The sequence below is a fragment of the Papaver somniferum genome, chromosome 5 (genome assembly GCF_003573695.1).
Source record: "Papaver somniferum cultivar HN1 chromosome 5, ASM357369v1, whole genome shotgun sequence".
Classification (NCBI taxonomy): domain Eukaryota; kingdom Viridiplantae; phylum Streptophyta; class Magnoliopsida; order Ranunculales; family Papaveraceae; genus Papaver; species Papaver somniferum.
Genome location: NC_039362.1, coordinates 86,109,499 through 86,181,587, shown reverse-complemented (window position 1 = coordinate 86,181,587; position 72,089 = coordinate 86,109,499). Strand labels below are relative to the sequence as shown.

The following is a 72,089-nucleotide window of genomic DNA, read 5'->3' as shown; positions in this document are numbered from 1 at the left end:
ATCTACGACACTTATAAAACAATCAAGAAAGATAAAATTACATTTATAACTCTTCAAATACGTAGAAGTATTGACAATGGTCACCTGATAGATTTAAGTTATAACACTCGACTTAAGTTTAAAATACAAATTTCGAATCTCAAAACAAATTTAGGGCAATGAGATAAACATTTTACTGATAAGAAAAGAAAAATAGTCATTAAGAAAGTTTGGACCTAATAATCCAACAGCAATTCTAGATGAATCGCCGGAAAAACAATGGAAATAGACGCCCTTTCACAAAATTTCCAAAACTTGTGATCCCCAGTGGGTCCTTCCCCTCGAGTGTTCAGCAGGGGCCCACATGTATCGAGTCTGGGCCCTAATTAGCAATTCGGGGTACGGGAAACGTTCGGAACGGAATACAGACGAGTATTTTACGGATTTATAAAATTCAAATTCGGTCAAAAATCCGGTCAATGGTTCGTGATTCGGCAGTAATACAGAACGGCATATGTACGTGTATAATTCGTTTTAGACATATGAATTCGGCGTACAAAATTCGGCATATATTAACCTGTTAAAAAGTCATTTTTAATATAATCCCTCCTTAGATACAGTAATTTAATAGTGACATGAACTATATATATGATAGATGAATTACAATCAGCAAATAATATGTATGTTGGTGGTATTGGAATCATATTCGTGTATGTAAAATTTTAAAAGTCAAAAATATAATAAAGAATGATAATTTAGTGATGATGTGGCAAAGTATTATACAGGCTGTATGATTCGGTAATTCGTAAATACGCGTATAATTCATTTTGAGCTAGAAATTCGCGAATCTAAGTCGAGTTCCAGTTATATGGCTGATACGTACGGATTCGATCGATACGGACGGATTCGCGAATTATACGCGTGTAATTCGCGAACTTACTAACTACGGTCTTGGCTGTTTTTTTTTCATTTTTTACTCCGTCTGTTCGGACTTTTTGATAATACAGGAGACACTAAATAGATGCTAGTTAAATTCTGGTAACAGATCGCACCATGAGTCCCTGAAAATGAATGACTAAATTGTTAGCTAGACTTAGATTAGTTTATTAATACACCTAATCATCTTCGTCACTCAATTAGACAAATCATGTGCTAATCCCACTTTTTAGTCAACATAAGACAACCGGAGAAATTCATTAGAACTACTAAACATATATCCAACGGCACACAATTGATCGAATCCCTTCTAGCCTATAAACAATGGGAGTCTCGTAAGGTCCACAATAAGAAACATGAAGCGTTAGTGCATGATGAAGGGGTAGTGAGTGCCTAGTGCGTGAACCAGTTAGCTAGGGTCGGATTAGATATGCCCTGGAAAGTAGATATGATGTATCTGATGTTCAATGTTTGGCTCCATAGATTCCAACATGCAGGACCCACCATAATGTATGATTATAATTTATTTTTTGGATTAGCAAAACTGTTCCTTGGATGCGCTAAACTGAGATGTCCTGTTTAGACTAAGATCAATGAATTTGCAGAGGGATCTTCAAATCTTAGCTGCTGTTATGGAATAGTTGTTGTTGTTGTTGGTTTGTCGAGTAATAGCAGGTTTAGTATAAACATGACAGTGTTCTTTTGTTCGGTAAGACGGTAACAAAAGACAAGGTGAAAGGACTTTAGAAGAAACCTGTTTTGAGGCATACTGAATTTTTTGAGACATACTTATTTATTATCCCATCTAGGATGGTTTTATAAGGGGTGTCTAAAGATAATGTAATTACCTATAAATCCTTAAACAATCTAATTACTGGAGTGCCCTTATCCTCAAAAATCAAAAATCAAAATAACCTTTAAACTTAAACATCTTGGACTCCAATTCAATCAAGTAATCAATCAATCAAAGGAAACACGAATCGAAGTGAGCGATGTTGGAGTGCGAAATCCAAATCTCAATTGCTCTTAGATGTATTTTAGAATGCATTTGTAACAAACTCATCTTGTTTTTGATTGATTTTATTTTGTTTGATCGATAAAATATAATTTCAAAGATGAAATTAGGGTTTTCAGAAGATCAGTTCGGCTGATCTTGGAATATCAATTATGAGCCGAACCTAGTAATGATTTAGAGAAATACTATGTTCGGCTAATGCGATTTTGCTAGATTTTGTTCGAATCAACCAAACCTAAATTCGTCAGTTACAGAGTGAAGTTCGGCTGATAACTTGTCAGCCGAACCTCTGTTTTTTGAAAATACACCTGGGTTCGGCCAACAACAATTTTGTTTGAATCAGCCGAACCTAAATTCGTGAGTTACAGAGTAAAGTTCGGCTGACAAGTTATCAGCCGAACTGTTCATCTGGTCAGTAGATCTGGATTTTAAAAATTCAATTTTTTGATAGACTCAATTTATAAAAAGGACATTAAACCTCGTATAGAATTCTACCTCTGATTTGAATCACACATTTTGATCACTTCTAATCACTAAAATCCCAAAACCCAAGTTTTTTTCACTTCTTCTTCTTCCTATCAAAAATTCCAACTCACATAAATTTGATCTCTCTACTAATTTAACACTAATAATTTAATTTTTAATCAATCCTTAAAATTCCTAATTAATCAAATTTAATCATAATCATTAACAGTAATTATATAAGGGTAGTTATGTCATTATAAAAAAGGATGGATAAGGGGTGATGTTGTTTTTTATTTAGTGACCCTATTTTGACATTATTTAGTATGTCTCAAAAAAATCTAGTATGCCTCAAAACAGGTTTCCTTTAGAATCTTATGGAAACATTTGATCCGCAGAAGAATCAATATATATAGGGGAAAGGGTGATAAAGATTGGTCGGTTATTGAAATAATATCCAGTGATGATGTGAAGATGCAATTTTCTTGGTGTAAAATAATCAAGCTTATTATAGGGGCGGCATGGTTTATTAGAGGGGCGGCATTGTGATAGTAATGTCCCTTTAGTTGGTTAGGGGATGTCCTAAAGGGGATGTAAATTGACTAGATTACCCTTTTCACCTTAAATCAACCAAAATCAAATCAATTTTTTTTAAACCTAATGAATCTGAAAAAATCAAATCAGTTTTTTTTCATCTTTTTCTTCATCTTCTCTTCTCCTCCATCAACCGTAACCTCCATTAAAACTGAAATTTTCATCGTCTTCGATTAATCGACGATTTGAAAAATGTTTGGAAAAACCCAGTTAGGGTTTAGTCTGTCGTGTTGGATTTAAGTTAATTTTGTATCAAAAATTAGGGTTTTGTATGAAAATTGAAATTCAAATTTATGGTTGCATGTGAGTTACGGTTTGTAATAACTCAATACGAACCGTAACTGTAGATTGGGTTGATGTTACGGTTGGTTTTAACTCAAATACCAACCGTAAGTTCTTAGTTTTGAGAAATATGTTCAGCTACGGTTTGTATTTGCATCATATTTATCAACCATAATTGAGTTACGGTTTGTTACTCAAAGAACCATACCAACCGTAAATAATCATGTGTCTTAAGAATTTATCAAATAATGATTTACGGTTCAAAAGTTAAGTTGACACACCAACCGTAGGGTAGTTACGATTGGTCTCAATTCATTAGTTACCAACCGTAATTTAGTTACGGTTGTTGTCCAAATTTAATTACTAACCTTAACTGGTTTTACGATTGGATCTTCCCCAAATTTAACCAGTTACGGTTGGTATTCGATGACTTACGAACCGTAACTAAGAGTTACGGTTGGTCACGAGCAAAATTGCAACCGTAAGTTCTTCTGAAAATTTAAAAGTTTTGATTTCGTTACGTACTTTAGATAATTTTGAGCGAGAAAAAGCTAATGGGAACTAATTTAGAAGTATACCGGGTCACTGGAATCACTCATTTTGGTTGAGTGAATCAAAATCTAGGGTTTCACAATTATCACAAAAGTTTTTCTTTTTCTTCTCCTCTGAACTTTTTTTTAACTCTAAAAATCTGATTTTGTTTTGATTTTGAGTTAATATAAGTGAAATTAATCATTAGCACTAAACTTGATTATCATCACTAAACTAGGTTATCAATAATGAGGGTTAATTTGTCATTTCCATTTTTTTTTGATAGGGGACACCTTAAATGATCATGTAATGACCCTTTTTGTCATATTAGAATACCACCCCTCTGATAAACCATGCCGCCCTGTAATAAGCTTGAAAATAATATCGGCCATTGAACGTAAAACGGACTTGTGAAGTAAGATTGTGGATGTTATGCCTATCATTACATCAAAGACGTTGATTGCAAGAGCTAAACAACCCATGGATTTAATGCGTCATCTATTGGGCCTATGAATGGATAACAAAATACTCAAAATTTTCTCTCATCAGCATTCGAAATTCAGGATATTATGCATACCAAAAAAAAAAATAATGATAATAAAAAAATCACGATATTATGTGTAGTTTTGGATAGGTGTTATTTTCTTTAAATTGGAGCGAGGATGGTAGTGCCAATTTACTATAGGATACTCCCTTTTTTTTTTTGATAAGGGATACTCCCTTCAACCCATAAAAATGAGTCTTCTGCTGCTTTTCTAGTTTTTCCTATATTTTTGTGAGACAACGGTAATATATATTTGATAACATGTTACATGTACATTATCAGGTAAAAATACCAAAATTTTATCATGTGTTGGTGATTTTGGCCGAGGATTTTCAATGTTGCACTCATAGTTTTATGTAGCGAGTAGCGGAAATTTAAAGTTTGCCTGAAAAGGTTTTTATAGGAGAGATGTAGTCATTTTCTTTTTTGATAAATCTTATAAAGTTTCATTCATGATAAAATAGAGATTATATGGACTCCAAGAACATCAAGATCAAAGATCGAAATGCAATTAAAGGTACTAACAAGAGTAATTCGTGAAAAGAAGTAACGAACTACCAAGAGAGTACCAAGCAATCCGAAGATTGAAAGAATGGTTTTGGGATTATAATCCAATCATTTAGATAAGGTTTTTTTTCTTCTTGTAAAAGAGATCTTCTCATAAAATATGAGACTAATATGCTCAAAGTCTTGAATCTTGATCACTTGGTTGTTTTTTTTTTGATGCAAAGATGAGGATTTTATTAACTTGAATGAAGAGAATTGTCTGACAATAACTGAGACTCAATGAAATCAGGGGGGATATCTAGCCAAACCCTGTTTACTCTAAAGTTTATGTTATGTTTTGCAAGAACATCAGCAGGTTTATTACATTTCCTAGGGACAAAAAGACATTCTCATCTATTAAAAGAACAAAGCTTATCCATAGCATCTAGCAGAATAGTTTCACTTTCCCAGGAAATCCTTTGAGCAGCCTTGTTTATATAGCCTTCAATACCTTGCAGGTCTGTCTCTATTATGATGTGTGTAATCTGCAATTCCATGCTCCATGTAACTCCTCATAAAAAGCTAAACATTCTGCTTGCTCCGAGCTCCTTATTCCTGCATAGCATTTGGAGAAGCTTCCTCTCCAGGTTCCTGTAAATTCACGTAAGATCAAAGCAATGCCAGTTAGTCATGTATTTGGGTCATATGAAGCATCACAATTAACTTTAATAAAGGGAGCTGCAGGTGTTTCCAATGTTTCCCCACATGCAAAGGTTCTGCAGCTAAAGTATTGTGATTAGATTGTCTGCTGTAGAGATTTTCCAAGTACAGAGAAAAGCTCAAAGCCTTTCTGGATACTGATTGTGGTTCAACTTTCAGATTCTGAAAGTTAACATCGCATCTTGTGTTCCATATGGTCCAAGACACCACCATTGCCAAACAAAGCCAGTTATTAGGTAGACTCTGCTGTAAACTCAGTCGCATCCAACTTTCAAACATGGCCCCTATATTATTATGGATTCCAGCTAAAACATACGAGCCCCCTGGGATGAGCATCCAGACTGCTCTTGAGAAATGACAAGTGAATAACACATGCATCATAGTTTTATCATGTTGATTGCAAAGAGGGCACTGTCTGTTGATATACTGGCAATTCCTTGACAGCCTCTCTTTTGTAGGCAAAATATCGAGTAAGCACTTCCAGAAAAAGTGTTTTATCCTTGGCCATATTTTAATACTCCAGAATTCCTTCCATCTGATATTAGTGCCTCGTACTGTAAGAGAAACTTGCACAACACCCAAGCTTTGTTCATGCAACTTATTGTAAGCTGACTTAAGAGTGAAATTCCCATTTTTAGTCAGCTTCCAAACTAACTTATCTTCAGCAGTGTTTGCTATTCTCATACCTAATATTTTATCATTTGTTGGTGCATCAAATAAGTGTCTCAGCAGATCAGAATTCCATTGTCTTCTATCATGAAGTATTAGCTCTTGAACCCAAATATGAGACTCACTGTCTGCAATTTCCTCTCTTGGTATTGGAGGATGATCAAGCCCTATCACCCATATATCCAAACAGATTTTTATCTTAGTTCCCTTCCCTAACCTCCACTGACTATTTCTCTTTATGAAACTAATCTGATTTTGAATTTCATTCCAATCTCATGAGCAATTCGTTCTTATATTAGCATGAAGAAGTCTTGTATAATGGAAATATTTAGCTTGTATAGCTTTCCCCCATTGTGATTCTGTATTTGTGCAAACTCTCCAAGCAGCACGTACTAATGATTAAAGATTTTCAGATTCCTAAAACCTTGACTACCACCGTTTTTATGTAGTCCCAAATTTTTCCAGGAGATAACATACGTACCTTTTTTTATCTTCAAAACCCCACCAGAAGTCTCTTTGAGCTGCTTCTATCTTATTGAGGATATCAATTGGGATTTGAAAGAAGCTCATTAAGTAAGTATGTATTGTGTTGGTAACATTTTTGATCATAAGAGATTTTCCACTTTGTGACATAGTTTTGCCATCCCATGCAGTAAGACGGTTGTTAACTCTGTCTAGAATATGTGAGAAGCTTTCTTTTCTGTTTGTACCAATGATGAGAGGTATGCCCAAATATCTTTCATCTGCCTGCATATTTGGGACCTTCAATCTTCTTGTTAATAATCTGCAAAATCTTTGAAACATATGAGCACTAAAATGAACACAAGACTTGTTGAAATTTACCATCTGTCCTGATGCAGCACCAAATTCTGTGATAATCTTCAACACATTGTGGAGATCAGCCTTCATGAATAAAAGACAGTCATCCGCGAAAAAAAGATGTGAGATGGAAGGAGTTGTAGGTGATATTTTGATGCCTCTATACACTGTTGTTGTTCAGCCTGATATAATTGTCTAGAAAAAGCCTACATTGTAATGGTGAATAAATAAGGTGACACAGGATCACCTTGACGTATCCCTCTTGATGGTTGATAAGCAGCACAGGGAGTTCCATTCAACAAGATTGAAATTTTAGTGGTTGTGATACATTGCATAATGAGGTTACACCATTCCAGACAAAAACCCATTTGAACCATTACATCCTTGATGAAAGACCACTCAAGCCTTTCAAAGGCTTTAGACATATCCAGCTTAAGAGCTAAGTACTTTTCATCTGTCTTCTTATCCTTCATTATATGCATGATCTCTTGAGCTAGTTGAATATTATCTGTGATCTGTCTTCCTGGTACGTACGCTGCTTGAAGTGGAGAGATTATCTTTCTCATTAATTTCTTCATTCTGAATGACATCATCTTGGAAATTATTTTGTAAGATGTATTGCATAAAGCAATGGGTCTTAGATCGGATGAAAACTGTTTATTTTTTGTCTTCGGGATTAATGAGATGTTAGTAGCATTTAAATTCTTGAGTAAGCAACCTGTACGGAAGAATTGTTGTACCATGTTAATAACGTCTTTCACAATAATATCCCAATGGGATTTGAGAAAGCCTGGTGGAAATCCATCAGGTCCAGGTGCTTTCCAAGACTTCATACTCTTCAAAGCTCTGAAAATCTCCACATCATCTGGCATGCGCATCAGCTCCATGTTGTCTGCTGCAATGATAGTAGTTGGGATACATTGTAATATTTGATCATTTCTTACTGGTGTGATGGTTGTATGCAGAGCCCCATAATGTTCAGTAAGTAAGTTTTCTAGCTCACTTCTTGATGTGCACCAATGTCCATTTCCATCCTTAAGTGCCAAAATATTACTTCTTGACCTTCTTTTGTTTGCTATTGCATGATGATGTTTTGTATTCCTATCCATCTCTAAATAATATTCATCTCTTGCTTTTTGCCCCCAAAACTCACTTTGTACTTGATGCCAATGTTCAATTTGAGTTTCCAATTGTTGAATCTGAATTGTTGTATTACTATCTTGACTGCCTTCTTGAACTGCTTCAATCTGTTGATGAAGTAAGAAAATATTGTTTTGAATATCTCCAAACTTTTCTCTATTCCACTTGGATATATATCTTCTTGCAATAATAAGTCGTTTAGATAACTTATAAGCATCTGAACCATTTATCTGATGATTCCAAGAAGCTTGCACTTCAGTTTTTAAAGAATCATCTCTTTCATAGCATTGGAAATACTTCCAATTTCTTTTCTTGTCTCCATCATTATAAGAGGAATCGAGCATGATGGGACAATAATCCGATCCAAGCTGAGGCAGATGAATAAGCTTTGCATCAGGAAAGCGAATAACCCAATCTATATTTGTAAGTGCTCTGTCGAGTCTAGATCTACGAATTCCAGTACCATGCACATTAGAAGACCATGTAAAATACCTTCCAGTATAACTCATATCATCCAAACAAGCCTCATGAATTAGTTGAATATAAGGGGAATCCCTTGAAGACGAGGAGAACAAACGAGAAGTATTATAAGAAACCCTTCCAATATTATTAGAAGAAATTCTATCCTCATTATGAAAAACCAAGTTCAAATATCCAATAACTACCCAAGGCTGCTGTATAGAAGTACTTAAATCTTTTATTTATGACCACTGCCTTTCTTTGTTGTTAGGATAAGAAGTTCCATACATACATGTAAGAATTCATTCTGGCTTATAAGGATCATCCTGCACGGTACAGTTAATAATCCAAGAATCCCAATTGACAATATTGAAGTGAAATCCATCTTTCCATAAAAGAATAAGACCACCAGCTAAACCTCTAGATGAAAGTAACTTATTATTTGGAAATTTATATGGCCTAACTAGTTTTTTCATTTTATCTTCACCTATTTTTGCTTCTGAGATAAAAACTATATCTGGGTCATATCTAACAATAAGATCTTTAAGATGATCTCTGGTTTTCTTGTTGACAAACCCTTGATTGTTCCAAGCAATAATCCTCATTTTTAAAGTCCAGTTAGCAGTAAACCAGCAATGAAAATAACTTATAGGCACCCAAATTACAAAGTGATGCGTACAGAAACTCAGTAAAAGCTTAGCAAAACAAGTTTTATAAAAGACAGGATATGAGCAGATAAAAATCGAGAGAAAAAAGTTTTGTACCTCAATTGCATGGTCCTCTAGGTTAAGCACATGATTTTTCTTTGCGTCAGTATCAATCTTTTCATTTCCTCCAGTTTCCACCCCAAACATAGTTTCAGCGTTTGATTTTATAGTTATATCGCTCATAACCCCACCATGCATAGCTATAATAGGTCATTGAATAGATGGATTGGATCCGTTATCTTGCATATTTTGGTTTCTAGCTTTTTTTTGCAGTTCTCTCCTCTTCAGCTTCAGTCATGTTTACACTTTCTGGTTCAATGCTCACTTGCTCGCTTTCCACTTCTTTTCCAGCTTTGTCCTTGTTCTTGCAATGCTCTTCATATTCTTCAACAGTCATAGCTCTTTCTTTTAGTAGTTCAGCTACTTCTTCACATATATCATCATCATGATCAATAATATAACACTTATCACACAGACTATGGGGTTGTTTCAACCAATGGTACCTAATCCAGACATGTTCACCATGATTTGAATTCCACCATTCTCCTCTCTTTAATGGCTCCGTTAAATCGATCTCAATTCTCGCAGTAATCATGTTACATGAACTTGGTCTGCAGTTTGTTGGATCAGTTGAATTTTTTTCCCTAGATCTTCAATAACCTCATTAACTACCGCAACATGATGATGCTCAAGTAGCAGACCCTTAAATTGCACACTCCACGCCTGTTTTCTGAACACATAATTTGTGTACGCTACACCAGTTGTATAGTCTTGTAGAGCAAGTAAACATCTTTGGACATTCCATGGTGACTTTTTAAGGACATCATTTTTATCCTTATCAGAGTTGAACTTGAACACAAATAAGTATTTTCCCACAACCATTGTTTCTCTCTTCTTGTAGTTTTCCAGAGAGTATTCAACTCTTCCTTTATATCAGCAGTTTCAATCTTGTCATTTTTTGTGATTAACTTTCCAATGAGAATGTTGGACCAAGAGGTTGCGGCTTCATTTAGATTATTTGCAGAACCGATAGCTCCTCGTCCAACTTTGATGGATGTACTCTTCATCTTTGCAGTGATGGTTTTGACACAGTTGTTATTGCTTTCCACCATTTTTCTTCTGAAGAACTTACTGCTAGGGTTTGGGTAGTTTTTTGATTCGTATCGACTAACCAAGTTATCACTTTTTATATTTAGGGTATTTCCTAAAGAAGAAGTATAACAAATAATTTGTTTCCTAAAAAAAGAGCAGAATATTTTTGAAAACCAATTGAATATTTTCTGTTATTCCGTTTTTGCATGAGATCCGATAAAAGTTGATGACTCCACAAATTACGGGGAGAGATAGGGGGAAAAAATTGAATTTTGAATTTTTTGATTGTGAATCGGTGTGTTAATCCAAGTATAGGACCGGTAGATAATGGCTTCAAAAATTTGAATCGGGGGAGATTGATAATTCTCATATTAAGAAAAGCTCAGAGCTGAAACATAATGAGTATGCAATATAGCATCATAGGGTGGAACTGAAGTAGGCAATATAGCCGGTGATGGCAATACTGTCTTGAGGATCAAAGATGTGCTGAACACAAAAATCCAATATAGGAAGAAATCCATTAGTCAACCAGAGGGACCTGCAAAAAGAATCAAAAACCCATATCAGGAAATAGATTACAAAATAACAGTTTAATGAAAGGTTCGTTTAGAAAAGATGAATCCAAGATAGAGAGCTTAATGTAAACAAATGAACATTATAAGATTAGAGAATTAGGAGAAGAGGGAAGTAAGAAAAGACGAGTGCTAATGAATGAGAAGCAATGATTATAATTAAAATTAACAAGCTATAAAGGAAAAGAAATATTAGCAAAACAAAGAAAAGAACAAAGTAATCAAATCGAACTTAAGGGACGATGATTCAAGGATGCATAATTGAAAAAAAATTAAAACTGGGTTGACTTAGTTTTCATCCGATTTGCAGAGCTTGAGAAACCACAAAAAAACGCCATGAGAGCAGACCGCATAGAGAATCTCCATAAAGGATAAGACATAAACAAAAAGGACAAGACGCCCACAAGAACACCATAAAAATCTCCTAAAAACAATGGAGATTGAAACAAAAACTTAAACAAATATAACCTAAAGCAATAGCTATCTAAGAAAAAAAAAAAGAAAAAAAACGTGCTCAGACTTAGCCCGAAATGGACTAGATCTGAGTAGTTCGCTTTAATGATGGTGAGTGTTATTTTAGGTTTTGAGAAGGAGTTGGAAAGAAACTTATCCATCATGTTCAGTCAGTCAAAACGACATGCCCATTGCTCTTTTAGAATAAAATGTCACAAGAAGGATATGCTCATTGAAAAGGAATTACTTTTTAGACAGAAAGATATGAGATGCTTGGAAATTGGTAAAATGCCATGACAAGAATTTGAATGCTTTATGATTGAACTAATTAGTCAAAAATACGTTCAATGGAAGCCTACACATAATAATACTCACTATTGTTTGCGTTTGGATCTTTTTTCCCCGGGTAAATTTTGTGTGAAAATTACCATGTCAATGGATCATAACCTTTCACTAAAATTATAATATACTCAAAACAAGTGAAATTTGAAAAATGAAAAACTCACTTTTAACGAGACGAAGGTAGTATAAAAAAGGTTATTTCTTTTCATTTATTTTTAATATTTATGCCAAACTCAAGTTACCAAATTGGATTATATTTGTACTAACATGATACTGAATTATCTTTGAACCACGAAGACGAATACTATCCAAAAAAAAATCAACCCTGGACTTTTGCCGCATGTCAAATTACTAACTAGGTTTTTTGTTTTTCAGAGACAAGGGCAGAATCTCATGCAATTGATTCATGAAATTTTTCAAAAATTTGAGAATCCTTAACTATTACCAATTTAATACAGTTTGTAATAGGTAAAACTATTAAAACAATGGCAACTTATGCAGACTGTTTAACAAGGGAGCAATTAGGAGGGGAAGTTTTGATGGTGCATGGGGGACAAATTATATGATGACACGTTTTTTTCTTATTAATTGCTTTAGCGAATTTTGTTTCCACAAATACAAAACAAGTGTATTTTTGGAACACAAAGAAGTGTATTCTAAAAACTTATCCACGAAATATATGTCAAATTAGGCTGGAGAACACGAATACAACAGTGGTACAAATTTTGGGATTTCAACAAACACGTCTATTAATTTCAAATTAGTTGCATTTTAATTAACTTCTAAATTCAACATTACAGGGGCAACAAACATATCCACCTTTGTAATCTTAATGTTATTGGAAACACCGGAGGTAGCGTTTTATCATTTTAGCTCTACTATCACCCGTTATCAATCCAAATGTTATAGATTTCTTTTTTTGACACGATAAGCTGGGTTAAGGAGACCCAAACCAAAACAAAAAGAAAGAGAAAAAAAAAGACAAAGACAAGAGCAAAGAAACAAAGGACAAACTAAACAGAAGCCTTCTTCCTTCGCTCATAGACCTCCTGGTTCTTATCAGCAGCCAATATCTCCTTAAAATCAGTAGTGAAATCTTCATTCCTAATCTCTTCCCACATACTCTCAACCTTTTCAGTTGCCAAATAATCAGCTGCTCTGTTAGTCTCTCTAAAGCAATGAGAGACTGTCCACTGCACAAATCTAGTCTTCAGTTTTTTGATACGTCTCCATATCTGAATAACATTCCAGGGAGGAACTATCTCTAGGTTTGAGAGAATATTAAAAACAGCCATAGAATCTACAACTACATGGATTTTAAATAGCTCCTTACGGATAGCCATCTTTAAACCTAACTCAACTCCTTGCATTTCATGAGCTAAGACAGAAATAGGCTTACCAATACCATGAACAACATCCACTACTCCTCCTTGATCATCCCTGAGCAAAGCTCCAAAGCTGCCTTCTTCATCTTTCAATGATCCATCAGAGTTCAGCATAATATCATCAGGGTTAGGATATAACCAAGTACACTGAATTATCTCAGGATGAGTAAAAGTACAATTAACCTTCCATCTATTCAAGAACCATCTAGCCCGAGGCTTGTTTTCAGCTTTGTGAACTTTAGCAGTCATTTTAAATCTGATATCCTGAACAATAAACGTACTCACCAATCAGCAGAATTGAATTGAGAACGAAATATCCTGCCATTTCTTTCTCTCCAGATATGATAAATAAATCCACTAAAAGTAAGTTTCTTTATTCTGCTTAAGCAAGAAGATCCTATGAAATTATTGCTGCACCATTGTATTTTATCATTCCAATTATTCTTGGGATCTCTGATATAACCTAGTTTAAGAATCAATCCTCGCCAAGCATTTTTAAAGTGAGCCTGGCTTCCTCCCACTCCACAAAAGGTTTTCGGCCAGGCTTACTACTTTAAAAGTGCGCTTGATGCTAGGGCGGGTTTTCTGATTTACAGGCGTATATAACGCCTCCGTCCAGCTATATCAAAAGTTTATCGGTGTACATTTTACCAAAATGCTTTAGTTGTAACTAAGTTGAGCTTTTTGGCATCTTTAAGTTTTTTAGCATCCATCGGATGCTCTAACTAGGATTATAATTTATAAGTGTTGGATTTGAGAATTTCCAAATCAGAACCAATTGCCATTAAGTAAATGGATCCAAAATCGTTGTTAACTAGGATTTCTTTGTCAATCATGTTCTAAATGCATCACTTGGACGAAAAAAGTTAAAGAATACAAATCATAACATTTATTAGACATTTGGTACCCAATCACATGTAGTACAATTAATACTCGAGATCCTCACAATCCAAGTTACATGTGTAAACATACCCCCTCATCAATGGAAGTAGTCGGCCAAACGGCCCAAACCAAACAATAATTGTGATGGGAACCAAATTATCTGTTCAAACTGTCGGTCAACAGTAAATTCTTAATACGGAAAAGGGGAAAAAGTAGTTAATCAATCAATTAAGAAATAGGATGTTTATAGTTATACAGTAATAATATGATCACCGTCGTAATAATTATAATGAGAAAAACGCTTCGAATAAATTCTCTAAAAGCCATATACTGTCAAAGAGGGTTATGCGAAAGCATTTTAATTTGATGGACGAGAGCTACTAATACTTTTGTAATCATGAGTGTAGTTCTAGACATACGTACTAATAAACTCTCTAATATGGTATAACCTTAATTTAATAATTAATAAAAGCACTTGATTTGGACATTTTAACTAACTTTCAGACATCTCAACGAGCTCTCAAGCGAAAGGGATGCGGTGGTGATGCATGATTTATCATTATCTAGAAAGTATATTAAAGTGAAGTATAGTTAAATTGAAATGCTAGGTTTATCAACGGGAAATCTCGATAAAAATCTCTATGGAAATAATTTTGTAGGCCCCACTTTCGCTCGTCACCAATCCAAATGTTAAAAGGCTGTCACATACTGTTATAATTCTTGTCGAGACTTTTCACGGAATATACGACGATAAGTATAGCATTTGCGTAGTTAAGTTTGGAAGGTTACCATGGAGTTACCAAATTCCGTATGATTCATGGGTAAATAAACATTTCTATTTATTGTGAAGGCCAAACACATTGATAAGCAATTTCGCTTCGCCATAACTTAATTGTATCAAACTCGATTACTATGATTTTTCGTGTCTCTTAAATATAGAGAAAACTCTTAGCTACATTTTAAAGTTGATCAGATCTCATCATCCTTTAACTAAGAGAAATCACACAGAAATTTTAAAAAAATTATTTTACGAGATATTCAGTTACCGTGCAATATTAATAATGTTGAGTATTCGTTTCTGGCTTTCACTGTTTTATACTAATACTTATCTTTTTCATATTTTTTTTATTTCCCAAAACTCTTTTTTATTTCCTACTTCTCTTTTTTATTTTTTATTTCCCCAAACTATTTTTTATTTCCTATACGGATACTTAGTATCCGTTTTACACTAATTGCACGAAAACACAATTTATGTTTAGTTAAGCTAAGAGTCGCCCCTCACCCATAACGAGGTGGCCTTCATACGCATTTTGCTTAGCTTTAATTAAACTACAGCCAAAGGAAATGCACAACCATTGTGCTTGGTCTTATGAGATAGGCAAATAAGCAATCAGGCACTTCTATCATCCAAAGATGGTAAGTCAAATCCTCTCAATAATTTCTTTTCACAGCCGATTAATTCTAAGAATAATATTATGGTTAACCTTTTTTTGTTTTCTTTTTTTTGCTATAGTTAAGATTTGTAGCCAAATCCAGAATTAGAAGAAGAAAGAGGAAGTAATTTGGTGTTTGATGATATGGCAGCAGGAATCGAGTTTCCTACTACTAGATTTTTGGATCCACCACTCACAAAACAGAAATATTAAAACTAACGGAACCCAGTTTCTTATAATTATTTCTCGGCTACATCATTTTGAACACCTCTGTTGGAACAATTGCATGCTATCAAGGAGCTTATAAAGCCCTTTATTTCTTGGATTGTTGGGGATGGTCAATTTATTGACCCATGGTGTGATAAATGGATTCCCTCTCAAGGTTCTGCCACACCCAACCCTCTTGTTCCTCCTGATCCTAGTATTAAAGTTGCTTATTTCATTGATTCCCAAACCAGAAGTTGGGATGTGTCTAGACTAAATACCCATTTTGATAATGCTTCTGTTCAGAAGATTATCTCCATTCCCTTAAGCCAGCTTTGCACTCCTGATAGGAGGGCTTGGGATCTTTCAAAAAATGGCAAATTTTCCTCTAAATCTGCCTACTTGGGGCTCAGAGGCCTTAGGCCTTCCCCTTGTAAAAATCTTTGGAAGTGCATTTGGAAAGTTAAAGTGCCTTACAGAATTCAGGTCTTTTTATGGAGAGCAGCTAGAAATGCCTTGCCCTCCAGAACCATTCTCCATACTAGAATGCCTATGCATAGTGTGGATTGTCCTAGATGTTCTGATCCTCAGAAAACTATTATGCATGCTTTGGTCACTTGCTCCTTTGCTAGTAGAGTTTGGTTCATTTCTGAGTTCAACATTAATACTCAATTTTTTCAGAATAAATCTTTTTTAGATTGGCTTCTTTTTTCGTTAACTGACCATCAGTCTAAATTGTCTGAGGACAATCAACGTCTCTTTGTGGCTATCTTATGGTCTCTCTGGACCAGCAGAAACAACTTCATTTTCCAAGACATTAGAGAAAATTTCACTGCTGTCTTAGCTAGAGCTATGCTCCTCACTAGGAATTCTAGAAATCCCAGTTTGACCACTTCTTCCACCATACATGTCAGTATTAGTGATAAATGGATGCCTCCTTCTTTTGGTTGGATTAAATGCAATACTGATGGTGCCTTTGATGATTCTATGGAGCTAATGGTGCAGGGTATGTGATGCGTGATTTCTCAAGAAAAGCAACCTTTTGTGCCTCATTAGTCTTTGATGTTCACTCTGTTGATGAAGTTGAAGCAAGGGCCATCTAGGCAGTTCTAAAGAAAGATGTGGAACAAAATCTCTCTCACATCATTGTAGAAAGTGATGCAAAAGCTCTCATCGATCAATTTTCAGCTGGGAATTTCGATGGAGACTCTAGGACGGATGTTATCTTTAAAGACATTCTTTTTTTTTCTTCCAAATTATCTGCTTGTATCTTTAGTTTTCATCCTAGAAGTGGTAATTCTGCTGCTCATGAGCTTTCTCAATGGGCAAAACAAAACAATTCTTCCATGTAGTGGTCTAAACCCCCTGTGTGGATCCTTCCAACAGTTGAGGAGGACCATTAGCCTTTTTGAAGGTCTTTGCTTACCAAAAAAAAAATAAAAAATGCTAGGTTTATCAACGGGAAATCTCGATAAAAATCTCTATGGAAATAATTTCGTAGGCCCCACTTTCACTCGTCACCAATCCAAATGTTAAAAGGTTGCCACAGACTGTTAGAACTCTTGTCGGGATTTTTCACGGGATATACGACGATGGGTGTAGCATTTTCGTAGTTAAGTTTGCAAGGTTACCACGAGGTTACCGAATTTCGTATGATTCATGGGTAAATAAACATTTATATTTATTGTGAAGGCCAAACACATTGATAAGCGATTTCTCTTCGCCATAACTTAATTGTATCGAACTCGATTACTATGGTTTTTTGTATCTCTTAAATATGGAGAAAACTCTTAGCTACATTTTAAAGTTGATCAGATCGCATCATCCTTTAGCTAAGAGAAATCACACAGAAACTTAAAAAAAAATTACTCTATGGAATATTCAATTATCGTGCAATATTAATAGTGTTGAGTATCCGTTTCTGGTTTTCACTGTTTTATACTAATACTTATTTTTTTCATTTTTTTTTTATTTCCCAAAACTCTTTTTTAGTTTTCCTACTTCTCTTTTTCATTTTTTATTTCCTATAGGGATACTTAGTATCCGTTTTACACTATTTGCACGGAAACACAATTTATGTTTGGTTAAGCTAAGAGTTGCCCCTCACCCATAATGAGGTAGCCTTCATACGCATTTTTCTTAGCTTTAATTAAGCTACATCTAAGGGAAATGCACAACCATTGTGCTTGGTCTTATGAGATAGGCAAATAAGCAATCAGGAACTTCTATCATCCAAAGATGGTAAGTCAAATCCTCCCAATAATTTCTTTTCACAGCCGTTAATTCTAAGAACAATATTATGGTCAACTTTTTTTTTTCTTTTTTTGCTATAATTAAGATTTGTAGCCAAATCGAGAACTAGAAGAAGAAAGAGGAAGTAATTTGGTGTTTGATGATATGGCAGCAGAAACCGAGTTTCCTACTACTAGATTTTTGGATCCACCACTCACAAAATAAAAATATTAAAACTAACGGAACCCAGTTTCTTATAATTATTTCTCGGCTACATCATTTTGAAAACATCTGTTGGAACAATTGCTGAATTATGCTTGCACAACAAATAAAAATCAAACACGAAACAATTGTTATGGCTGAGTCGCGGACTAGGTCGCTTTTTTTAAGACGTTTCGCGAATCTTCCCAAGATTGTGCAAGCAGTTCTTCAATTACACGTCGTCCCCAGGATAAAACAGCCGAGATCAATCTCTTACACAATCGCTCTTGCACGTTGAGAGGATGTGAAACTTATATACTTCACTCTTGCTCAGAAAATCTTTAGAAAAACTAAGGATGATCACACACTTGTTTTTCTTTCTCACAAAAATTCATTTTCTAATAAACTCAAGAGACATAATGGAAAACTCTTACGTAGGAAAAAGGCTTCTACAACTCTCCCAATTCTTTACATCAAAAAACTAAAACATTAAAGAACATTGATCTCTTTTTTTTTCCAACCAAAATTCTGATTTATAGTCAAGAGTTTCAAAACATTTAAAATGTTATTAAAAATGTTATCATGGTGGAGTTAACACCATTAAAAACCAGAAATATGTAGCGGTCAAAATTAATGTTAACAAAATTAATTTTTTCATTTAAGAAACTTAAATTCTATTAAAAACTTTTTTTTATTTATTGGGAAATAAATTTATGTTTCAAATATATATTCCCAACAATCCCCCACTTATATTTTAAAAACATTGAGCAAGAACATACAGAGTTGTGCATAAGAAAAGGTGTCTGGCGACTTGAACCTTTACGTAGTGTTAATAAGCTCTCTTAAAATCTGGCCATATAGTGAACATAAGTCTTGAACTCTAGGAGATAAAAAGATTACTTAACACACACGACTATACTAGTGTAAAGTCTAAAGTCAGCACATTACGGCCCTACGCTTGTATCCCAGTTTAATGAATGATCTAGAGAACTGCTCATATTCTCATAGAAAGCGGCCACACTTTCACATTCATATAAGTGAGTTTATCAAGAGTACTCCTGAAAGTACCCCACTCTAAATAGAGATATAAACATCATTAAGAGTTTAAAATTAAAAAAAAAAAAAAATTAAACTCAACCTTTACTCGTTTCAGGATGTCATGCCGTGGGATGAATTCTTCAAAATCATGATTCTCGCATCTCCATATCATCAATGACTTCGTCTAGTCCCTTTGAACCTATTTATAGGTTGGGTATCCATCATAAATGACTCCATCTCAATGGGCATCAACCTCATCCCATAAGATGTATTCACACCTTCTTATTAATCCTTTCGTCAAAGGATTAACAAATACTCTTTTCAGACACTACATAATCCATATTCTCATAGAATCAACTCTTATAGTTGTCGTTACGTTCTCAATTCATGCAATAGCCGTGGTACTATCACATTGGATTAATATGTCTGTTCCTCTATCTATTAGAGGATCGAATCGCTCCATCCCTTATAGGATTCAACTGAAAGGATGTCCAATCAACTTCGCAATATCCTTAAAGGATTGCGGTAACCATTTAGATAGTGTATTTATAGGCGTAAGATGTGTTTTGAAACACCTCATAACCTTCTCAATATTTTACCAATTTTCCATAATAGGATTGGTAAATCTGAATAAAAAACCCCACTATGGAAGCAATATATTACACCCCCACTACAAAAAACACTTATATATATATATAGTCAATCACGTAGCAAAGAAGCATACCGAGCTACCATACTCATGTCTAGTGCAATCACACACAATCTCAAAATCGTTAGCACTAAACCAAATGAGTGAAAACTTGTTTACAGTCAGACTATATATATTTTTGTCTCTTTTAAAAATTATATTTTCATTGAAATGAAAATTGATCCAAAGAAAGAAAAAAATTGTTTCAAAAATATACACCATCTTCACTCAAGTCTTTCATGTCAAATAGCAAACTAAGCATGTTCTCAGTTTCATTTTCATCCTATAAGTTAGAATAAAAAAATCAACAAATCACTTATGCATACAAAACAAAGAGTTTTGTGCATTTCACTTTCATCAATTCTGAAATCATTCGAATGAATCAAGTAAACAATTTTTATTTTATAAATTGTTTTAAAGTTGTTTTTCAGAATATAAATGATAACTTATCTAACTTATATGATTTCTTTTATTGTAGAAACTACACAGTTTTCCATGCTTGGTTTACATAGATTTTCATCCTTAACTTACACAAAAGTATATATTTTTACTTATGCGTATAACAAATCATACGTTGTAGAAACAACATCAACAAAACAAGCATGTAAGTTATTTACCGACATGAATGCAAGAGTCAACAATTTTCTGTTTGCTTGTCTAAAAATAATAGGATCATAAAAACTTTTTGCCAAAGATTTAATAGTTTGAAGAACAAAGTTACTTTCTATAAGAAGTTATTTTCCAACAACAAAATATTCATGACTAAAATTTAGTCTCACTATATATGCTTTTCCAAGGTTCATTCTTAGTGAATTATTTGTCACCTTCATTTTTCTAGTTCCTCTAATTTAAATCAGAGCTGTTAAAATATAGGGTATGGAACCCCCGCTATTTTTGACTCAAACAAGAATTTCAAAACAATATCCAAAAATCCCAAAAATTGTGAAAAACTAATAAACCAACGATCTAAACCCAAAACGTTTTCCACAATATAGAGAAAAATTCAAACAATTTTCTTGAAAGCAACATTGCCTAATATTCACTACTCAAAAAACATATTTGATATCAAGACAAGTTACTCGAAGCATCTTTATAAAATTCTCAAATACTTTATTTCATCCAATACCATTGCAAGTTGCGTAAGATTTGAAAATGTACATGCTTTTATGAGTTAGGTAAGATTATTACATACATGTTACTCAAAAATTCACCAAGTTCATAAGAAAATATAACATGCTCATATTCATCACTAACTCATTGATTTCTTAAAAAACATGACAAAATCTCATATTTCAAATATTCAAAATTCAATTTATGTTATGATAAAATTGTAATATTATATTCAAACATTTTATCCATAACTTATCATTTGTAGCAGTGCAATGATCAAATTCAACAAATTTCTTATCTCACTCTTGTTTATAACAAGATATGAACACCTTGTCGTTAACAAGTTGAACATCTTGGAAACTAGATATATCTTTAACAAGATTGTTCTACCCAAAGTAAACTTTTAGGCTATACCAATATCGAAAGTCCTAGTGATGTGAGTATATCTCAACGCCACTTTCTTTCAAAATGATTAGGTTCAACTTTTGAACCATAACCTATCAAAACAAATATGGTGTAAAACACCAATATATATCAACCTCTCACCTTATCCATAGTCACATTAACTAAGCTTGAAAAGCGTTGTTAATAACATTTGATATCCTTGCAACGCCATGCAAGAATAGCAAATAATCTCATAATCAATATTATGTTCATTTCTTGGTGAGAGTTGATATTCACATTTGTTTTGACTAGGTTTCTAATTATTTCGGTTTTTGGGCTCGTATAAAATTCCATCTCATAATTTCAAAACTTATATGAGTCACATGTTTATTGTCATATACAATAATTCTCAATATCTTGTTTCCCTAAAATTTATTCTAAGATTGACCAATCAACTTATTCAATTTAGAATGTCATTATTTGATCACTGCAATAACTACAAATAATTCATCAAACATACCTCAATTGGTTATAAACCATTGTCCATTCTTTGCGCACCAACAAAGAAATCAGAAACCCCATTGCTCCTCATATCGATTAATCTCCCGCAATTTTTATTTCATTGGAAAATAAAAACTTGCTCAAGTAAGTGAATTTTCACCTGTTACAATCACGTACGTGTGAGCATTTGATACCAAAAAATAAGAAGGTATACACTTACATAATTACTTGAAAATCAACTAATATAATACTCCAAGTTTCTCTTAAGTGTCAAACAAAGATTCAAAGTTATATAGTTATAACATCATATATTTATAACTCTCTATCAAGCATTTTATCAAACATATGTGGTGCACTAGTTTGATTGCTAACAATAATCCTTCTTTTCATTACCAAAACAAGCGTACGAAGTACTAGAATCAAAACATGATCTTTAAAGTAATTTCTTACATCTATAATCTCAAGTATCATGTTTCATATTTTGGACAAACATACACAACGATTTTGAAATCACTAAATCTCTCAAACTAAATATCCATATTGGAAATTTCAAAATGGGTTTTAAATATAAGTTCCTGATCTACATGTTTTGTGTGACACATGTATTTAAATTTTCCACACAAATATTAGGAAAAGCGGATTTAATCATGACTTTTTCTGCCCGTCAGAATTTTTCTATGTAGTTTTCTAAAATACTTTAAAATTATTATCCAGACTCCAAAAATTCTGAAATTTGACATGGATGATTCTCATGATGCCTAATACACTCGGTTAAAATTTCAAGACCCAATTCATTTTATTTAAATAGATGCATATAAAACTCTAACGTTTGTGTATCTTCAATAATATATATATATATATATATATATATATATATATATATATATTTTATGTTGAAAACTCATGAAAAAGATATCAACCATGTTACAATCCTAGTTCACCAATATTAGACATAAAATTCACTCTAGGTATCAGGTTACCTAAAATCTCAAGCATCATGTTCAAACGTTAAAGAAAAATATACTGTTATAACTATATCAAACAAAATAAAACAATGATACTTATCGCGTTTGAGAAATTGTTTTCTTTTGGTATCCATGATAGAATAAAACGTCTAAAAATTGTTGAAACAATTACTGAATTATGCCTGCAAAACAAATAAAAATCAAACACGAAATAATTGTTATGGCTGAGTCGCGGACTAGGTCGCTTTCTTTAAGACGTTTCGCGGCTCTGCCCAAGATTGTGCAAGCAGTTCTTCAATTACGCGTCATCCCCAGGATAAAACAGCCGAGATTAATCTCTTACACAATCCCTCTTGCACGTTGAGAGGGTGTGAAACTTCTATACTTCATTCTTGCTCAGAAACTCTTTAGAAAAACTAAGGATGATCACACACTTGTTTTTCTTTCTCACAAAAATTCATTTTCTAATAAACTCAAGAGACATAATAGAAAACTCTCACGTAAGAAAAAGGCTTCTACAACTTTCCCAATTCTTTACATCAAAAAACTAAAATATTAAAGAACATTCATCTCTCTTTTTTTTGTTTTTCCAACCAAAATTCTGATTTATAGTCAAGAGTTTCAAAACATTTAAAATGTTATTAAAAAATGTTATTATGGTGGAGTTAACACCATTAAAAACCAGAAATATGTAACGGTCAAAATTAATGTTAACAAAATTAATTTTTTCATTTAAGAAACTTAAATGCTATTAAAACTTTCTTTTTATTTATTGGGAAATAAATTTATGTTTTAAATATATATTCCCAACAACCTCTAACACCCACTAACCAAAGGTTGGCTATACTCTATAGTTTAGAGAATTTTCTTCCCATAGTACTTGTTCATACCCATAATCTAGTCCAAGCCAAGGAACCCACGTAGTGCTAAAATAACTCTCTACAAACAAACCGGTTGGATTATCTGAATATTCATATCTTTCAGACATATTTAAATAATAAATAAAGACATTAATAATATTTTAAATGAAATCATCGTTATTTTAGGTTATTCGGAAGTTATTCCAATTTCAGTTTTGTTTTTAATAGTTGTTACATATCAATCAGAGGTTTTTTTTTTTTTTTGTAGCCTTAAAACCATTTCCTGTGATTGTTATAATCGTTATAAATACATCAAGGGTGACTTCTTTCGACATGACGGATTCTTCAATTCTATAGATATCAATGGTTATTAGAATTGATTGTAATAATGTTGCTTTGTACTTATTACTTCCTTTTGGAACAGTTCCATCTTAAAGAATAAGACAGTAAAGAAGATAAATTTCTCAAGTCAAAATTGCGGAATCTTAATTCAAAGACTATCCCTCAAATAATGTCAATTTTTTTTTCTCCGGAGTTCATGTATTTAATACGTTCGATGTATTACAATTAATTAATTTATTATTCCAATACAAGTATTTTATTATATTTTCCAATGATATATGCAATCTTACTAAATCAATGAATCTGAGAGGATCACATCTTCGTTCAAAAAATCAAACCAAATCAAATCCATATGACTAAGTAGGTTAGTGAACGAGGAATGATAATCCCATAAAAAGTTTGACAACCCCCAATAGAAATTTTGATTTATTAATTTGGCTTCTTATTTTTGAGTTCGTGGGTTTGGAACTTCATTGTCTTGTAATTATAGATCATTTTTGTTAGAGCATTGTTCGGTCGAACTCATCAATCGTTTGTATGTCAAATTCGGTTTTCATATTTTAGTTTCAAAACTCGAAGCTGCTTGATTTGATTACTAGAATCAACTTCATTAAGTTAGACTAGGAACATATAAATATTGACAATACGTAACGACATCGAAGAACACATCATCCTTCAGTTCGACGTTAGTAAGTACAACATTGACTTGTCTCATTTCTATCATAGTTCTTTCAAGTTAGTATTAGTTGAAAACATAACATACGAAGTATAATTTGTTTACTTGTCTCTAGTATTGGTGACTTGGCCATTATATTGTGATCAAAGTATCAAGGAAAGATATACTAGTTGTTTTATACAACTTGGGTATATAGAGTTACGAAGTATAGTTTATCTAGGATTCTTAAGTCGGTATTCCACTAATTGGTAACTTGTTATTATTTAGTCTGTTCGAACTTATGGAATGAATTCAACCCTTGTTATCATATTCACAATCTAAGGAAGTAAACTTGCAAAATAATATTTCATAGGCGAAATAGAGCTGGGGACAGATCCTATTTGTAGAATCGATCCCTCACCGATCATGTTCGGAGTTTAATCTGTATTTGTATTTTCGATGTGATCTTAGGGTCTTTACGAATTAAACTTGGAGCAGTTCACATAATGTCAACATAGTGATTTGAACATATGCTAAACTTTTATTACTTAAGTATTTTCCTTAATCCTCAAGGTGAGATCCCGAAATCGAAATATTCTTATATCTTTTAGATATTCAAATTTGTATGTTTTTCGTATCCCAGAGGATTGCATATCTCTTGTTGCTATATTAGTAAAGTATACGTATACACTACGTATGTTAGCTAATGTTAGTTTTCAACTAAGAGTGATTTCGGTATGTTAGTTGGATTACATTGGAATTTTTCAAAAACGAACATACAAGTTTATTGCATATCTTAATGATTTTTGGATTTGGTAATTCCATGTTGTCCAAATAAGCCTTGGTCATAACATTATATATAGTGGAGACTGTATTCTCATAGGCTAATCCCTTGAAACACTTCCTAACCCTTTGCGTGGCTAGCCAACTCGTTGATAGAGTGGATTAATCTAATTGGTGAAATCTCTTGCATTTCCTTCATTTAAAGTCTTCTTTGGGATCAAGAAGTGTTTAGTTGTACCGTTGATGAGAAACAAAATCGTATTTTTATTTTAGTTTTGGATTATTAATTTGATTGAATAACGGTATAATCATCCTTGATTTATCAAACTTTTTTATCCCATGGTCATTTTCTCTGATATAATGTCACTCAAGTTTGTTTGAGGATTGACTATTTCGGATCTATTTGACTCTAGATCTAAAGATAAAAATAGTAATCGTTAACAGATTCCGTTCTGTGTATGATGAATCATTAGTAGGAATCAGGTTGTTTGTGGAGGTGATACTTTAAAAATTGAATATTGAAAACTAGAAGATTTTATTTTTGGTATTTTGATCATTGTGATACTTCGTGCACACTTGATTCTCTGGTATCTAACAAGCAGTTTATCTCGATAAACATCAGCCTTGTGGATATATCAGGCAAACTGGTTAGTTGTTTTTCCTCGTAGAACTGCTTGACTAGAGCTTGCAAGCAACAATAGGTTATTTTTGTAATTTTTTTCTTGGTATTGATCTTTGACCAAAGGAGTTTATAGTTAAAAAATCATTTACACTCAACTTATCTCTGACCATTGTCGTATTTGGGAGGTACACAATGAGGTGGTTACTGGAACAAGTAAACCATTTTACTGTTTCACAGCGGGTGAAGCGAGTTGAAACTGTGGACTCTATACGTGCGTAGAATAAATTGGTTGTAGGTGTTGGGATACTGAAGGAACAGAGTAACTACCGAGTAGTTTACTTGGTCTCAACTATACAATGTTGTGGTAGTCAATTTGAATATAGCTGCTTAATTTTGAGATTATTAAAAACTGGACTAGGTCCCAGGGTTTTTCTGCCTTGAAATTTTCCTCACACAATAAAATATTGTGTGTCGTGTTATTTACCTTACTTCCGCATTATAATTGTTATAATTATAAATAAAGTAAATACACTTGTACGTTAATCCACTTGGTATAAATCCCATAGTTAGTTCGGTTCTAAACATATAACTATATACCAAGCTAACATCTTGTCGAGTAATCTTTTGGCAGTTATCGTTTCTATAATATTACACAAGGTGTGTCTATAGTAGGTTGATACGAAAAGATTATGGTGTGCTTGGTACCCTCGTCATTTCAATTTTGAGGGATGGTCCCTTTTATTATGTGGGCTCCTGATTTATTCTCATCTATGGTAACAAGATAAGAGATTTCCTAGAGACATCAAAAGACTTAACTTTTTGTATTGAAAATGACTCAAATAACTCTCAGAGAATTTAAGCATAATAACCACCATTTGATTTATTATGACCATGTTGTTTTTTCCATCAACAGCCCCCGAATTAACCTTTAAATAATTTTCTACTTTCTATTTTTTTTTTACAATAAATCATATTCAATTGCAACAGAAGATACATAAATTATGGATTATCTTAGAAGTAAGACGATGTAGTGCATCATTTATTTGTGAAAACTTTTGCGGTGAGTCATATGTGGTGCCATGCTACGAATGTTTGTACATAACCTTCACCCCAAGAGAATATTGTTATTAATGGATATGAGCCACGAGTCCATCCATATCAGCACATGGGTAACTATGGCAGAAGGAATACTTATTCTAGCATGATCGATATAGTTATTGTATTATTTATTTTGATTGAAAGGGAAGATAATATTTGTATAAATAAAGATTACGATATCAATAAGTAGTTGAAGAAAAAATGATTATAAGGATCGGTATAGTTACTAATGTTTAGGTTTGCAAAGTTGGGAGTCGTAAATTTATGCCTAACCAGGTTAACCTGGTAAGGGGTCTCCAAGGGATTTAAGTATATTAAGTTATCCTTTACTTTTTCAAATTAATTTATTACCTTTACAATATACAACATCTAACTTACTTTACTACACTTACCTCTGCGGAGAACATCATCCTCAATCGACGATGTTTTGATGATAAACCCCGACAATTATGATGGTGTTTTCATCTGGAAAATAATATCATCCGCAAGAGATAAGGTTTTGATGATAAACCTTGACGATTGTGGTGCATTGTATTTGTTAGGTCGGTCAATGTTACTTGTTCCTAAAGTCTAGCAACCAGGGATCCAAGCATCCTCTTAGAGTTAAGTTAGGATCTATTTTTATTGCAAAAAAAAATAAAAATTGGGCCGACCGAGCGAAGCGAGGGAGGACCTTTATATGACCACTTTTTTATAAATCCTAAGTGATCATCAATTAACAAAAAAGATTGGATTTTGGTGTCCCAAACTATTTTCAATCGACAATGAAAGGACTAAAGAGCCCCTCCATGTTTTCATTTCTCATTAAAACTACTGTAAATACAACACAAAATAAGGGTAATCAAGTAAATTTCGTGGGCAGAAAAAAAGGACACGGAGGTTGGAAATGGTTTAATTGTTTAGGGACAGTTTAGTAAAACCATAGGTAAAGTGACCTAAAGGTTGCGGGTTCGACTCCCGTCAACCTCATTCTTTTTTCATTCTTTTTTTCCCTCCTTCTACTACCTTCTCCTTCATTGTTTTTTCTTCGTAGTCACCAAACTCCAACAGAGAAATTCGTTGTTTCTTCTCCTTCGTGGTTCGATGATGAAAATTGAGAGAAAAGGATCATGTAATGATTGTTGGTAGTGGTATTGATTGAAGGAATCGATTCAAGCTACGGGAAAGGATAAATCAGGTAATTGAAATTAGGGTTTCTTATTGTTTCTTGAATGTATGTGAAATTAGTGATTATTTTGTAGAATTAGTACTGGGGTTTTCGGACGTGAGAACTATGTAGATGAACTGATAGGCGATTGCATAATTATAGTGAAGATTTGGAATTAGAGTGTATGCTATTATTGTGTTCGAGGCATCCTCCACATGGCCGCAAAAGATTTGAGCCGAGAAAATGAGATGTTCTTGCTGGCCAAAGATCGATTGTGGTTGTCTCAAAAGATGATTTGGCAACAAAGGGAGCGGAAATGAATTGGCTGTGAATTTTTTGTCATGAGATTTGATTGAGAACCAGATCAAGAAGATATCATTTTAAATCGAGAATTACAAGGGTTTGTTGTTGATTGGTTAGATTTCAGATGGGTTCATTTGGATTTGAATTTCCTGAAAGTTCGAGTTCAAGGTGGACTGATTTTGTGGCCGAAGTTGAGATGAAATTAGGGTCTCACAGCAGACCTCATGTAGGAGATATCAGTTTAAGCAGAGTTTCGAATATCTGCAGCAGATAATGGGATGGTGTTGCAGTGGTTTGTCAAAACAAGAATCATGGTTGGAGAGCTGTGTGTGTTTGTTGACTGTGAGCTGAGATGGACTGACCAATTGAACTGTTGGTGCTGTGACATGAGTCTGAGATGCGAATGGAAGAAGGAATTGAAGCAAATATGGAAACAAAAATTGAGAGTTTGAGCTGGTGATTGGGATGAATTTCAAGGGGTTGAGATTTGAGAAGAAGGGTCTTGACAGAGTTCTTGTAGAGTGGGGTTGAAATAGTTCTGAATTTGGTAATGAAGGTGGTGGTAGTGACTGGTTAAATCTGGTGGATTTGTGATGATGATTTTCAAGGTTTTCGAAAGATTTTTGTGCTGAGTTGGTTGTAGAGCTGCAGATGAACAACAAATGGGTTCCAGTGATTTTAAGATGGGAATGAGTTTGTTTGTGTTGAGCAGATGGGCTTGATTTGGTACTGAGATCACAATGGAAAAAAGAGTGGCATGGCTGCAGCTGCAATTGGAGCTGTGAAGCAGTTGGTGCCTAAGGAAATCATGAAGATTGTGATGCTTAGAAGTTGCAGGAAGGAAGAAAGGAAAGGTATTACAGATGTTTAGGTCAAGGAGTTATGTGTGTTGAGATGCAGTGGTAGAGTTGATTGCAAATGAGTAAATGGATGAAGTTGTGAGCTGAAATATGTAGTGATTGATACTGGTTGTCTAGGAGAAGCTGGTGATTGCAATAAAGAACCCCAAGGTGCTGCTAATGATTGAATTGGAGCAGATGAAGTAATAGAATGAATGTATAAATGTATGGCAATGAATGTATAGAATGAATGAATTGAATTGCAGTGAAGGAGCAGAAGTAAATGGCCTGTAATTATGTCCGGAAACAGCCAATAACAGGGGATCTAGGCCGGATTTAAATCGGCGAGTTAACTCAGCGAGTTAACTCAGCGATTCAAGTGAGCTGACCAGATAACAACACCGTCAGTATGACCGTTAAAATGACGGCGACTCTGAAATGCCGTTAATTTGTGGAAAATGAAAAAAAAAGGAACGGGTCATAAAATACAGTGAAGGATCTATCACGCAGTGGTGTCGTTTCATCAAGTTCTTCGGTCGGACCTTCCACCGTGGTAACGGTTGTACTAGTATTATATGACAACGAATATATCCGACCTATGTATATAAAAATAACCCATGAGAGAACCTAGTATTGTACACCAAAAATATCTTACTGCATAGGCTTTGTATGTGGTTTTCTTCTTTAAGGTAATATATAAATCGTGTAATCCTTCCCGAGGATTCAACCTCGTTGCTTTTTATTCTTGTGTGGTGTTTGTTCTTTTTGATATTTGGGGTACTATCTTGTAATTGTGCAAATGCTTCTGCGGGTTTTTAACACAATAATTGTTATCTTCTTTAGATTTTTTGGGTATTACTGTTACAGTTGCAGTTAATGTACTTTTTCAGAAGATTGCTTGAGGTAAGTCTGAACTCAAAGGTTTGTTTTTTCTCTATGTCATGGTTTGTGAACAATAGTTGATTCATAACATCTAGATAATGCAGTAGAAATATTGGTGTCGATAAATAAAGATAAAGAAACTAAAAAAGATAAACTTGACTTTCATGGGTGGCAACTCGTGGCAGAAAAGATTATAGGAACAAATAACTTTGGTTTACATATCCAATGGATTTGCTTGTTCATTTTGACCTAGATTAAGCTTTAGAAGATCAGTCGAAAAAGATAACCTACAGGCAGCAGAACAAGATGAATAAATTATGTCTTGGCTCAATTCGAGAGAGTTTAGCAATGGTAATTGAAAAAACTAAAGAATAAATACTTAGTGAAGAACGCCAGTACCTATATCTACATATGTACAAATTACGAGAGTAAGAAACTCTAACACAAAATTTACGTGATACGACCATTATTGTTTACATTTGCACAGGTTAAGGTGTGTTACTACAATTGTTAGATTACAACGAATGCAACGACGATTTCCCAAGAGAGAACCATAGGTCTAGTAGACTAAACCTTATAGAAGAGAGGAATCATCAGTAATGATTGTAAAATAAGATGTAGAAGAGGGATCCTTGACATTTCAGACATGGTCGTCTTATAAACAAGGCAGTCTAGGCGGTTGCTTAGAGCCCCAAATTATTGGGTCCTAATTTTTTTCTGTTAATTGTAATCAATTTGTGACATTTATAAGTGCTAGTAAAATGTCTTCTCGTACCTATTTATCTTACAGACAACTGTAACAGTGTAGCTGTTACTAAATATTGTGTAACAACTATAAGCGTCAATAAATTTTTAGTTTTGAAACCAATAATCAATATTTGGGCCACTTTATGCCAAGTTACGGGCTTAGAGCAACTGCAATGGTGCGATCATACTATAACTAAACTAAAGACTAAAAACTAAAAAAAAATTGGTTATATTCGGGGCTGCACGCTAAAATTTAGTCAAACGTAAATGCAAGTTACGCCAAAATTCAAACGTAACATAAAGCTACGCCCCAATTCAAACGTAACTTAAAGCTACGCCCCAACCCCAATCCAGACGCAACTTAAATCTACGCCCCAATTCAAACGTAATTTAAAGTTGTGCCCCAACTCAAACGTAATTTAAAGTTGCGCCCCGCCATAATTCAAATGTAATTTCAAGTTACGTCCAATTCAAACGTAATTTCAAGTTGCGCCCCAACTCAAACGTAATTTTAATTTCCGCCCGGTACAAGACGTACTTTGAAGTTGTGGTCGACTATAACCAAACTAAAGACCAAATATGGTTTGGTTTTTGGCTTTAATCTAATTTTTAATCTTTACTCTGTTTGACTGTGGTTGATTTCTGGACCAAATATTTGCTTTTGGTCGTCGAGTGTGGTTGCTCTTAGAACCCAAAATCTAACTAAAATAAAAACCGACAGTCTTCGGCCGCGTAGATACGTAAAAACCGACAGTCTTCGACTGTGGTTGCTCGTAGCCTAATCCAAGTTCTCGTTAGATACATAAATTTATCTTTCTATAATCTTAATTTCTAGATCTCACTTTGATTTGGTTATGCATTAAAAAAAATCCAAAACTTTGAGTTTGTCGAGGGCACCCCAAACGTGTAGCTGCTTTAAGATCCAATCAAGTCATTCAATAACATTTGAAAGATAATATCTAGACTTCACAAACATATGGACGAAAAATTCACCCGTAATGATATTTTTGGTCTATAAAATGTGGATTACATCACAAGAGTTTCCCTTAACCTCCCCACATGATATTTACCCGACCGGAGGGTTTGATGTAAATAGATTGGCGCCACGAGTCCATACATATTTGCTTGTTAGTAACTGGGGTGCAAGCAGCATCCACTCTAGTACGAATGCATGATTAGTTATAACAATCCATAGAGACAAAAACTGAAACAAATGACCGCGTATTAACAAAACGAAAATTAACGTTAATAATCTTCCTTTGAATGATTCTTTTACGGTGTTATTTTTTTATTTGATCGGTTACAAAATGGTTTGCCACAAGTCATGTCATGAACTTTCTTCACTTCCATTATTTTTGTATAAGCATTGTTTGCCCAAATTTTTCTTCAATCATTTTGCTATTTTAGTTTGCTTTTGTTGGTTTATGGAGCAATTTATGCATAATGACAATCTTTTGTGTTTCTTGTGAGCTTACCATGGCATATAACTACACGACATTGTAGTACACCAGTACTCTTGCCTAATTTAAAACAACATAATTGGGAGAGATTCTATTATCCTAATTTTTTTAGTTTTTAAAATAAATTATATAACAATTAGCACACCAACTTTTGAGATAAAATCTCAACAAATTCTTAATTTGTCAAAACAAATTCCATGGCATATTCATGATAAACCTCACATTGATTTAAAATTTTAAAAAACGAATGATTTATGATACTCACAACCTAAACTAATAACGTTACACTTCCGAAAAGATTCCATCAAGAAATAAGAAAACCACAATAAATACATAGAACTATTCATGAAGTTTTGTTTATCCTGATGAAAATTTTAATATTGTTCTATTTCTTTTGACGAAAAATATTAAGAAGTCTCAAGTAGGGATCATGCTTAACATCTAACAAAGCATTATGAATAATCAAATCAATAAAAAAAATTAACATTTCCCCGGTAAACAATTAACATACCATCTCCCCTTTTTGTTTTCTAATTAGTACTAAGTAATAATTACACAAAAAATCATTCAAAATCTTTCATGAGCCAAAAAATAATTTCTTTTATTGAACTTTATTTTCCAGGGGCCATCATGTACATATGAGACCTCCATAAGTCGTGTCCATTTAACTATACACGTGCAAGAGAAATAGGTGCCAAAAGGTCCACAACTAATGAATACATTTTAGACCTAGACTTTTAACTTCCATCAGGCAGCAGCATCAACTACCCTAAAAATCATGAAATATTATGCGACAATCCATCAAAATCACTCAATTTATTTCATTCTATCTATCTAACTTTTTGTGAGGACCTACAAAATTATAAATCTTTGAACCCATGCGGCCATACAAATTGAAAGCCTAGCTAGGCTTGTCAATGGCTAACATATGACGAATGCAACCGAAAAATTAGTTAGCCTCCCCCCTCACCCATTTTGGAATTGCATAATTCAATGTCCTAACCATAACTAAAATAGATAATAGATTTCTTTAATGGATAACTCTGTTTGGGTCTCTCATCCAGAGCATTCACCTAAGACAAGGTTGTCAATGGCTATTAGCTTATCGGGAACCTTGCAGAATCAGATACAGTGGTTTAGACATAGACTTAAACCAGCTGATGCAGTACATTTGTGCTCCTTATTGGTCAACAGATAAACGGGTGCCAACTTCTTGGCAACATTGACACCCCATGATTAGGTGGTGGTTGGAGAAGTTGGAAGGTGTTGGATGGTGACCAAACTGAAAGTTTAAGGGTGAGGGTGGCAGAATTAAGTTAACTAATTCTTTTTTCCATTTAGACCCTAGAAAACAAACCTTCAGTTTTCTAATAACGTCTCGAATGGTCTTATGACCGTTCACAACAACCAACTGGGAATTCATAGCGTGATCAAGCAAGCTGTATCCGTAATAGCGTGTTTAGATACAAATCTGCTTAGGATTTCTGTTTTTCCAGAAATTGAAATCAGAAGTAAAATTATTTTCGACTTCTAAAAGTCGTTTTGAAATTTGACAGCCAAGCTGGCTTCTGATTTTTCGATTTTTAGAAATCGAAAAGTTACTTCTACTATGCAATCCAAACACGCTGTAAATAGATTCACAGAAACTTCTAAAAATTGCTCTTTGACTTATAAATCGAAAAGTCAGAAATCAGTTTGAGTCCAACTTTGAAAATTCGAAAAATTAACTTTTTGTAAAATGCAAGATGATTTATTTTTGATATCCAAATTACATTCCTAAAATAATCTTAGGAAATCTTTCAAAGATTTCTTTTAATAAATGTAGCATAATTGTTGTTATGGGTAGAAATAAGGTTCTTATCCAAGGAAAACTTCCTAAATTACTTTGTTTAATTTTCGATAAATTCGTGATTACATCTATTTTCTACCAAACTTCACTAATCCAGTTTTAATCACATCTTTATACATGGAAATCGAAATCCATAAAATTTCACTTTTCATGCTAAAAATCTATCCTCCCGGGAGATTTTATTATCCTCCAAGATATGCAACACATCGAGTAAAATTGGTCGCCTAGAGCCTTGTGGAATTATTTGTCCATTTCTGACCAGCAACTAGAATCTCTTCCTTTTTCTCTCCTTCACTAGACAAAACCACAGAATCGAATTCAATTTCATGATCTCACTTCACCTTTCTTGATTAGATATTCTAATCAAAAAAATAAAGAATCAGTTTTGGGTCCATATCACCAGTTACCACCACCTGCTATTCTTCTTCTTCTTCACATTGTACATTCACCTTCCATTAATGAAACAATTTTTTTTAAGAAAGAAAAATCCTTTCTTTTATTCTTCTCTCTCTATCTGTCTTCTTTTATTGAAATTCTCAACTTCATTTTAAAGCAAAGAATTAGAACCCCTTTCTTTTGGGATATTTGGGTTCTTATTGTTGTTTTCTTCTTTCTCTTGAGATCTGTTCTCAAAGTTCACTCTTTTTTTTGAATCAAATGGGTTGCTCTCAAGAAACTACTAGTAATGCCAAAAAACCCACTTCTTCTAGTACTTCAACAGTGATTACTGAAACAGAATACCATGTTTTAGATTTTGAAGTTGTAAATCTTTTACAGAAAATGGTCTGGGAATTGGGTTTGGGTTGTGTACTACCAGGTAGTAAAAAAATACAGAGACAAAAAAGTGACAAGAAGATGATAGATAGTACTAGTAATAAGCAAGTAAAGAAGAATAATAATGAAGAAATATCTGAACATAATAAAGCTTGGTTATTAGCTGAATCATCAAGTGGTGTTAATGTCAGTGCTGAATTCATTACAACTTCTGCTTCTGCTGCTGCTGCTAATGCTAATGCTGCTGATTCTTATACTGCACATTCTTCATTTAGATTCAGTTTTGGTTCACAAAGGGAATTTGATTCAATTTGTTTCAACCGTTCTTCATCCACTTCATCTTCTTCAGCAGGTGGTACTACTATTTTAATGGTGAATTTAGATACCGGGTCTAAAAACATTCAATCCAATACTAATGACTTGTTGAAATGGAGAAGATTGGAGTCTCTGGAGAAAAGTATATCTCCAGTTGCTGATACATTGATTAGATTCAGTTACTCTGAAATCAGATCTGCCACACAGAATTTTCGAAAAGGTACAAACTTGGTGGTTTTTTGTGTTTAAATTTTATGTTTTCTGTTAATAAATTTTTAAATTTTCTTCTTTTGTTTGGATTAGGGAGAGTATTGGGAAGAGGTGCATTGAGCTATGTATTCAGAGGGAAAGTTGGGTTTAGAAGAACTTCAGTTGCAATAAAAAGATTAGACAAAGAGGATAGTGAAGCACCAAAGGCATTCTGTAGAGAATTATTGATTGCAAGTTCATTGGAGAACAAGTATATTGTTCCACTTTTGGGATTCTGTATTGATGCAGATGAAGGTCTTTTTCTTGTCTATAAGTATGTTTCTGGTGGAAGTTTAGAATACCATCTTCATGAGAAGAAGAGAGGGATAAGGGGTTCTGCATCTCTTCCATGGTCAAGTAGATTTAAGATTGCAATGGGAATTGCTGAGGCTGTAACATATCTTCATAATGGAACTGATAAATGTGTTGTTCATAGAGATATTAAACCGTCTAACATCCTCCTTACTTCCAACAAGACACCCAAGGTCAGTTAGTTTGCATTTTGCAACTGTATTCAATCCATAGAGAATGTCTTGATTGGTTGAATCTGATTAATAAAGAGTATTTTTACAGCTGTGTGATTTTGGATTGGCGACATGGACTACTGCGCCATCAGTTCCTTTCCTGTGTAAAACTGTGAAAGGAACCTTTGGGTAAGATATCCATGAAACACTGTGTTGGTGATGATTTTGTGCTCTTTGTCAATTAAGGGAAATTTCTAAAGCTATAATTTGATTTACAGGTATTTGGCTCCTGAATATTTCCAACACGGAAAAGTGTCCGGTAAAACGGATGTATATGCATTTGGTGTGGTACTGTTGGAGCTAATAACAGGCCGTAAACCGATCGAGGCAAAAAGAGCTCCCGGAGATGCTAATTTAGTCGTATGGGTAAGTTGAAGTTTTATCCAGATACTTGGATTTTAGTTATTAGTCTCTTATTAGCTTTAACAGTTGGTTAGAATATCTGAAGCTTGTTTTATTTCATAGTATTTGTTGGTCTCTTTTTAAAATCTACCTTTGTTTTGATTACAAGAGAAAATTGGATTCTTTTCTTTTCTGGATTAGTTAGATTAATTTGAAGCAAACTAGGCTAATTGCTTGTGATGAAAACAGATCTACCTACTGTTTCTGTTCTTAGCAGTTCATCGATTTAATCACTCATTTTCATTGCCTTTGCAAATGAAATACATCTGTTAACACTAATACAACTTACGATAAGTTTCAGTAGTTTATTGGCACGTCTAAAGATAACGAATATAAACTATTATTGTCACGTTCCTAGGAGTTGACCTCAAAATTTTCCAATTTTCAAAATTTCAAGCTTCAGTTAGAGCGGTTTGTCTGAATCGAGGATTATTTTTTCTTGAAACCATCATTCTCAAATGTTTGTGTGTAACTATGCTAGTAGATATGTAACATAAGCTACGTAATGTTGCTGCTATCATGTGAAATTTAGGTGACATTTAAGGCAGCAAATCTGGCTGGGTGTGTTCTTGTTCTGATGTAGCCCTATCTAGCCCAAGGATTTGAATTCTTAGTCAGGTTTGATTGAGCGGCTTGCTTAAGATTGACATTTTCTCAGAAACTGTTACTTCTGTCCTTACTTATAAATGCAACTGTTACCTAGAAATGTACTAAAGAAGGTGTTATATGTTAATTCTTCATTTGGAAAAGATGGATGCCTAAAATTGTTCAACCTTTTTGCACTAATACATTACTGCCTCTGTTTCAAAAAGATAGGCTTGTTTCATGTGCAAATTGCACATGAAACAAGCCTATCTTTTTGAAACGGAGGTAGTATATGTGAGCCAACTATGAGCTTGTTGGAAATATTTAGTTCGGCTATTTGCTCCAAGCCTTTAACCGAATCCGAGCTCCAAGTATCCTTCACCTAATGGCTCCTAACATCCGATTTTGCAATAATATAATGTTAGTTCTCTAACTTTTGCGGAGGAACCTGATTATAAATTATTTACTTGCTTATTAGTTTGAACTTGCGTAAAATAAACAAGGGAAAACTTGACTTTTGTCTTTTATCTTTTGTAGGCGAAGCCACTCTTACAGCAAGGAGGTGAAGCTATCAAAGACTTGGTTGATCCAAAGCTAAGGCTTCGTCCATGCCATTTAAAACAAATGACACGAATGGTTGAAGCTGCAGCTGCTTGTATAACCAGTGAAGAATCTAGTAGACCTAACATCGACGAGATCATCGCTATATTACAAGGAGATGAGAACTTCCGTAACTCAAACAAGAGTAAAACTCCTGATCTTTCTGCTTTTGTTTCTGATTATCACTCTCAACACCAATTACAAACTAAGAGTGACATGACAAACCACTTAGCTTTAGCAATGTTAGGTGTTGCAGATCTCGAAGACTACGATCACCTATATTGCCGTTGAATCTAACCACCATTGAAAACAAATTCAGTTTTCCATTTTTTTGGTTTTTTTAGTGTCATCTTTTTTTCTTGGGTGATGAATTTAGACTGAGTGAAGGGTGTAAGTTGTATATACTCTTGAGTTTTCCTATGAAGAATTGACTGTATATATCATACATCATCAATTCTCAATAAGTAATAAAGGTTTGCCGTTCCAAGTCTTAAATTTCGTATATGGTTATGTTCTCAGTCTGTCCATTCTTTTCAGAGATCATCATTCGTAGATGAAATGTAAACATGTATAAAAATTTGACTCAACGGAACATAAATGAATATCCTTTAGGGAAACTTCATTCAAACCAGAAACTAAAATCTTTGTTATCCAAGGTTACAAAAGCAAATGCCTTGACATAATAAAAAGAAACATTTTATGATGAACAACAAATGTAATAATAAACACTGTACCTTGCACATTGTTGTAAAGCTACATCAATATGAAGATAAGTAGCATACATGGATGGTGAGAGTGATATATTCAAACACCATACTTAGAAGATCTTTGCAATGTCTTTCATTAAACCACCATTGGCACGATAAAACGCGGCAAATTCATCTTTAGAGATGAATCCGTCACCGTCTGTATCGATCTCAGCCATCATTCGCTGAATCTCGTCTGCTGAAGCTGATCCTAAGGTTTTCAAAGCTTCACCTAGCTCAGAAGATGATATCTTACCATCACCATTGATGTCAAATTTGTTGAAGATTCTGTCAATCTCTGCCTGGTCTCCCATCTCTGCAAGTCTTAGTTTGAAATCTGATTGATACTACTTTGTATTCTCAGGTAATTGTTTTGGCATTTGTGTTTTTGCAAGAGGGGTTTTTAAAGTTGATGAATTGAAATATGTAAGGTCATTAGTTATTTGAACTCTTATTTAGCCTCCCCAAACGGATCTAAACTAAGAAATTAGTGGTCTAATTTTAACTTACATTTTTCACCCTTATTTCTTTAGGAGGTACCGCATCATGTCTTATTTCAGAGTGAAGGGCATTACTGGGATTCTATATTTCAAGAACATGCAATGACATGGTCTGTATGAGCATAGCAAAATAGGCTTATGTTTCACTTAGAGTCAATTCTATGTCATGCCAAGCAAAAACTTCTCCATGAATCTGGAAAAGTCCTGCCAGCAATACCAGAACCTAAAACTTAACATGAAAGAATGAGGCCACACAAGATTGTGAACGGAAAGTTCATATTAACTTCTTTTATTTGCTGATGTTACATTCTTGAAGTACAATCGAAGCCACTCACCTTCGAATCCAGTTTATAAAAAGACTATGTAAACATACAGATAAATTACAGGCTTACAGCATTACACCTCGAAATGGGAAGAAGGGTTCTAGAGTTGAATGAGATTTCTACAACACAATCTTATGTAACTCGTTCATCACAGTTTCGTTAGTTGGCAAAGCTGGAATAGCACCTCTTTCCATCACTGTCAGTGCACCGCAAGCATTTGCGAACCTCAGCGCTTCTCTTAATCTGCCTTCATCCTGTATACCAGCAAAAACAATTATTCAATCTAATATTATTTTATCGCTTACTACAGAGTATTATATTATTAAGCACAACACAGAAGCATTATACAAAGAATGTTGTTGTAGATTGAGTATCAAGGAAAGCAATACCTGAAGCAAGGAAAGATCTTTTGCAAGTAGAGACAATATTCCAGCAACAAAAGCATCTCCGGCACCAGTAGTATCAACAACTTTTACCTTTAAGCCTTTAACCCTCCCACTGAAGTCCTGTGTAAGAGTACTTTCAATTTCACAAATTGTAAACATGGATGGAGATATCCTATTTCAAAGAAAGACACGTTAAGAGATAATAAAGTACCAGTTCCTTACCTGGCAGTAATATCTGCAACCATCTGGTCCTTCGGTAACCACCAACATCTTGAGGTTTGGATGGAAAAGTTTGTGAACAACAGCATCGTCATATGAGTCTTCGCCTTGAGTTAGAAATGAAATCTCTTCTGCACTTACCTGATTTATGTCAAGGGAATAAAAATAAAGCAAACATGGTATTCACTTGGTTTAACCATATTATGTGGTTGCTTTCATTGCATATAAAGGGGTTAACAGTTATTATGGAGTTATAAGAACACTTATAGCTCAATAGATGTCTACCTTAATAACATCAGCAGTTTCCCATATGCTAAGGATTCCTTCTCTGGCACTATCTGCTGATGGCCACAATGGAAGTCTTAAATTAGGATCATACGACAACAACACACCGGCATCTTTTGCAGCCTTTGTGGCTGCAATGTGGGCTGACTTGCATGGTTCTGTAATCAGACTAATAGAACCATAGTGGAATATTTTCGCCTGTACAGTCCACAGAAAACATACACAATCCAACATTAAGAAACCTGCTCATCCGATAAGCAAATTACCAATAAAGAACAAAAGAAATGAGAAAGTAGTTCGCCAGTAATGTTGGTCAATTTTATTGGTAATCTACTACCAATATATTCTCGAAGTACCTTCTTAATGAGATCATAATCAAGTTCATTTTCTTGAAGCAGCATATCAGCACTCGGATTACGATAAAACATAAACTCACGTTCCCCATCAGCCCTCAATGTGACAAATGCTAAAGCAGTTCTAGCACCAGTATCAAACCGCAACCCCGTGTTGTTCACATTATTTTCTTTCAACATATCAGAAAGCATATACCCGAATTCATCTTCACCAACCTGCAAATATAACCAACCATATTCACAAAAAACATCTCTACGCTGCCATCATTTAAGTTCCCACAAAGGACTTACAAAACATAAGCATAATGTAGTCGTAATTTATAAAGGGGTAGGATCTGTATCATCCCTTCTCTATCTTGACATTTCGTGGTGTCCACATGAAAACTAATTACAAGTTCAATTTACTCCTCCGAATGTTCTTTTCGTTATGCACTACATTCTCACAAAAAATTAGCAGTGTGATGTGATGATACCTTGCCAATAAAAGCCGATGATCCACCGAGACGAGATATGCCAACAGCAACATTAGCAGGTGCACCACCTGGTGCTTTTTTAAAAGCTTCTGCATCAGCAAGTGAAAGTCCACTAGTTGCTGGTACAAAATCAATTAACAACTCTCCAAAACACACTACAAGATCCGAATCATCTACATCTGCCGAACCATTCTCACCCGAAAGCGCTTTACCTAATAATGATTAAACCCGCATTTAACCGGTATAAATCAGATTCATGAACCATAATAAATCGAGAATCTTACCACATCCCAAAATTGAAGCTTAAAAAAAAGATAGAAATCAAGTTCTTACCTTGCAATTTACAGAATCGATTACTCCGAGAACGAATACTGAGTTTACTTACATATTTATTGTTCAAATTGAAACAATGATTCTTGCGAATTCTAGGGTTTGAAACAACGATACTATCGAAGCAGAAAGCAGAGTATAGAGCCATGGAAATGATGATCTCTCTGTACTACTGTATGATTTTTCTCTCAGATTTTCACTCAAAGATGATGAGATGAGGTCAAATTCATAGTTGCAAAGTAATTCTTGTGGCGTGAAAATCAATAAATAATTTCTTGAGATTAAATAATTGAGATTTTTTACTTCTAGCTGTGGAGTGTGGAGTAGAAAGGATGAAAGTATTTGAATACTGTTAAGTGAATAAGATAACAATAAGATAACAATATTGGATCGGAGTGTGGTTGCGGAGGAATCATCCCTTAAGGTCGTGTTTGGTAGACTTGATATCCTAACCTAGGTTGGGTTATCCCTTAAATAACTGTATATTGTATTTGTGTGGGTGCTTAATCCATGTCAAGATAAGAATAATGTATCCTACCTAGATTTTAGGAGGCTAAAAAGGTGGGTTTTGGTATTCCATGTAAAACCTGGAATATCTTAATCCTTTCCTGGGTTAGACAGTTATTTTTATAACTACTTTTTTCATTTAAATTTTTCTTATGCTCAAAACTATTAATTCATATGGTGTGGATCGGTTCTGCTTTATATATTCAATGAAACCGGACCACCAATCCATTTGATTTCTTTTAACTATGAAACAAGTTCGTAAGTGTACTTCCTTAAAATCGTTTAATTAAATATAGTTTTTTAGGCATGAAATAAATCCTAAGTTTATTGCACAATCTAATAACAAGTTATAAAGATTATCTACGTCGCAATTACAAAGTTCAAAACATAAACGCTATACTTCGTAATTAAATATACCAAGGTTGTAAAACAACTTGTATATTCTTCCTTGACAATTTTCCGATCTAAAGCATGACCCAAGATATAAAGCCTCACCATTTACCGATCTTAATTTCAACTGTTAGCTTTTAACGACTGATTTTCAAAGAAATAGATAGTGATGTTACACGTCTCAAATTTTACTCGTTTTTGGTAGGAATGTAGAATCTTATAAGAGGAAGATATCATCAAAATATTAAATTTAAATTTGTCGTCGTTTGAATTTTATGGAGAAAATAGAACAAATCATGTATGATAGTGTGCATATAAGAGTGTCCATGGATCCTCCCTATATATATATATATATTATATGTGATACACGGGGTATCACATATAATGTCAAATAAATCTTTGTTGTTTGATATTAAATCAGCTTAAGGTGATATTTATTAGAACCAAACATCATCTTTGTTACCAAATCAGAAATATTAGCATATGTTAAAAAGAAAAAAATTGATGCAATAAGCTTTATTTTTAGGTAGGTGTTTTTATTTTCATATTCTAATAATATATATACTAGTACAACCGTTGCCACGGTGGGAGGGCCGACCGAAGAACTTGACAAAACAACACTACTACGTGATATTGCACCGATTCAGATTTGTAAAGGAATTTATTCTTTTTGTAAAAGAGATGTTCAGGAAAAATTGTAAAGGAGATTTGATATGCTGTTATTTGATTTCTACTGCTCGAGTTCAAAACTAAACTTTCCACACCTCAAAATCCTAAATCCCAAGATATCAGTCATAGGTGTACTAACTAAACTTTTCTAGCAGTAGCGAAAACGAAATTTTACAAGTCATTTTCTTTTATACAAGGCTATTCTGACTGGTTGTCGGACTCTGTGAAGCCGTTAGTTTCTGTGGGAATTTAGGTTGAGACAGTAGCAGGCTGATCAGGTTGGACTGGTAATGGCAGCATTTCGAGTTTCTTCTTCTCCTTGATTATGACTTGCCTGGGCATCACCTCTAATAAAAAGCTTCCTCCATTCCATATAGATGCTGAGACTTTGAGTATTTGGAAAATCACATGCAATTTGTAAGACAAAAATATTGGCACAGTTAAAGGCATTGTGGCAACTGTGAATGCAGCTTGGAATAGGATATACATGAGCATACGATTCTGATCACCTAGAACTCCACTCAGACGCCACCACATATTATTTGCTTTTTGTGCTTTCTTCGACAGTTCTCTGCCAACATTAGCAGCAGGAAAGAGAATAAGTGAAAAAAAATGGAAGAATAGTACCTATGAAAATTTAGGACGTGTAAACTTGGTTTCGTCAAATGATTCAAATTGCAACCCCTAGACCAGTTTTCCTAATGTGTGACAACATCATGTATCTCAAAGATAGAAATGACCAGGGAAACTGTATCTCGAACTTTGCACTCAAATGCAGAGCATGCTTGTATCTAGCAACTATCGTAATCTGGTACTGCAAATGCTCTTGTTTCCAATTATGAGAGACAAAACAAACCAAAATAACAGATCATGGATTGTACTTCTATGCACTTGATTGCAATCTCACAAAATGATCAATTGAATAATAGTTCAAACAATTGCTTAAGGACTAAAGAAGGAAGCTACCAACGAATACGAGGTCCACATAAATGGAAACACATTGCTTGTAGAATCTATCAAGTTAATAAAAAAGATGTTTATTAAGTCTCCACACTAAAGCCTCTTTCTCTTCTACTCTAACAAACCAAATTAATCGAGACACGCAACAGGTTGCTCATCTCAAGGTCCACTTAAAAGTAAGTTAACAAAAACAAAACACACTACAGTTTCAATTTTTGTCTTCAATATAAAATCAAAAGCTAAACCCCTCCGCAGCTTATAACGAAACAAGCGTAAATCAAAATTTGAGAAAATTCAGTGTTCACCAGGAGGTAGTAATGTCATTTCTTGAACCGATAGTATATCCATCTCATCGGCAAAAGCCTCAAACACAATAACACAATAAGAATACACAAGTGCAAAAAAGACAATAACCATTCAATCACGCAGGTTGTATCCAGAGATAAAAAAATATCCTATTTATCTAGTATTAGTTTAGAACCAAGTAAGATGGACATAGCAAAAAACTTACTTGGGGAACCCATGCTCTAAGTCTAAGACCTCTGTCCCACTTGTACACAGTTTCCATCATCATCAGTGAATTCTTCCTCGCCATCAGGTGGTGTGGAAGGCCTTTCGTCAACACCCCCCTCCAAGTCTTTCAAGTGATCTGACCCACCAACATCATTTAATTTTGAGCCATGCTTCAAAGCCTCAGCTTCGAGTTCCGCTTTCCTAACCTCCTCCTGCCATTTGGAGAACTCATCATCATTGTCATAAGTCGTTGCTGTAACATGAATACAAACATATTCAGATATCTGTCATATGCAACTTTCATATTTAAACCAAAGTTGGTACATAAACTCACCTGTAATAGCAGATATTCCTGTGAACAGTCTGGGATCGATGACAACGGAACTCGGAGATGTATCCATTCTTGAAATGCTCTGCTCAGGCGAAATAAATACAACTAAGTAGATGGTTCAATAGCTCATAAGAGCATTATGAACATGATACAGATGTAACAATTATCCTGAAACCTTGATAGGTTACTGGTGTACTGAAAATTCAAGAACAAAATAAAGCCAGTAAATATTGCATTCGGTTTTACAAAAGAAACTACATTTTGGCATTAATATTGTATTCCATAATAATGCCAAAACAAAAGCATGAGAATTCCTTCAAAGTTCCTTCCAGTGAGCACCGGAGAATGCACAAGATACAGTTCATCTCACAGATGCCCACTTACTGAATTTTCAGAACAAGGCCAAATTCCTGCTCAACATGATATGATAAGCACATAAGGGCAGAATACATGGGTTTCAAATAGCATTCCTATACCAACAAAAGAGAGAATGCAATAAATTTACTAACAGAACCCAACTCACCTTGTAATTCTGAGAATCCATATGGACCAACACCTGCTCAGTCAATTACTCTGTAGCTTCATAACCATTTATTCTCAGCTTCAATTCGACTGCAAATAACCATACTTTCCTGTATCTGCTCAGTCATCACCAGCAGCTAGAATCTCATTGCCATTTCACACTTAATTAACCATTTCAGTTCTGTTTCTATACCACCAGTGCCAATTCCACCTATTAACTCTCAACTGCATAACCAGTTACCAAGACCAACAGTTCATCTTCTCTTCCTTCCAGTCTCCATCTTCCCTGTAACATCTCAATCTTCATCTGACCTAGATCACCACCAAATTCAGTTTCACAGACCCAATTATTCTTTCATCTCAGAACTTCAACTCATGTTCTCGATCTCCATCTCTGTCTCGATTACAGAATCATCACAACTCAAACCCTAATTTCTTTTAACAATCAGCAATTCCCTCTTTCCTCTTTCTTCAATTCGACATCAGCATCACTCAAACAATTTGAATCCGCACCAAGTCCCCTTTCTGTTCTTCATTCAACTTCAGAAATCCATCAAACTCTTGAAATCAATCATCTTCAGAAACAGATTTGTCTCTATTTTCTTGTTTTAAATCTATGCGTCACTCACAGGTTCGAGATAATAATCAATACCAAAATTTGTGGATGGTGATGGTGGTGGACTGAAGAAGAAGATGGAGCAGTTTCGATATGAACTTGGAGGAAGAAAAAAACTGAAGGAGAATGAAGATAAACGAAAAAAAAAACCTAAAAACTTTGTGGTGCCCGGAATTCGAACCCGCGACCTTTAGATCATTATGACAAAAAATCCAGCTACAACATGGGCATTTTTGGTTTTTCAGCATGGACCATTCTCAATCTTTTTATGTCAATTGATCACTTACATTTGATAAAAAAGTGAAGGTCCTCCCTCGCTTCACTCGGTCGGCCCAATCATCTATGTTATTTTGCTATAAAACAATATAATTTGTTTTTCAGAGCCTTTAGTTTTGGTTTTTCGCCTAGAACCCCTTAAAAGTTTGGCACGACTCTGCTCGAGATGACACTTGAAAATGACGTAAGACAGGTTTAGAATTCTTTCTTTATAAGGTCCACGTTGTCACGTATGTATACTCCGTTCACAAAATCGAATTATCAAAAAAACACTAGAGATTCACATTTGCGAAAAGATAATTTCAAAGAGTTAATTATGGAGGATGAGAATAAAATTACTCCGGAGAAGAAGCTTTTTCTCAAACAAGTTTTTTCTGGTATATTTTTACATGTTATTTTTCATTAATATTAGTCTTATTCTCAGTCCCTATAGAGTTCTAATATGTTGTTAATTCCTTATTGTTTTTTAACATCTACTCAAGAATTGTTGGAACAACACCTGCACAAGATGATAAAAGACTTAAACCTAAGTGGAGAAATAATAAGGGCATGGTCTCGCGAAAAACGAGAGGAAATCCGGAAGGCTGAGAAGTTTCATGAAAAAGCAACATCAACTTCTAGCACTCGCAAGAAGATAATATTATCGATTACTCATCGAGTTCTGTGTAGGAAAATCTTGATTCTGTCACTTACTGTATTCATTTTGAACTCGTGTCTCTGTCAAAGGAATGCTTACTAACAGACTGTTCAATTCTGTTAGTAAGGAAGCATCATCACTTACTAGCCAAACTGAAAATTTTGTAGAGAAAATTGTTCACATCTGCTTCAGTCATCAACTTCGCCGGGAAGAAATGGGGCACAACACCTTCAACTGCTGCAGTTAAGAATATAACGCGTTCAACTGCTACAGCTGAGAATATATCACCGTCACCTGATCAGACTAAAACAACATCTTCAACTCTTGACGAAGTTGATCTATAACTTAGGTTGTACTGGCGTTCAAATGAAAGAAGCAGCGGTTTAAGTGTTATTCTTATCTACTCCGAATGAGATTCAGATCCCATCAGTAATACCAAATTTATAGTCCTAAAGTTAATTTACCAGCACTATTACTTAATTATCATCACCACATAATGTTTTTAGATGTTACCAGCGCACAAGCTTAAGTTTATATTTATGGGGCTTGTTAGAACACTGCTCGGTCGAACTCGCAAGCGTTGCTATCTCAAGCTTGTTTGTCAAGTTTAGTTGATCAAAACTATAGTTTTGATTTCTGGTCTACTTATAACTATGTCTCAGATTAGGATAGAATGTGTAGTTGAGCTTTATACTTCACGACGTTCATCGATTGAAGACGAAGATCTACTGTGGAGAGCTTGGAGGAACTTCATCAACAAAAGGTATGTAGAGACTAAAAGTTATCTATCACTCAGAAGTCTATTTTATTCTATATTCTAATGACACTAATTCGTATAACTATATAGTTTTTACATTATACACATTTGATATTTCGAGCTGAATTTATCTCGCGTATCTATTTATCGAAATATGTATTGGAAGATTTTTGCTTTAACTATGTTCACCATTATCCTTGACAAGTTTAGTTAGAAACAATTTATTTGTTGGAAATTAAATATTAAGTCAAAAGATGATCATGTGAAAATTGCCTTGAAACATCTTCCATGATTTGCGTAAGACAATCATTTGATGTCGACTTGGAAAGTTTCATATTGATCATGTTAGAGCACTGGTCGGTCGAACTCGCATGCGTTGCTATCTCAAACATGTTTGTCAATGTTAGTGGTCAAAACTATAAGTCTTGATTTCTAGTATACTATAGCTAAGTATGGGACTAGGATACAAAGTGCAGTTTGAGCTCAAGAACTCCATGGCGATAATCATACAAGACGAAGAACTACTCAAGGAACTAGTGGAACTTCATCGACTAAAAGGTATGTGGAGACTTGAACTTATCTATCACTCAAAAGTCTATCTACTATATCTCCTATCTTGAGACAAAAGCCGTTTTGCTATATATACTTTGATTATACACACTTGCTATTTTGAGCCGAGTTTATCTCGCTTATCTATTTCTCGAAATATGTGTTGGTAAGCTTTCGCTTTGGCCAAGTTCATCTTTACCTAGTGACGAAAGTCATGTTACGTTTCAATCACTTGAAAATGGCTTTGACGAAAAATGGTTTGTGAATAAAAACTATATAACGTCCTCTAAGAATATTTCAGTGATTGAAATGAGATTTTAGATTATATAACCATTGTTGGATATAAGCATTGTGTGGTAACACATGCATGTATAAGTCCTTATTCCTTGAACCAAAGTCTGTATACTTTGCTGCTCAGGAAACCGGAACAGAGTCAGCGAACCCAGTCCGCGTACTGTCGGAGTTTCTCTTCCTGAGAAAATCTGCTGGAGTTTGTGAACTATTTACAAACTTATTCCGGGTACTTAATTCCGCGTACCTGATACGCGTACTTAGGTTGGTTATATTCTAAAAACGATTATTCGTGAACTTATACTTATATTAACTAAGGAATGAAAGTTTGCAAACCGTGGATATAAAGTTAATGAATTGATTCGAGTGAATCAAATCGTTTTTGCTTTAATTGTGTCTTGTATACTTCTACAAGATCTAAGCAATTGAACAACTCTCTAACTAGTTCATTTGAGTCATTTGAACTAGTTATGGTGAAGAAGAATATGGTAATATGAAAGTGCTCATATGGCTAACCATTTGTTTAACTACTGTTGAACCAACAAATGTACATGTTTGGGTACGGTTACACAAACCTAAAACGTGCATTTCATTTGTGTGTAACAAGCTAAGTTTTCGATCTAACGGTTGAAAGATATTAGCTTGAATTTAATCATGTTTTCATCTAATAGTGAATATTGAATGCTTTGTTACCAAGCTAACATTGATTGCAAACTCTGATTTGAAAGACTATATAAAGGAGAACTCTAGAAACTGGGAAACCTAATCCCCACACCTCTTGTGTGATACTAGTTGTATAAGCTAGAGTGAATTCTCCTTTAACCTTAGGTTTCTACCGTGACCCTGTAGGTTAACGACTTGAAGACTTCATTGGAATTGTGAAGCCAGACCGATACTACTTTCTTGTAGTTGTGTGACCTGAACTTGCTGTTTCTATCGTATTGAGTACAATCGTAATGATTGGCTTGAGATTGATATCTCTGATAGGCAAGATATAAAAGTAATCACAAACATCTTCGTCTCATCGTTTGTGATTCCACAATATCTTCTTTCGTTGTGTCGATTAAGATTGTTGTGAGGTGATTGATAATACTGGGTTGTTTTTTGGGAATATAATTTCGGGTTATCAATTAGTTCATGTTCACCTTGATTTATCAAAAGACGGAACAAAACTCTTAGGTATTTCCGTGGGAGACAGATTTTTCTATTACCGTAGACTTTTCTGCGTGATACATACTTGTTTATTAAAGTCTTCGACTTTGAGTCGTAGCACCTCTTAGTTGTGGGTGAGATCAACTAAGGATATCAAGTGCGTAGTATCCTGCTGGGATCAGAGACGTAGGAGCATAAATGTACCTTGGATCAATGTGAGATTGATTGGGGTTCAACTACAGTCCAGACCGAAGTTAGTTTGTAATAGGCTAGTGTCTATAGCGGCTTAATACAATGTGTGTTCAATCTGGACTAGGTCCCGGGGTTTTTCTGCATTTGTGGTTTCCTCGTTACCAAAACTTCTGGTGTCTGTGTTATTTCTTTTCCGCATTATATTTTGTTATATAATTGAAATATCACAGGCTGTGCATTAGATCAATCAATTAGAATATACAACCTTTGGTTGTTTATTTACATTGATTGACACTTGGATATTGGTCTTTGGTACCATCCAAGTTATCTCTCTTGTATTTAATTAGACTCGTAGATTTCTATTTGGTTGAGTAAGAATTAAATCGAGAAATCGAGATATTATAACTCTTTGATTATTTTATTAAGATCGAGTCTAGTTGATTCTCTTGAAAGTATATTGGAGTTAGTACATATAGATTGCTAATCGAAATACTGGGTGTGGTTGTTGTACCCCCGCTTTTTCAATTGGCATCAAAGTAGGCAAAAACTTTAAACCTAATAAGTTTGTGTTCATTCGATCCTTAAAAATTGCCCTATGAGAAATTTCTTTGGAAAACTTGCTCTTGGCATATGTAACGCATGCCAGAAATCCTTAAAGATTGCTCAAAGATTATTATGGATAAAACCTCCGGTTTCTCATAATAATCTCATCTCATCTAAAAAGGAAAATTTAGATGATGAGAAACAATCTAAAGGAAAAAATAAAAAGAAGGGAAGATTGAGAAAACGTTCGTTACACTCAAAGATATGGACCCTCACTAGATTAACTCTTAATCTTTTTGAGAAATATTATTGTAATTTATCAATTGACAAAGATCTATTCAGAGCCTTCGAAAGCGTTTTCAGATTCTTAGAAAAACTTAATTCAGTTAAGTTTAAGAATCGACCTGATAAAGGTTTTGTACATGTAAAACTACGGAATAATGATGTATAAACCAAATACTCTGTCAACACAAGCAGATCTAATGCGGGTTCTCATGTTTTTGACACAGGGTCTAGGAATCGGAAGAATCTTCTCTCTAGTCACATCAAAAGGAAGATAGAAAGCTCTGACAACCCTGATTATCATCATTACTTTGATTATATCACTGGAACTGCTCACAAATATCAACCAGAAATGTTGCATGAGGATTCCCCTGGACATTATGCCTCTTGGTAACAAGCGTGGTATCATCTCATTTGTATATATCTTGATATGGGTCAAGAAATGGTTTGATTTTTGTACAGTTGCGTTAAAAAATTGTTCTATCCTTCTTGGAGTTTCAAATAGAGCTTTCTACTGCATCCGTCTTCTCTCAGAAATTGTGTTGTCACGAGGTGCACAACCTTGATGCGTGAAAGAAAACCCCACATTCCGTTTGTGGGTCGCGGTTCATAAACTGGTCCAATCCCATTAGTGGGGGATATAAAGAAGAAGTACGTGCACCTTCTTCCTCATCCCATCAGTCCGGGTACGTGAACTTTCTAGGGTTCATGATATTTCTCCATTAAATCTTCCTTAGAGAAAAATAAGACAAACGGGTGGTCAAAGTTCATTCCAAGTAAGTAAATTCCTCTTGTTTCCTTCCAATTTCTAGATCTCATGATGAATTTCAAGGTTTCAAAAAGAACTTCAAAAAGTTTGGGTTCCTCTAGCATGATTCTTCCTTTAAACCAAAATTCTATTAGAATTATATTTGTCAATGATTCTTGTGCTAATGTTTTTGAAAGGATTTCATCTATGGGTTTTATTTTAGAAAAGAAATTGGATTATTCTAGTGGACATAAAGAGGATTTAGTTTGCTTTGAAAAAATCAATCTTGGAAACATCTTTGATGGTCTTGGTCAAGGATTTGATACTCTCACAAGAATTTTTTATGCCAACATTCATGATGTTGATCTCGGAAAAATGGAATTCAAAACCATGATAAATAAGATTTCTTGTTAATAGAGAGTTTATTTCGAAGATTATCAAAATTCCATTGGGTAATGTTCGTCTACCTAGACCAAGTGATGAACGACCATCACGTGAAGACATCTCTCTTGGCCTTTGCGGCAAGAAGGTTGCTTGGAATCAAGGGAAGTTTCCTACTAATGTTCTTAGTGTTGCGTTGATGGCCTTTGGAAAACTTGGTATCTCTAATTTTTTTCCATCCACAATTGAGAATTCCCGGCGGAGTCGTGAGTTTGCGGAATTGGTCTATTTCCTTGAATTGGGTGTTCCAAGTCTCGATATTTATGGTTTCATCATTTCTCAAATAATTTCTATGACTTCACCCACCAAGAAGTTAGGTTACCCTTGCTTGATTAGTCAAATTTGCCGTGAACGTGGTTTTGACTCAACTTGCAATTCTCTTGGGGTTCCCAAACCGGTCCGTCCCTGTACTTTCAAACGTATAAGGGAGAATGTGTGCAAAAGACAAAGAGATTATTGCCTTGACTATTGTGACCCTACCTCCTTGAGTCTTCTTCAAAAAATTCACAAGGGTGTGTGTAAGGTAAATTCAAGGGTAAAGTGTGTGCAAGAACAATTGTCATTGGTTGCAACTAAGTTTCCCGAGCTCAAGGAAGAATTGAACATGATTCAAGCATCTTGGAGTGTTCCCGATGATGAAGATGATGAGTAAATTGTGATGTTATTTATCTAGTAAATCTTCTATTAAGAATTTTTGTTTAGAAGAATAACTAGAGTTTGGAATAGCCATTATTGTGATTACACATATCTATATCCAACGTTTTCATCTTCATGTTTTTAGGTTTATTTGTGTAAATTCTAAAAAATTGTTTGGAAGATGATTTTTGCAGTATTAATATTTATGGTTTTATATATTGCAATCTGTTATGGGATATGTGTGTTTGCGTCTGTGAACTATGATTGTCCCACACCTTGTCAAAAGTTAAGTCTTTCGTATGTCAAGATGCATGTATTGACAAAAGAATGAATGAGATTTTGACATCACAGAAGTTTGAAGCCTATTATGTCATTATGCAAATATTGATGGAAGATAGGATGAACTTTTGTTTATGAGGATTATGTCTATTATATGTCATTGTGCAAATAGTGATGGAAAATAGAATGAATCCTTGTATATTCTGCAGTATTGATCTTCCCTGATCCATATTTTATGTATATACTACGAGGCTCCATAAGTTCTCTTATGTTGAGCAATTACGATTGGATTAATTATGGGTTCTCTTGTGGTTAATCTAATTGAGTATTTTTGGATTCAAATTCATATTCGTATGTGATTTGTTATGTCCAAAGAAATCCTTCTTTTCTTATGAATTAAGGTCGCTCTTGTTGTTCTTTCGGGAATGACATATTATGGGGGAGAGTTCTTAATTGAACTTGTGCTTAATTGCCAAATATTTATGGGGAGTGCGGCTGTGGAATATTATATGAGTTATCTTGTATCTTTATAATCTCCTTGATGAAACCATTTAGCTTCGGCTATATGATTGCATCTAAATAAGTTGATATGTGCTTACTTTTGGTCTTGAAATGTCTCTATGGAAATTTTCATTAGGATCCCGTTTTCGTACCTTTCCCAATTTTATTGACAAAAAGGGGGAGAATTAATGCGTAGTTCACACTACAAATACATATGGTTTTCGGATCATTATGTAAGGGGAAGTGGTTTCCATGTGAGATGGAGTATTGACTAATGGGGGGTGATACATATCACCATAGTATTGTTGCCGAAGTTGTGATACAATTGAACTTTGATGTTGTATAATAATACTATGACACTGTATAACAATGATTGAGAATTATTGTTTTCTCATTGTTATAGCTATGGATTTTCAACAACGATGATGCTAAACTTACAACCTTTGGAATCATTGGAGTACTTGGAAGTGATGAAGATTTCGAGTAATGTTGAAGATTAGGCACGTGGAAGAAGATCTACAAAAGTTTATTTATCTATTTTTGTATTCCATATGTATTGATAGTTTTATCACTAAAATTGACAAAAGGGGGAGATTATTAGAGCACTGCTCGGTCGAACTCGCATGCGTTGCTATCTCAAGCATGTTTGTCAATGTTAGTGATCAAAACTATAAGTCTTGATTTCTAGTCTACAATAGCTAAGTCTCGGAGTAGGATAAAAAGTGTAGTTGAGCTCAAGAACTCCATGGCGATCATCATACAAGACGAAGAACTACTCAAGGAACTGGTGGAACTTCATCGACTAAAAGGTATGTGGAGACTTGAACTTATCTATCACTCAAAAGTTTATCTACTCTATCTCGTATCTTGAGACAAAAGTAGTTTTGCTATATAGACTTTGATTATACACACTTGTTATTTCGAGCCGAGTTTATCTCGCTTATCTATTTCTCGAAATATGTGTTAGTAAGCTTTCGCTTTGGCCATCTTCATCTTTACCTAGTGACGAAAGTCATGTTATGTTTCAATCACTTGAAAATGGCTTTGACGAAAAATGGCTTGTGAATAACAAATATATAACGTCCTCTAAGAATGTTTCAACGATTGAAATGAGAGTTTAGATTGTATAACCAATATTGGATATAAGCATTGTGTGGTAACACATACATGTATAAGTTCTTATTCCTTGAACCAAAGTCTGTGTACTTTGCTGCTCAGGAAACCGGAACAGAGTCCGCGAACCCAGTTTGCATACTGTCGGAGGTTCTCTTCCCGAGAAAATCTGTTGGAGTTTGTTAACTATTTACAAACTTATTCCGGGTACTTAAGTCCGCGTACCTGGTCCGCGTACTTAGGTTGGTTATATTTTAAAAACGATTATTCGTGAACTTATACTTATATTAACTAAGGAATCCAAGTTTGCAAACCGTGGCTATAAATTTCATGAATCAATTCGAGTGAATCAAATCGTTTTTGCTTTAATTGTGTCTTGTATACTTCTATAAGATCTAAGCAATTGAACAACTCTATAACTAGTTCATTTGAGTCATTTGAACTAGTTATGGTGAAGAAGAATATGGTTAATATGAAAGTGCTCATATGGATAACCATTTGGTTAACAAATGTTGAACCAACAAATGTACATGTTTGGGTACGGTTACACAAACCTAAAACATGCATTTCATTTGTGTGTAACAAGCTAAGTTTTCGATCTAACGGTTGAAAGATATTAGCTTTAATCTAATCAGGTTTTCATCTAACGGTGAATATTGAATGCTTTGTTACCCATCTAAAATTGATTGCAAACCCTGATTTGAAAGACTATATAAAGGAGAACTCTAGCAACTGGGAAACCTAATCCCCACACCTCCTGTGTGATACTAGTTGTATAAGCCCTAGATTTGATTCTCCTTTAACCTTAGGTTTCTACCGAGACCCTGTAGGTTATTGACTTGAAGAGTTCATTGGGATTGTGAAGCCAGACCGATACTACTTTCTTGTAGTTATGTGATATGATCTTGTTGTTTCTATCGTATTAAGTACAATTGTAACGATTGGCTTGAGATTGATATCTCTGATAGGAAAGATATAAAAGTAATCACAAAAATCTTCGTCTCATCGTTTGTGATTCCACAATATCTTCTTTCGCTGCGTCGATTAAGATTATTGTGAGGTGATTGATGATACTAGGTTGTTCTTCGGGAATATAAGTCCGGGTTATCAATTGGTTCCTGTTCACCTTGATCTATCAAAAGACGGAACAAAATTCTTAGGTATTTCTGTGGGAGACAGATTTATCTATTACCGTATACTTTTCTGTGTGATACAGATTTGTTTATTAAAGTCTTCGACTTTGGGTCGTAGCATCTCTTATTTGTGGGTGAGATCAGCTAAGGGAATAGTGTGTAGTATCCTGCTGGGATCAGAGATGTAGGATCATAATTGTACCTTGGATCAGTGTGAGATTGATTGGGGTTCAACTATAATCCAGACCGAAGTTAGTTTGCAGTAGGCTAGTGTCTGTAGCGGCTTAATACGGTGTGTGTTCAATCTGGACTAGGTCCCGGGGTTTTTCTGCATTTGCGGTTTCCTTGTTAACAAAACTTCTGGTGTCTGTGTTATTTCTTTCCGCATTATATTTTGTTATATAATTGAAATATCACAGGTTGTGCGTTAGATCTATCAGTTAGAATATCCAACCTTTGGTTGTTTATTTACATTGATTGACACTTGGATATTGGTCTTTGGTACCATCCAAGTTATCTCTCTTGTATTTAATTAGACTCGCATACTTCTATTTGCTTGAGTAAGAATTAAATCGAGATATTATAACTCTTTGATATACTTTATTAAGATCGAGTCTAGTTGATTCTCTAGAAAGTATATTGGAGTTAGTACATACATATTTCTAATCGAATATTGGGTGTGGTTGTTGTACCCCCGCTTTTTCAGATCATTTGATCACTTGAAAATTACTTGAAGCTAATATTTTGTGTGAGACAGCTATTGTCGTCTTCTAAGGATGTTTCAATGAGTGAAATGGTAGTTTAGAACAATTAACCATGTCTGGATACATCACGTTATGCATACCTAGTATGCGAACTGTATTGTTATGATTCAGGTCCGGGAACCTTGTTTGCGTACCTAGTATGCAAACGGTTTTACCTGTAAAGTTCCGATAACCTTGTTTGCGTACTTAGTATGTGAACGGTTCTACCTGAGTTGGGTCCAGGACTTCTATTCGCATACCTGGTTTGCGAGCGGCTGGACAAGACCAAGATCCGGAACTGTTGTTTGCGTACCTGGTTTGCGAAAATAGTGGGTTAAGTTCTAAAATCAGTTAAGTATGATTCTCATATTCATGAACTAAACATTCATGAATTAAGGAATGCAATCTTTGCAAACTGTGGCTTAATGTTCATGAATTGATTCTTGTATAAGTACTTTGTACAATTACGAATCAATCGGGTTTTGTTTCAATTGGTTCATATATATTTCTATGAGATAGTGAACAATTGAACAACTCTATTTGAAACAAAATTAGATTCATTTGATTATCTTTCATGATTGATTGATCATCATATTTGATCTGGAAGTGTTAGATGAATATGGTTGAGACAAAAGTGTTCATATGGCTAATCTTTGGTTAACTATTGTTTATGGGTGAAAACTGTTTCTACTGGTTTTGGTAAATTTGGGTGTGTGTGGATTAGAAGTGAATCTAAACCCTAAACAAATGCACTGCACGAGAGTGCTTTTGATTCCAGAGATCAATCTATACAATTCTGGCCTAAACCAAGAAATGGTCGTTCCAGACTTGCTTCGGTCACAATGGGGTTGACCTTAGGGAGGGAAGAGAATAAGTTATTGAGATTGTGAAGGTGTTGGTTGTTTATGACTTGTATCAGAATGTTGAACTGGCTTGCATAATGTAAGTTATCAGTTCTGGGTGTTTTCTTGATACTGTAACAACACTTGGTTTCTCTGTGTGTGTTCTTTGGAAATAGGTGAAGGACCTATTTATACAAGTCATTGAGTGCAACCCTCATCTCGTAGGAAGTGGAGGAGGTGAAGTGATGGAGTAGTGGGGTTGTGTATGGATAGTGATTGTCACACGATCACATCTTTTCCCACTTTCCTCATCACTGTTAACCGTCCACCTTTTCCTGACATGTTCTCGTAATGGCGCGTTGCACGCTGCACGTTGTAAACCGCCAGACCAATACCCCAGTAAGTATCCCCCAGTTTGTGACATGTTTGATATCTCGAATGAGCGGATCGAGTCGTGGGACCCACCGCAGGAAATAACATGCGGTGTTATTAAGTTAAACAACTAAGTTATTTAAAGAATTGATATTCATGAAATATCGTGTATGCTCGATGCATGTAATGCATCGAAAACAATCAATATGCATGAAAAATCGCTGTTTTAAAGCTTGACTGAATAAGTCGCGGATTAAGTGTCTTAAAATGGTAGCATGTCCAACCATCTTCGAGTGATCGCTTGGAGGCCGCATGGGAAGGCCACCATCTGGTCGATCACTCTCTGTGGTAGAGTGCCGGACGGTGATCACTGAGGCACTTCATTGGTCGCCTAACTTTAAATCTAAGTCGTCCGTCCAAGCTGGCAAAGTTGGACAGACGAGATGATTTACGTCGCATGTTTGCTGCCGTTGATGGATTTTAGGGTTTTAAAGAGGTGCGCAACATCCCCTTTGGCTTGATCGAATTCAAGCATGGGCGCTTGTTTTGGTGGAACCGACCGGTCATGCGTGGAGACGGCCCATTATTGTGCATGTCTACACCTCTCGGTCCCATGAAGGTTCGATCTAGGCCACTCAATTTGACTGGCAAAGATGAGTGGTCCTGATCGATTTGCGACAGAAATCCATTGCCGCAAAGGATTAAAGGCCGCGTGACATGCCATCTTTGGGCGCGCGTTTCGAGGCGCCTGGCCATAGTCTGCCTAGGCCAGCCGGTTACACGCACAGGTGGGCCCATACTGATCACGTCAACATCCTTGGGACTTATTGAGTCTATATCTATACCCTCCGTTTAGGCTGGCGAAGATGGATGGACGTGATCGAACTACGACAGATGTGCATTGCCGCAAACCCTAATTAGGGTTTTGAAACAGTCATGCACACGTGACTTTGGCAAAACGATTCGGTGAATTGTGCTTTTCCTTTGGCAAGACCGGTCGTGTGGGCCCACGTTGGGTTGACGGTGAACATATGTGCACCTTCCTGATGGTCCTAGGTGCGATCTAAGCCATCCAAATACACTGGCTAAGTTGGATGGTTGTGATCGATTTAAGACACTAACGTAATTTCCAGGACCCTTTAAAGCATCACGTCAGCCATGTTTTAAGCAAACGTTTCATTGCTCCATGGCTTTGCCGTGAGAAAACCGATCGGGTAGGGGAGAAGTGGGCCCACCAACGTGTGCGTTGGCACTTTCCTGATCAATCACGGGATGATCTAATCCGTCCAACCAGGTTGGCGAAGTTGGACGGTCATGATGGTTTTAAGACTGCCCTGAACAGTCTCGCTCATCAAGCTTTTTCCAAAGCAGCGCTACCACCCTATTTTAGGGATGGCGTTTGACGCGCTGGGAAATATGATGTGATGTTCTAACAGTTAGGGCATAGGTGGGCCCGCCGGTGGTCATCACGGTAATCGCTTATTCCTGCTAGGGTTTGGCTAGGCTGGTTAAATCATGCGGCCAACTTGTGTGGTCGTGATTGTTTCTGAGACTGATACGGACAGTCCAGATTTCCCGTAGGGAAATTAAACATGCTCGATCGGGCTAACAAAAGCGCCGATACAAGATCCTCTTTGTTAGAGGATGGTGTAGCCTGTACGGGTATTCGTGAAAATCTCAACATTGACACTTGGAGATTCATGTTACTCTGCTGAGAGTAAACACTCAGTCGTCATGCCATTCCAATTATGAGAGTTCTGCAGGGAACGACACAGGAAATACTAGGCAAATCATGCATTAATTAATAATGCTAAAAATTCACAGAATATTTGGGATTGTTTCTACATGCACCATTCTGGGTGAATTTTGTGTATTTATTGAATTGCTTCGAATAAATAAAGTGAAGAGGTACTCATCACTTATCAAACGGCTTTACCCTTTGCAGGATGTCAACACATTAAATTTGGTTTTACAATTTTAGCCCTGAACTAAAATCCACCATCAACATTAAGTCCCCTGCCTAGCACATAATGGTTGCACTATTGTGGGGTAGGCATTAGATGGTGACAATTTGAATACTAGAACGATTAAGCTAAAGTAAATAAATATTAACCATAGAGATGAACTCCACCCTACGCCTCAAACGTCTAGGATCTAGTCAAATCATCCCCTTTTAGATATCCGGCATCCTTTCCGACTTTGATTAGGGTTTGGAAGAAAGCACGACTTGTCGTGTTGAATCCTTATTCATCGGATAAACCTTGTCGTAGCCGATTTGGTCTTCCTTTAGGGTTTCCTTGACATACATGTACATGTAGGGATTTAAAACCTCCCTTTATCGTTTCATTACAGGGTTTCCTTGCAAAAACTCCATCTTTTCATCATGTCAAACAGCAGTGGATCGTCTTCTTCATACCAACCAGGCTCTTCTGCTAAACGTACACGACTTGCATCCGAGGTATGATTCCGAACCATCTCTTGATTTCAAAGATGTTACTTTTCCCTTTATTTTACTTCTGCTATTTTTATTTCAGTGTGAACGAATCCCTGAGCTTCGCGATGGCTCCCCTGCTCGTATCCTCCAAGTTAAGAAGATTATACCGGTTCGTTCTTCTTTTTTTTTTTTCCGAATAATTGTTTGTTCTTCACGATCAGGTGAATAACCCACCTCTCTTGCAGAGACATCCTTGTGGAACATGCGTGACAGTGATTGATGATGACGACCTAAAAAATCTTCTCCCTTCTCCCTTCAAACTCAAACACGCCTACCCCCGCGGACCTTGAAGATGCTGATATGGGTATCTTTTCTTATGAATATCCAAACGCAAGTCTTTCATTTGATATTCGTATGATATGTCTATCTTCCAGTTATCGAACTGTTAGTGGATTCTTAGTGCGGAAGGAGTTTGTGCCTTTATACACAAAAGTATGGAGGAAGTATGGCCATATCGCAACCAGGAATGCAGTTCGACACTGTTGATACGCTTTGGTTACCACCGTGAACTTCCTCCTTCCCATGATTGCTGAGATGGAGAGCATCTCTATTTGAAACGTCGCTGAATCGAACAATGAAAAGTGGGAAAATATGGTGTCTACCTGCGAATCCATGGAGTTCAATGTGAGATGGTTGCGGCAGCGTCTTGACGTCATCAAAGTCGATCGAGTTGGTATCCTCTTGAATGTAGTTCCTGCTGCGAAAGCTATCTTGGAGGAGGAGAAGGATCTTTCTGTGGAATCGGAGAGGGTGGAGCAGGCGATCCAAAACTTGAAAAGTAGGACAGAGACGTACCAAGCTAGACTGAATATGATGCTCTCAAGGGATTACAACTTGCCGGACGGTCTCTTCTGAGTCGCACTCCTTTATTGTTAATGATGCTTGTTTGTCTTTTTTTTTTGAACATCGTTTTTGAGAAATGAATTGCATTGGTCTTTGTTAGGCAAAGAGAGTTTTACATTAATGTATTTTGAATAAATTGATAGTTCAAACGTGTAATGAATGAAAAATGCATGTATTGTCGTGTCATGAGGCAGCGGGCATCGAGGCAATGCTCAAGCATGGTACGCCTTGATTCATTTTCCATTAATGACTGCTTCCATCTTGCCTCTATCCACCTTAATAATCTTGTAGTAACCGGTACTGTAAGCCTTGGTGATCACATAGCGACCTTCCCATATTGGAGAGAACTTTGGTGCAGACATGTCTTGCTGAATGTGCTTGGCAGTCTTTAAGACCAAATCTCCTACTTTAAAAACACGTGGCCTTATAATCTTGTCGTATGCTCTGGAGATTCTGTTTCTGTATGCCTGAATACGTTCTTTTGCTTTACCTCTTCTGGATTCTAAGGTATCTAACTCAGAGATCCTGGAGTTTGATGCTTCGGCTTCGTTCCAGTGGACCCCACTTGTTGCTGCAATCCTGGATGACGGGATCTTAATTTATGCTGGGAGGATCGCGTCTGCGCCTCAAACAAGTGAATAAGGAGAAACTCCCATGGAGATTCTAGGTGTTGTCTGATACGCCCATAACATTATCGGCAGTTGTTCGTGCCATTCGCTGGGATTTCCATGCACTGTTCGACTGAGAATTCGAATTAGTGTTTTGTTGGTGCTCTCAGCTTGTCTGTTTCCTTGGGGGTAATAAATGGTGGAGAAGACTTGTTTAGTTCCATATCCCTAAAGCAACTCTCGTACTTGTTTGTTGACGAAGGGAGTGCCGATATCAGTGATGATATACTTAGGCACACCAAACCGACAAATGATGTATTCTTTAATAAAAGCCGCAATTGTTGCTCCTGTAGTTCCTCGTAGAGGAATGGATTCAACCCATTTGGTAAAATATTTTGTCGCAGTTATGATAAACTCGTGCTGCTTTGATGACGGTGGATTGATCTTCCAAATAATGTCAAGCCCCTAGCTATAAAATGGCCATGGACTGCTTATCGAGTGTAAAGGAGTGGAAGGTGCGTGAACGAGGTTTCCATGAATTTGACATTTGTGGCATCTTTAAAAAAATACAGCTGCATCATCCTCCATGGTCGGCCAATAGTATTTCTCGTGTATCTAGAGAAACAGTTTCTTCTTCCCTTGATGTTCCCCTTCATGCATTTATTTTAACATAATTGGAATCTCTACCTCAGCCAGGCACCGTAACATATCGCCTCCAAAGATTTTGCGATACAGGATCCCTTCGTGAAATACGAATCGCTTCGCCTTTTGCTTCATCTTGACAACATCATTTTTGTTAGAGCATAGCTCGGTCTACCTCGCATGCCGTTGCTATCTCAAACATGTTTGTCAATGTTAGTGATCAAAACTATGAGTCTTAATTTCTAGCCTACATAGCTAAGTCTCAGACTAGGATAGAAAAGTGTAGTTGAGCTTAAGAACTTCATGTCGATTCATCATACAACGACGAAGATCTACTCAAGGAACTGTGGAACTTCATCAACAAAAAGGTATATGGAGACTTGAACTTATCTATCACTCAAAAGTCTATCTCTTTTATCTCCTACTTCTTATGAGACAAAAGTCGTATGCTATATAGACTAGATCATACACATTTGACATTTCGAGCTGAGCATTCATTGCTTATCTTTTTCTCGAAATCGTGTGTTGGTAAAGCGTTTCGCTTTGATCAAGTTTATCTTCATCTAGTGACGAAAGTCATGAAAAGTTTCAATCACTTTGAGAATTGCTCTGACGTAAATAGGTCTGTGAATAACGGCTACATAGCGTCCTCTGAGAATGTCTCAATGATTGAAATGAGAGTTTAGATTACATAACCATGTATTCCTTGAACTGAAGTTTTCGAACTTTATTGATCAAGAGAAATCGGAAGGATTGTGGAATTGGCTTGCCAAATCCGCGAACCCAGTCCGCGAACTGTCGGAAGTTCTCGACCGAGAATTTCTGCTGGATTTTCCAAAACTCGTTTGTGTGCTAAGTCCGCGAACTCAGTCCGCGAACTGGCGGAAGTTCTCTTTCCGAGAAATTCTGCTGAGTTTGGAAAACTCAACCGGTTTACTTAAGTCCGCGAACTTGCTTGTGACCTTAAGAGGTTATGATCTAAAGATGTGCTCTGAACATTAAACATTAAATTACTAAGGAATGCTTTATGAAAACCATGGCTATAATGTTCATGAGCCGATTCAATCGAATCGAATCATCTTTGTTTCAGTTGTGTCTTGTGTAGTTACATAAGATCTCATGGAAATTAAACAACTCTTTAACTAGTTCATTTGAGTCACTTGAACTAGTTATGGTAAAGAAGAACAAGGTTAATATGAAATGCTCATATGGTTAACCTTTTGGGTTACTATGTTGGACCAACATACACGTACACGTTTGGGCATGGTTTTCACAAATCCAGTAAACGTCTACCCAAGTGTATGTGACAAGCTAAGTTTTCGATCTAACAGTTGAGAAATATTAGCTTGAATCTAAATCAGGTTTTCATCTAAGGATGAATATGGATTGCTTTGTAACTAAGTAAAAACCCTGATTTGAAGGTTATATAAAGGAGACATCTATAATTGTGCAAAAATAATCCCCACACGTCTGTGTGATACTAGTGCGCTCGCTAGAGTCGATTCTCCTTTAACCTTTGGTTTTCTTCTCTAAAACCAGGTTAACAACTTAAAGACTTCATTGGGATTGTGAAGCCAGACCGATACTACTTTTGTTGTAGTTGTGTGATCTGATCTTGCATCTTCTATCGTACGAGTACAATCTTTGATTGGCTTGAGATCGTGAGAGTTCTCCGATTGGCAAGATAAAGAAGTCACAAACATCTTTGTCCCAGTGTTTGTGATTCCTCGACAAACCTCCTGTGTTGTCAGGAAGGATTGTAGAGAGGTGATTGATTAATCTAGGTTGTTCTTCGGGAATATAAGACCGGATTATCAATTGGTTCTTGTTCACCTTGATTTTATATCTTAAGACGGAACAAAACCTAGGGTTTATCTGTGGGAGATAGATTTATACTTTGATAAACTTTTCTGTGCGAGACAAATTTGTTTATTATCAAGTCTGCGATTCTGGGTTGCAGCAACTCTTGGTTGTGGGTGAGATCAGCTAAGGGAATCAAGTGTGCAGTATCCTGCTGGGATCAGAGGCGTAGGAGTACAACTGTACCTTGGATCAGTGGGAGACTGATTGGGGTTCAACTATAGTCCAGTCCGAAGTTAGCTTGGAGTAGGCTAGTGTCTGTAGCGGCTTAATACAGTGTGTATTCAATCTGGACTAGGTCCCGGGGGTTTTCTGCATTTGCGGTTTCCTCGTTAACAAAACTTCTGGTGTCTGTGTTATTTCTTTTTGGCATTATATTTTATATAATTGAAATAATACAGGTTGTGCGTTCGTGATCATCAATTGGAAATCCAACCTTTGGTTGTTGATTGATATTGATTGATCCTTGGACATTGGTCTTTGGTACCGTCCAAGTTATTCCTTGTATTTCATAAAGACTCGCTATTGTTTTTATCTTGAGTAAAAATCAAATCAAGAAAGACATATTAACTCTTTGAGATACTTTTATCTAGATTGAGTCTGACTGTCTTGTTGATTCTCTAGCAAAGTATTTCGGAGTTAGTCCATATATATTGCTAAGCGAAATATTAGGTGGTGTTGTTAGACCCCCCGCTTTTTCAATTGGTATCAGAGCAGGCAAACACATTAAAGACCTCATAAGTCTGTGTTTGTGGCAATCTGAGTCTATGGACATAATCTCATACGCATACCAAAATGCCTCCTAAAGCTGTCAACTTTGTCAAGTGTCTCGGAAATACCTCAAAGGATCACTCCTTAGTTGATTCTCCCGAATCCCGAGGTAGGAAGACTGTCTCATCTTGTGTCATCCACTCTTCCTCCAATGAGACATTGGACATAATGGCTAAAGCTGAATTGGAGCTCACCAGAATTACAAAAAAATTCTACTGAGTTTGTTGATCTCAAGGATCATGTACAGCTCATTGATGAATTCGAGAAGTTTATTGGTCGTGAACAGGTACTCTACAACATTATAGGGTCATTCTCTAAGGAAATTGAGAAACTTCTTCAAGAAAACAATCTACAACGTGAAAATATTTGTGATCTTGAAAAGCTGGTTAAAGAAGGCTCAATTAGAGAAAATTGTTTGATCAAGACGCATTCATCTGATCTAGACAGACTTCGTGTTGAGAAAGAGAAACTTGAAACATCACTTGCTCTAGCCCGTGGACAGTGTAAATCCTTGGAAAAATAAAACTCTGCCTTAAGAAGAAATTCTTCTGCACAAACTAATTCTCATGAGTTACTGTACAGAATGAAATTTTATCCAGATGAAGATTGTGTCAAGAAAAGTTTTCATAACTTACAATCTTCTCCGGTGGCTATAAAGTTTAAATAAGTACCAGTTGTTGCTTCTCCTCCACGAACTTGTACCTTATGTGGAAAAGGAAATCACTATGCTCTCCATTATTTTGCCAGAAAGAAACAAATGTATAAGCTTCGTAATTTTTTTTTATCCACTATCAATGGAACAAATAGTCAGACGACTACCGCAGTGAATCATATATCCACAGAAAACCAAGAACCTTATAAACATGGAATTCTTCCTAGAAGTCATCACAAGACACAGGTACATTCTAACTCTCATATAACTGATGAATGTATTCCCAGTGTTTATAATAATGTTTTTGGTAAATCTAAATCTAGAAATTGGCTTCCCATCTTTTTTGATCCCCTTGAACCAATTACAAGAGGTCCTAGATTTAGTCCTCATAGAAAGCCTTCAGAAGAATATGCAGAACAAGCTATGTCTTATTTTTCTAAACTGAGTGATAATCAAAGAAGGAAGGCCAAACAAAAGCAATGTTCATTTAGTGAGCTGAATGCTCATACTTGTGTAAATTAATCACAAGGTTGATATCTCACCCACCAAAAATCCTAGTTTTGTGAGAAGTGAATAGGTATACTCTGCGCAAAGTATCTGTGATTATCTAACTATTTTCTTATCTTTCTTAGATGGATAATCAGTCACATACTTCGACATGAGTATTTTATCTTCCATGTTTGTATTGATTTTGTTGTTTTTTTCTTGCCTTTCAAAAAACTTCACGTTTTGTGTTGGGCCCTCGTAAGGGTACATGTACGGTTTTAGACTGAGTTTCTTATACCTACTTTTTAAACCCTAATTTCCTCAAAAATGTTTATATACCCTTCCTATTGAGTTAAATCTTCCACTCTAGGTCTCTCATCAAATGGCTTCCTCTTCGTGGGATTTTCCTGAAGACTTTGTTGATAATGGTATATACTTTGAGTTTGATAAAGAAAAGAGAACTCTTGTTGAAGTTGAAGGATCTTTTCTTCAATCTCCTGTTTCTTACTCAGATATTGGGGAGAAGATTCCAACTAAAGTGATCATTGATTCACAACAACTTGTTGGAACTATGAAGTGTCTTGATGATGTAAAAGCTGAGTTGAAAAAGGTTACTGTAACCTTGCTCTCATGAAGAACCGCGTTAAAGAACCTCTCAAAAAGGATTTTTCCTCAAAGGTTTATGAGGTTGTTGTCACTCTTATGCTCGATGATCACAAGGCTCATGAGTCTCCAAAACCGTCCATCTGATTTTGAGTGTCTGGGTTTTGGACTAAGAGTCTGTTCTTGTTTTTGTTGCCTAGTATGTCTTATTTTTGGTTTAGTTGGAAGAATAACTAGCATTTTCAATAGAGATGATTGTGACTACACATAGCTATTTTCATTTTCATCTTCTGATGTTTATGTTTTAGGTTTATTGGTATTAAATTCTAAAAATATTTGGAGGATGATGTTATTGCAGTATTGATCTTTATGATTTTGTGATATTGCAATTTGATTATGGGATATGTATTGTTTGCGTCCGTGAACTTGAAGGTCCCATATGCTGCCAAAAGTAAAGTCGTTCATGAAGTGATATTCGTGTTGATGAAAGGACGAATGTACTTTTGACAATTACAAAAGTTATGCCTATGCAGTCATGTATTTGATGAAAAATAGGATAAAATCTTTTGTTTGACAAGGATAAAGTCTATTATGTCGTTATGATGGAAAATAGAATAGATCCTTGTATGTTATCCACGGTATTGATCTTCATTGATCCATTTTGTTATGTTTTACCGTGAAGGCTCCATTGTGTGTCTTATGTTGAGCACCTTACAACTATGTCGATTAATATTGGCCTTGTTGGTTGTTCCATAAGATGCTATATGATGAGCATTATTGAACTAAATTAATCATCTTGATTGGTTATTTAGTTGTTTGCTCCGAAAGTCTTCTTTTGTCGAGCAAATCCTTTGAAAATTAAATTGATTACTTTTGTGATTAGTTTGGTTGTGTATTGCAATTAGATTAATTATAAGTTCTCTTGTAATTAGCCTAGTTGAGTTTTCATATATTCCACAAGTCCTTGTGTTGAGTATATGAACGGCTATACAAATCATGTTCTATTGGTTAATGTAGTCGTATATTCCGTAAGGTTTTCCTTATGTTGAGTATGTGAACGATTAAGTTAGCCATCTTAGTATGATTACTTTAGTCGTAGCTCCGTAAGTTTACTTATGTAGAGCACCTTCAATTAAATTGATCACTTTTTGTGATTTGATTTAGTTGCGTATTCCAATTAAATTAATCATGGGTTTTCTTGTGATTAATTTGGTTGAGTTTTGGATATAGAAAATCATTTCTATGGTTTTTGGTGTCCAATTAAAAAATACTTCTTTTCTTTCTAAATTAAGGTCGTTCTTGTTGTTCTTTCGGGAATGACATCAAATGGGGGAGAGTTCTTTTGAACTTGTGCTTAATGGTAATATCTTGCGGGGTGTGCGGCTGTGGAATCTTATAAGGGTTATCTTGTATCTTAAAACTCCTTGATGAATGCATTTAGCTTCGGCTTTATGATTGCATCTAAATTAAGTTGATATGTATTTTTCTTTTAGTCTATGAAATGTCTCTTGTGGAAATTTCATTATGATCCCGTTCTTTTACCTTTGCCAATTTTATTGACAAAAAGGGGGAGAAATAATGTAGTTCACACTACAAATACATATGGTTTTCGGATCATTGTGTAAGGGGGAGTGGTTTCCATGATCGAGATGGAGTATTGACTAAGGGGGAGTGATACATATCACCGTAGTATTATTGTTAAATTCGTGATACAATTGGACTTTGATGTTACATAATAATACTATGACACTGTATAATAATGATCGAGAATCTTGATTTCTCTCATTGTTATAGCTACGGATCTTCAACAACGGTGATGCTAAACTTACAACCTTTGGTATCATTGGAGTACTTGGAAGGACGAAGATTTCAGGGAACGTTGAAGATTAGACTATGGAATAGGAGCCACTAAAGTTTATGTTTTTTGTATTCCATATGTATTAATAGTTTTGTCACTAAAATTGACAAAGGGGGAGATTGTTAGAGCATAGCTCGGTCGACCTAGCATGCGTTGCTATCTCAAGCATGTTTGTCAATGTTAGTGATCAAAACTATGGGTCTTGATTTCTAGCCTACGTAGCTAAGTCTCGGACTAGGATAGAAAAGTGTAGATGAGCTCAAGGACTTCATGATGATTCATCATACAACGACGAAGATCTACTCAAGGTACCGTGGAACTTCATCAACAAAAAGGTATGTGGAGACTTGAACTTATATACCACTCAAAAGTCTATCTCTTCTATCTCCTACTTCTTATGAGACAAAAGTTGTATACTATATAGACTAGATCATACACATTTGACATTTCGAGCTGAGCATTCATTGCTTATCTTTTTCTCGAAATCGTGTGTTGGTAAAGCGTTTCACTTTGATCAAGTTTATCTTCATCTAGTGATGAAAGTCATGAAAAGTTTCAATCACTTTGAGAATTGCTCTGACGTGAATCGGTCTGTGAATAACTTTTACATAGCGTCCTCTGAGAATGTCTCAATGATTGAAATGAGAGTTTAGATTACATAACCATGTATTCCTTGAACCGAAGTTTTCGAACTTTGTTGATCAAGACAAATCAGAAATATTGTGGAATTGGCTTCCCAAGTCCGCGAACCCATTCCGCAGACTCAGTCCACGAACTGTCGGAAGTTCTCGACCGAGAATTTCTGCTGGATTTTCTAAAACTCGTTTGTGTGCTCAGTCCGCGGACTGGCGGAAGTTCTCTTTCCGAGAATTTCTGCTGAGTTTGGAAAACTCAACCGGTTTACTTAAGTCCGCGCACTTGTTTGTGAACTTAAGAGGTTATGATCTAAAGATGTGCTTTGAACATGAAACATTAAATTACTAAGGAATGCTTTATGAAAACCGTGGCTATAATGTTCATGAGCCGATTCAATCGAATCGAATTATCTTTGTTTCAATTGTGTGTTTTGTAGTTACATAGGATATCATAGCAATTGAACAACTCTTTAACTAGTTCATTTGAGTCATTTGAACTAGTTATGGTGAAGAAGAACAAGGTTAATATGAAATGCTGATATGGTTAACCTTTTGGGTTACTATGTTGAACCAACATACACGTACACGTTTGGGCATGGTTTTCACAAACCAAGTAAACGTCTACCTAAGTGTGTGTGACAAGCTAAGTTTTCGATCTAACGGTTGAGAAATATTAGCTTGAATCTAAATCAGGTTTTCATCTAACGGTGAATATGGATTGTTTTGTAACTAAGGCAAAACCCTAATTTGAAGGCTATATAAAAGAGACATCTAGCACTATGCAAAACTAATCCCCACACGTCTGTGTGATACTAGTGCGCTCGCTAGAGTCGATTCTCCTTTAACCTTTGGTTTTCTTCTCTAAAACCAGGTTAATGACTTAAAAAACTTCATTGGGATTGTGAAGCCAGACCGATACTACTTTTATCGTAGTTGTGTGATCTGATCTTGCATCTTCTATCGTACGAGTACAATCTTTGATTGGATTGAGATCGTGAGAGTTCTCCGATAGGCAAGATAAAGAAGTCACAAACATCTTTGTCTTAGTGTTTATGATTCCTCGACAAACCGCCTGTGTTGTCCGGAAGGATTGTAGAGAGGTGATTGATTAATCTAGGTTTTTCTTCGGGAATATAAGATCGGATTATCAATTGGTTCCTGTTCACCTTGATTTTATATCTTAAGACGGAACAAAACCTAGGGTTTATCTGTGGTGACAGATTTATCCTTTGATAGACTTTTCTGTATGACACAGATTTGTTTATTATCAAGTCTGCGATTTTGGGTTGCAGCAACTCTTGGTTGTGGGTGATATCAGCTAAGAGAATCAAGTGCGCATTATCCTGCTGGGATCAGAGGCGTAGGAGTACAACTGTACCTTGGATCGGTGGGAGACTGATTGGGGTTCAACTATAGTCCAGTCCGAAGTTAGCTTGGAGTAGTCTAGTGTCTGTAGCGGCTTAATACAATGTGTATTCAATCTGGACTAGGTCCCGGGGGTTTTCTGCATTTGCGGTTTCCTCGTTAACAAAACTTCTGGTGTCTGTGTTATTTCTTTTCGACATTATATTTTATATAATTGAAATAATACAGGTTGTGCGTTTGTAATCATCAATTGGAAATCCAACCTTTGGTTGTTGATTGATATTGGGTGATCCTTGGACATTGGTTTTTGGTACCGTCCAAGTTATTCCTTGTATTTGATAAAGACTCGCTATTGTTTTTAGCTTGAGTAAAAATCAAATCAAGAGAGATATATTAACTCTTTGAGATGCTTTTATCTAGATTGAGTCTGACTGTCTAGTTGATTCTCTAGCAAAGTATTTCGGAGGTAGTCCATACAGATTGCTAAGAGAAATATTGGGTGGTGTTGTTAGACCCCCGCTTTTTCACTTTTGATCAGCAGGAGTTACCCCATCGCAGAGATAGCTAATATACGGTTCTCTCCAGTCCCCAGCATGACTTATGCTGAAAACCTCCAACTGATGTGGCGACACTTGACAATTAGAGCAAGAGTTTTGGAGTAAACGAGGACTGAGTTTCCATTTCTATCCAGTAATAGCCAAGGCGTTGGAGACGACGATAGAGCGTCACCACCAATGTTTGTCCGCAAATTTTATCGTGAACGCGGTTAAGCTGTAGCTGTGCTTCTTCATATCCGAGACATCTTGATAGGGAACCATCCGGGTTTCGATGATATAGCATACCATGAAGCATGAAGAAGTTCTGCAGGGTTTTGAGACTGACCTTTCCTTGAGAAAGCGAGCTGCTGAGCTCTTGAATGATCGGAGTTCGCCAATCGCAGGTTCCAATATCTTTGCATTGTGAAAGCCATGTTGATTCTACCATTCTCCTCTTCACTGTCAAGGTTTCTTCTAAACCATCGAACTGCAATTTGGATGCCAGCGTGGCTAAACAATCGGCGCGTCTGTTGTTGTTGCGACAAACATGGTTTATGGTTGCATCAGCAAAATAGTTTAGTAATCTTTGCGCCTCTGATCGGTACGGGTCTAGTGTTACCTCCTTCAACGCATAGACTCCATTTATTTGATTAACAAGTAACTTAGAGTCACCTCTTATTTCCAGGCGTGCAGCCCCTGCTCGTTTGGCTAATGACAGTCCTTTGAGGAAGGCTTCATACTCTGCTGAATTTTTGGTGCATTGAAAGTCCAACTTGAAGGAGTGCGAGAAGACTTCACCGGTTGGAGACACTAGGACCACGCCTTCCCCTCCAGTGTCATTTCTAGGGGTGGCAGAGCCATCAAAATATGACAGCCATGCTTCTTCTTCGACAACGGAGATGTCTGGAAATTCTCCAGGAAGGTCCTCGCGTAGTGCAGCAGTGCCTTCCCCGGGGAATGCTTCTAGCAAATATGCAATTGCTTGTCCTTTGATAGGTCTTGGTGATGCGCACGTTATGTCTAATTCTGACATTTGGAGAAGCCACTTGGCCGACCTTCCCATCAAGACCGGTTTTGAAAGCAAAAATTTCGCAGGATCATATTTAGATATAAGCACCACCTTGATGGATAACAGATAATGTCGGAACTTCTAAATGGAATGAATTAGAGCTAAACATGCCTTTTCTTCCTTGAGATATCTGAGTTCAGCATCTCTCAATGTTCGACTGAAATAATATATAGGATGCTCGATTCCCTCGTCGTCT

General features: G+C 35.5%; 4 protein-coding genes across 6 annotated transcripts; 1 reads left to right on the top strand and 3 right to left on the bottom strand.

The window, feature by feature from the left end:
- Window positions 1–34,563: 34,563 nt before the first annotated feature.
- LOC113282100 (probable serine/threonine-protein kinase PBL7) lies at window positions 34,564–38,356 on the top strand. Its single transcript, XM_026531035.1, has 5 exons — window positions 34,564–35,721; window positions 35,805–36,235; window positions 36,324–36,403; window positions 36,493–36,640; window positions 37,799–38,356. Exons 1-5 carry the CDS (start codon window positions 35,070–35,072, stop codon window positions 38,150–38,152), a joined length of 1,665 nt encoding a protein of 554 aa, XP_026386820.1. The 5' UTR covers window positions 34,564–35,069; the 3' UTR covers window positions 38,153–38,356.
- Window positions 38,357–38,455: 99 nt separating this feature from the next.
- LOC113282101 (polcalcin Syr v 3-like) lies at window positions 38,456–39,000 on the bottom strand. The gene has a single exon (XM_026531036.1). The coding sequence runs from the start codon at window positions 38,919–38,921 to the stop codon at window positions 38,679–38,681; it is 243 nt and encodes an 80-aa protein (XP_026386821.1). The 5' UTR covers window positions 38,922–39,000; the 3' UTR covers window positions 38,456–38,678.
- A 366-nt stretch (window positions 39,001–39,366) lies between these two features.
- LOC113282099 (probable fructokinase-6, chloroplastic) lies at window positions 39,367–41,840 on the bottom strand. The gene is made up of 7 exons (XM_026531033.1): window positions 41,480–41,840; window positions 41,147–41,358; window positions 40,677–40,889; window positions 40,321–40,518; window positions 40,039–40,176; window positions 39,820–39,936; window positions 39,367–39,684 (listed from the first exon to the last, which is right to left on the bottom strand). Exons 1-7 carry the CDS (start codon window positions 41,622–41,624, stop codon window positions 39,550–39,552), a joined length of 1,158 nt encoding a protein of 385 aa, XP_026386818.1. The 5' UTR covers window positions 41,625–41,840; the 3' UTR covers window positions 39,367–39,549.
- A 1,228-nt stretch (window positions 41,841–43,068) lies between these two features.
- On the bottom strand, window positions 43,069–46,089 carry LOC113282098. Of its 3 annotated transcripts, none has more exons than XR_003326553.1 (4): window positions 45,370–46,089; window positions 44,850–45,256; window positions 44,514–44,768; window positions 43,069–43,613 (listed from the first exon to the last, which is right to left on the bottom strand). XR_003326553.1 is itself a non-coding variant. In XM_026531032.1 (4 exons), exons 1-3 carry the CDS (start codon window positions 45,388–45,390, stop codon window positions 44,536–44,538), a joined length of 333 nt encoding a protein of 110 aa, XP_026386817.1. In that variant the 5' UTR covers window positions 45,391–46,089; the 3' UTR covers window positions 43,069–43,613; window positions 44,514–44,535. The 3 variants fall into 3 exon arrangements, 1 of the variants encoding a protein (XP_026386817.1); XR_003326554.1 differs by having other exon boundaries at window positions 44,850–45,041; XM_026531032.1 differs by having other exon boundaries at window positions 44,850–44,928.
- Window positions 46,090–72,089: the final 26,000 nt, after the last annotated feature.

What these genes read in the sequence shown, in the direction of transcription:
- LOC113282100 (XM_026531035.1), top strand. Translation starts at nt 35,070, where the DNA reads ATGGGTTGCTCTCAAGAAACTACTAGTAATGCCAAAAAACCCACTTCT. An exon ending in CTTCCAACAAGACACCCAAG is followed by an intron (nt 36,236 to 36,323) that starts GTCAGTTAGTTT and finishes GTATTTTTACAG; the next exon opens with CTGTGTGATTTTGGATTGGC. An exon ending in ATGCTAATTTAGTCGTATGG is followed by an intron (nt 36,641 to 37,798) that starts GTAAGTTGAAGT and finishes TATCTTTTGTAG; the next exon opens with GCGAAGCCACTCTTACAGCA.
- LOC113282101 (XM_026531036.1), bottom strand. Translation starts at nt 38,921, where the DNA reads ATGGGAGACCAGGCAGAGATTGACAGAATCTTCAACAAATTTGACATC.
- LOC113282099 (XM_026531033.1), bottom strand. Translation starts at nt 41,624, where the DNA reads ATGGCTCTATACTCTGCTTTCTGCTTCGATAGTATCGTTGTTTCAAAC. An exon ending in CATCGGCTTTTATTGGCAAG is followed by an intron (nt 40,890 to 41,146) that starts GTATCATCACAT and finishes TTATATTTGCAG; the next exon opens with GTTGGTGAAGATGAATTCGG. An exon ending in GTTGCAGATATTACTGCCAG is followed by an intron (nt 39,937 to 40,038) that starts GTAAGGAACTGG and finishes ACTCTTACACAG; the next exon opens with GACTTCAGTGGGAGGGTTAA.
- LOC113282098 (XM_026531032.1), bottom strand. Translation starts at nt 45,390, where the DNA reads ATGGATTCTCAGAATTACAAG. An exon ending in TGGATTCTCAGAATTACAAG is followed by an intron (nt 44,929 to 45,369) that starts GTGAGTTGGGTT and finishes TCGCCTGAGCAG; the next exon opens with AGCATTTCAAGAATGGATAC. An exon ending in AGGAATATCTGCTATTACAG is followed by an intron (nt 44,769 to 44,849) that starts GTGAGTTTATGT and finishes TTCATGTTACAG; the next exon opens with CAACGACTTATGACAATGAT.